At 35.9% G+C, this 72089-nt stretch overlaps 2 protein-coding genes across 2 annotated transcripts; both read right to left on the minus strand.

Moving 5' to 3' along the window:
- Positions 1-4168: 4168 nt before the first annotated feature.
- Positions 4169-5473, minus strand: LOC142345083 (uncharacterized protein F54H12.2-like). The gene has a single exon (XM_075397166.1). It carries the CDS (start codon positions 5471-5473, stop codon positions 4169-4171), a length of 1305 nt encoding a protein of 434 aa, XP_075253281.1.
- Positions 5474-17622: 12149 nt separating this feature from the next.
- Positions 17623-59555, minus strand: LOC142344776 (uncharacterized). Its single transcript, XM_075396702.1, has 7 exons — positions 59354-59555; positions 48080-48433; positions 45164-45433; positions 32302-34037; positions 31268-31760; positions 26661-26753; positions 17623-18753 (listed from the first exon to the last, which is right to left on the minus strand). The coding sequence occupies exons 1-7, from the start codon at positions 59538-59540 to the stop codon at positions 18269-18271; spliced, it is 3618 nt and encodes a 1205-aa protein (XP_075252817.1). The 5' UTR covers positions 59541-59555; the 3' UTR covers positions 17623-18268.
- Between the last annotated feature and the right edge of the window lie 12534 nt (positions 59556-72089).

Genomic DNA, 72089 nt, shown 5'->3' on the forward strand with positions numbered 1-72089 from the left:
TGCGATTGCGTTTCCCCTCACACGTTTTCCCAAATGCGCTGTTCACCATTAGTTTATAGAAGTTCTCCTCGAACTTGTTCTTGGCTTGCTTTCGCTTCTGAGTGTTCAACTTTACATATGGCGCTAGCCATTTCGACTGGTTAAAAGCGAGTGATCGATGTAGTTTTCAACTTTCAACCCCAACTGTACGTAGAGCTTCAATGTTTGATAGTGCAAAATGTAGTTCTTTTTGGGGAACAAGGTCTGGATCAATTTGTTACTCGAAGGCGGCGCATTCATCTGCATATCATTCAAAAGCTCTTCCTGATAGTCACCCAACCAGCATGCGTCAACTTTCTGTTTTGTTGGGGCCAAGGGAAAATCTGAATGAAGATCATGAAGTTCATCTGGGTACGACAAATCCACTTCTAATACGTAGCCAATATCGCTATCGTCAGGTGTCTCCAACACGCTTTGGATGAACGCTTTTTGAATTTCAGGATCCCAGTTTCCGTCAGTGTACTCAAAATTGTTCAATGGCAATGAAAACTTTTCCATTATGCCCCCATACAAAATGTTTGCATCAATCATCACTATGAAGGTTGAGGGTGCTTTGGGGTTGAAATTTGGTAGATATTTGTTGTTCGCAACCGCCAGCCGCTTGTTGTAAATCGAGCTTACGCCACCACGGATCAATCCTTCTACCATATCCAATTGTTCTCTCTCTTTTAGGAGTCTCAAAGGCGCTTTAGATAACTTTAACATAGCATCACCAGAGAGATTGGAAGCGGTATAGTACTGACAGCAATCCAGTCCGTATGTTTCGTAACACACCTTGCGGAAGCAGAGCATAACTGCAGCTAGAAGAAACATCAGTTTTGAGATACAAACTATAGTAATCTTCAATTGTTTCACATTGAAACTTCTCGAAAACTTCCAGCGCATGTTTGTACTCGTCTTCAGTAACGCTCACTTGATACTGTTGGAGACTATTCATCCACTTTTCTCGTGGTGGGAGTGCGGTCTCTTTCAGTTTAGTGAAATTATCAATGTAACAATAGGGGAAAAATCCCTTCCGTTTCAACATTTGCACTGAACTTTCTGGCCAATCCTTAAAGTGATGTTCTAGCAAAGTGAACTGATCAGAGGGTAAGTTTTGTGCTAGAGAATCTAATGACGAGGCCATGAAACGAAATGAGTCTAGTAGCCTGATATACTCATACACCGGTTTGATCACTCCACTCCTGACGGTTGTAGACTAGAACCCCAATTTCCAGAGCTATATATTTCTCATCTGTATTTGGAACAATTGATACAGTATTTCGCATGTTGCTACCCTGGAGAGCGAGAATTACATGGTGAAGATCGTAGTTTGAGAGATTGTGTGCAAATAGCGGAGTATAGTTGAGAAACCTCCTGTTGATGTTACAAGTGTTATGCGCCCATCCGAGGAATTCTCCAGTGAAGTGACAATGATCTAGAACTGTCGGGCTATTAAAATTGTGTTCCAATGGTTCTTCACATATCCAACAATTGGCGGCATCTTCTTTCGCGATGAGAGGCTGGCCAGAGAAATATTTGTATTGCTGTTTAACACTGTAAACTCGTTTTGCTATGCTTTCTAAAGACTGAACAAATTGTTCCATGACCTTTGGACCTGTCAAACATTCAAAATGAAACGGTTCAGTTTGGTTCTGAGCAACAAACAACATTGCACAGCTGCACGGTTTATGTATTTCTATTGTTCTTGTTTCTGATTTGGTTGGGTTGTTTTGACATCCTGAGACAGGTTCAATTATTGACTCCGTCAAAAAAAGCCAACAATTGGAGCAAACCAACGGGACTGAAACTTTTTGTATACAAACGATTGCACGATTGCTGGTTTGTTCTTCCAGCAAAGTTCTAAATGTTTTTCATATCGTTCTTTTGAGGTGCAAACATGAAAACAGTTTCTACAAATATGATTATCTGTTCTAACTACTCGTTCCTTGACTTTATGAATAAGAGATCGCAGGTTTCAGATTAAAACGTAGTGATGCATTTGACCGTCGCTAAGAAGAAGAAGGTCCATGTTGAATTCACAGTTCTGTTTTTTGGAAACTCGGAATGATATCAGTCCGTTTTCAGCGTAGCTAAAATATTCAAACTTTTTTGGTTTTTTATCTTTTTTTCCTCATTTGCTTTTGTGCCATAATCTTCTTTTTAGTTTTAAAGTTTTTCGAAAAGAAAGATTTTTAAATTACTGAAATACGTTGACGCAGACCTTGTTTAATTCTTCAAAGCGAGTCATCTGGTGGAAGCCCATAGGCATGTCAAACACACCATCTGCTTGTTTTGCAAGCGGGTTGTTTGGTCCATATGTTACAGGGCTGGTCATTCTGCGTGAAGGTGTACCAGGAGGAAGAAGTCGAGGGCCAAACTTCAAATGGTAGGCGGCAGTATAGCAATACAGAAAACAATTCTCGTCTTCTCGGTTTCTGATATTCAGTAGAGAGCATGTGCGCGCTAGTTTGCCTGGAAGTGCTAAATATGACGATGCCCTTATCGGTTTAGCTTTTGCTAATCGGATTTCAATATTGACAATTTGGTTGAGAGTCCAACCGCTACCATGGGAAGCAAAATTGTTGAGCGCTAGGAGCATCTGTTCTACCATTGCATGGAAGGTTTTATCTGCAAGACCACCGAAATCCACTCGTTCCATTTTTGATGCAACATGAATCGAAATTCTATCGGGCTGGCTTGATGATAGATCATCATCGGTTTTCGTGGGTTTGACGAGATCGATAACTGAGTTGAACTGAACTTTTTGTGAGTGTTGTTGAACACCAATGTTGATAATGTTTTCAATCTCTCGACGTTTTAGCTGCATAACGTGTAATAGATCAACGTCTCTTGACCCGACGGTAATCTCATAGACTTTCAGTGTATCGCCGAAAGCGCGTTCGCTTGGTATGATGCCTGAGTCCTGTAGGTTGTTTACATCTACACTCCAAGCTGGTAGACCGTGGAAAGTGTTCATGTGCTCAAGATAATCAGCGTCACGTGGAAAACATTTTTGACAGTATATGCAGTATCGTGGACTGGTCGCCGCATGCTGCACAGTCATGTGTCCTGTTAGCTCATACAGGCTTCTCGTGGTGAATCCACATTCAGTGCACTCGAATGAGTTTGTTTGAGGATAGATCTTATGCACTTCTTTCCGATGTCGACGAACGCTTCTTCTATTTGCCAGTAGTTTATGACAAATTTCGCACTTGGCTTGCCCCATCCCACAAAAATTGATTGTTGCTGTAAGAGAGTAACGGTGAAAGGAACGATTAATTAAGAAGTTTAGAAGTGACAAAAATGTATCAAGTTTGAATCAACTGAACGCAAAGTGTAAGGCAAAAAGCAATGAGTAATTTTTCAGTCCGGGGGACCCCGCTTTCAACAAGTTGATTAGCCAATCGGATGCAAGCAAGCTGTCTCCTATTTGCTGGTTTTTATCGAGGGGCCATCGCGTTACAGTGACGCAATTCAACCTGGTACCGTTCCTTTTCGGGTCCAGACAAGAATTTGTTTACAAGCTATCAATACAAGTCTGAAGAACTTGAATTTGTTTACAAGCCATCAGCGTTTTTGTCATAGTTGAACGATTTAGTTTGTTTTTCCAGGGGAGGGGGAATTTAGTTCTTTATGAAGGTGAATTTTTGGTTGGTGAGTCATCGACTTAACTAAAAAGAAAGCGTGTATAATTGTTTACAAAATGTTTTATAAAAGACAACAGTTGAATTTCATTGATATCGGGAATGAATGGAAAATTATCATTGAGAACACAATGAGCTATATAAATGCAATAAAGTCCACACATTTGAGTCTGCACTTTGTAGGGGTTTATTTGTGTCACGTCTGTCTTCCATGAGGTCCACTATAATGCTATCATTAGTGCTTTGTCGAAATCGGTCTGATATGTGTTTATATGAATAGAGAGGTAAAGCCAGCGGGTCGGCAAAGTATGTTATTGGGTAGGCATATCTCTTTGCAAGCACAATCCAATGAGATCCAGGTGAAGAGGCTGGTGAAGCGTTAACGATAGCAAATGAGTTGGTTGGTATGTGCAAGGGGAAATTGTCAGCTGCATAAACACCGTTGAATTTAAACATCAAATGACCGGATTGTAGAATCAATTTGAATATTTTATCTTCATCCATTAGATTATAGGAAGAGCGTTTTTGGAAACGTTTCTCGAGGAATCGATATAAACTGTTGAACATTTCTCCCCGAGAAATAAAATTTCAATGTTGCGGGGCAACGCTGCACCGAACTTGAGTTCCACAGATAATGAAGAGTTTGTTAGCTCGGGATGAATAAAATCATGCGTGGCTTCTTGAGTGCTGGTGAGATCAAACACCATAAAGTAATGGTTAGGAAAATCAGATAGAGATATCCCGTGACCATTTTCTACATAAGCTAGTGCAGCCATCGAGTTGTAGTATAGTCGTTTATTATCAGTTGTTGATATTGGTGTACCAGCTGTGGCGAACCCATTTCGATAAATTATTATCTCATTCAAATCAAACTTCTGGTATGAAAATGGATTGAGCGTGTTAGTACCGATGAACGCATCGCTGCGGCACATGGCGACAATTAGTCTACGAATAGGTTCTTTTGTGAAAATATCCTCCTGCTTCCAGCTCTGTTGCCCAGCTGTTGCTAGAAAAGGTTTCGAAATAACTTCATTATATCGGTACATTGCAGGTGTCTTGAGAAGTGTTTTCTCGATTGCACCAAGCACGATATCGGAGACTGTCATTTTTCGCACGAACAAATTTGCTTCATCGATTTTGATTTTATAGTGTTTAGCCCCGTCTTCACTCACAATCGCAAAGTCATCCTGTGATCGTCGGAAAGAAATTCGCAGCGTTACTCCACTCGTTAGATGCTTCTCGCATGAAAAGAAATCGGTAGCTATTTTTCCATACATTGTGAGTTGAGCAGATCTTCTCACAGTTTCTTGTCGAGCTGTGATTGTAGCGGCTGGGACGCCTGTTGGGTCTGCTTCATAATCATATCCTTGACAGTTCAGCCAGGCTTTTTTCGCATCCGATCCATGAGAAAATTCTGTTTCTATGAAACTTTTGTGTGCGTAGTGCCCATTGGCGGAAGAAATTTTGATGCCGTTTGCTGACGCTATGCAATCGGCGAAAAGGGAATTTAAGACATTATTGGCTAGATGTGGCTTGTCACTGTTGTTGGCATCTCCCGTGGTGAAGCGTAAATCGTTTCCATTATTTCGAACAACTCGAAATTTGATTTCCAGATAAATTTTCTGTAGGTCGATGAAGTTATTTCTGTCACCGACTATTTCAAACTCTAACGAAGATCCAGTGGGAGAGTACAAAGGTCCTGTTTTTTGCTCGAACGATTGATCAAATGTTACAAGAAGGGGAGGTTTCTCGAACAAGTCTAATGAGCTATGTGTTGCCTCTGTGGGAATAACAATGTTAGTACGCATTTTTTACTTTTGAGAAGAAATCTGATCGACTTCTTTGTGGCTTCGTTTTTCGCGAAATGATCTTTTTCTTTGGTGGAGACTGCTTTTTGTATGCTTTCTTCTTCGACCTCCTTCGATAGATTGCTTTTCGTCCTCGTTGAAGTGCTCCTCCGATTTGTTTTCTCGCTGTTTTTGCAACTGTACTTTTCAGAGCTTGCTTCGCTGATTTCTTTTTTGTTGCAAATTCTAATAACTCTGGTGCACCTTGCACTAGCAATTCTCTTCCAATTGTTTTTGCTGCTGGCCAAATAAGTCGTCGGGCTAGGGGTAATGCAACACGACCAATGCCAGCAGCTAATGCGCCGAATCCACTTCCTCTTTGTCTATAATGTCCTGAGAAATGGGGCATTGAATTGGATGCTTGATTATTATAATAGGCTTCCATCAGTTAGCTTGTTCTCTGGAATTTGAGACTTATAACAACTTTACCAATTCCAGTGAAAGGGATCAGTTTCCCAGTTTCACTTCTCAGCTCAACTTTGATGCTCTGGATATTGTTTGAAAGTAAACGCTTGTAGTCCAAGTTTGTATAGGTTTTATGGTGAATAGGTGCTACTGTGTTGAGGCTACCGTTTCTCAGACGTCTCTCCGATTCAATGATTTTGAGAATGGGTGCACGTGAGTCACCCACATGTTGATACTCAATAATATCAAGGTACACAAAAATAAGCTGTGACCCACATGTTATATCAACGGGGAAAATACCAAAATGTCTGTTAGGAGAGTTCGGAGCCCCATTTTCCAAGTTTGTCTTGTAACCAATGTGAACAAAACCATTGTGTGCAGGGTCCGGGGTCCCCTTGAAACCAAGAATGCTGGGAATTTCATTGTCTTGAAATGACAATCCTTCATTTTCCCCAAATGTTAACACAAGCTTTTGCGTTATCTTGTCGAACTTACGATCAAACTGTTTTAGTCTTGCAATGCGAACAATCTCCGAGACTAGATCTTCCCAGCTGTTGTAAATACCAGTCCGAATTTTTCTGAGTTGTCCTGATCGATTACTCGACTCATTTGGATTGGTCATTGAATTCTTGTAAACAACTATTTCTCCAGAGTTCACGTTGTTGATGTTTGATGGAAAAGATAGAGATGTCAATGCTACTTGCCATTCTCCCTGTAAGTGTATCGGTTGTGATAATTGGTTCCGAAATGATGCCATAGTATTTCCATTAAAAATGTCCATTGATGCATTTGATAACAAGTCAATTGTAAACTCATTGCTGTTAGAAATCATTGCTCCTCTCCAGTGTTTAACGCATCAACTTGTACTAATTCCGGTTCGTAAAACTTCCCTAGGATTTTAACGTTATTTGCGTCAGTCAGGTTGTAGGTAGGTGGACTTGTTGTAGCCAATCTTAGTACTGTGGAAATTTCGTCTGTATAATTCTGAGTATAACCTTTTCTGAAGGTATCGTCTAGTTTCGCTATTCGTACCAGGTCCCCCTCTTCAAATCGTGGTTTATATTTATTGTTCAAAGCAATCGAAATTAAAAATGGTTCATGTTTTTTGAATACTTTATTTGGGGCTAACTTTGTAACGCGGTTAACACGACTGTTAATGATATTTACGAAATTGGGAAGCTCCTTTATATAGTTCCAAGTCCATTTTTCTTCCAAGTATCTGTATATAATGTTTTTAAGTGATCGAATATTTCTTTCCGCAAACGCAGATTTGGTTTCGTTTTCGGTTGTATACAAATGAATCTTTTTGTTTTCACAGAATGTTTTGAACGCGCCCTTGAATTCGGTGCCTTTGTCTGTCCACACTTTCTCTGGTTGTTTCGTCTTTATCATTTGTTTGAAGGCTTCAACGCAATCCTTCGAATACATCGTTCTGAGAGGTTGAACACGTAAATAGCGTGATAAAACGTCAACTGCAATCAATAGGTATTTGAACCCATTATTGTGCTTGGCTATTTTGTCCATATAGGCTACATCCATGGACCAGATTTCGTTTATTCTGTAAGCGACTACCTTCAATCGTGGAAAACTTTTCCGGAATTGACGATATTTAGTGTATGAGTTCTTCGATTGAAGGAATTTTTCAATTTTTTTGTGGGAAAAGCCGCTTTCCTCTTTTATGTTAGCAACACTTCCAAATGCTGCTTTTCCTTTCGTGTAAACTTTATTCAGTTTTTTGATTTCCGCTGAATGGAGTTTTCCAGCTTGTTGGCGTTTTAATTTCTTCTTCTGCGTCTGCTAAGCCTTCCTCATCAAAGCTAGCAGTCTCTGTTTTTTTGTGCTCTCTCGATAGCAGGTTTCTGTTCACTGGCTGCTCCATCTGGAAACTGACGTAGTTTTTGCTCTTTCGGAATTTTAATGAACTTCTTTGCGTAAGTATTACAAGTGAGATGTGGTGCAAGATTCAAATAATTCAATACTTGATAATCGTCAGGCAAAAGTTTTGATGATGTTTGTTGTAATGCGTAGAGGAAAGTTGATGCTGGAATGTCGGTGTTCCTTCCATTAATTAGGATTTTACCTTCAACGTCCAGTGAAATGTTGCGTGATCCGTTGATTTTCTTCAAAATTATTTTTGCTTTTCCAAATTTGTCTTTTTCGAGAAAATCTATATCATCGATCACACTCTGACTGATTTCATCAAACTCTTTTCGTTTTTTGTCGTCTGGGATACTTTGTTGCTTTTCTTTTTCATCGGAAACCATGACGTCATCTGTCTGTTGCTCTGTGTTCTGCTGCATGACCGCTTCTGATGGCTCTTGTTTTGAAGTTCTTTGTAGAAGGGATAGTTGTTTCGACTTGTTTTTTGTTAGTGGATTGTTTAATATTTGCGAAACTTGGGGTTGTTCAGTTGTAAACATGTTGCGAGGAATGAGCACAAATTCCTCAGTTGGCATTTTTCTGTAGATACTCTAGACAAGGTCTGGCAATTAGTTGAATCAGAGAATGCCCTCTCGTTGTCTGGAATAATTTACTTCTTTCCAGCGCACTAAAATATTTTTCAGAAAGTTGTCGTAGTTGAGGTTCGAATTGTTGTAGTTCTTTCTTGTTGATTGGGACAACACCAGAGAGCACGTTCATTACACAATCGCTTAGGAACCAAATGAATTCAATATCTTGGGCTAGAAAAATTCTCTTGCTTTTCGATTTGGGGTTGCTGTTAACGCACCAACGCTTCAGCATAAGCAAATGTCTCTTTTTCATTCGTAATTGGTGTAATAACAGCTTCCTCCGAAGGAATATAGAATACTGATGGTTCGGGACCAATGAGTTGAGAAGAAAATCGTAAGCCTTGACTTGTTTTAGGATCCAGGTCAATGATCAAATGTCCATAGGGTTGAGCTGTTGCTAAATTGTATGCGTCCTTGAGTAATTGGAGACAGTTTAACTGTTTTCCGAGGTATTCTATTTGTTGAATGTCACGCAATGATTTGAATAAAACTATATGAGTTGTGTTTAGATCAATTGTCCGCGACCATTTACTCTGTTGGAATAAGTGGTGTTTGACGTAGATCACATGAAGTTTTCTGTGTCTTCCTGACGTTGCTATCTTCACAAAATCTTTGTCGTTAAAGATTTCCTCGCATGAGTCATCATAAACGAGCAGACAGTCCGAAAGCTTTTTCGATATATCCAATCCGGAATACTTGATGAACTTAATGTGCGGTATTTTTTGTTGCATAGCTGTAAATATGTCCTGGAACTCTTTGTAGAAGTAATAAATTTTGGGAAATGCTGGGTAGAAGGACCGACCTTGCAGCATGCTGAATATGAGGTCAGTTTTCCCAGAACCACTTGGGCCTACAACCGCCATGAAGATCCTATCGTTTGTGAGAATGACTTTATTCATAATTTAGGATTTGGTAAGATATAACCAACTAGACTCGAAAGCAGTGCAATCCAAATTGATTTCTCTTCGCAGCTCTCCGATATCAAGAATAGCATGGCAAAACAGAGACTAATCATGAGCACGATAATACTCACTTGAACGAAAAATATAATCTCTGATCGAGGGACTACGGTATTGGAACAGCAACGCCATGGAGGTCTCTCTCGGTTTCCATCATCAAAAACCAAGTTTGTAATACCCCCATCAATTTCGTCTCTCGTAACTCGGAACTTATTGAAACAGTTTTATCGATTTTTACTTAACGTCTGTTTTCTGGAACTGTAATTTGAAAAATGATCTTGCTAGACAATTTTTCCAAACTCATGTTCTGATTTTGTCTTCATATATTGTCCCATCGCGCCCAAGGGCTTTTCTGAAGAAATTTATTGGCGAAATGTAGAGATTTAGAGGGGGTCGTTTTTTTTACCGTGCGTGACCCCCCCCCCCCCCCGTGGTGTGCTACTAGTCATTTACTTATACTACTCAGAATTGGAAAAGTAGATTTCGGAGAAGACCAAATTCCTCAGTGTTTTGAAAAAATATGTCAATAACTTCAAGCATGTTCCGTCAAAGAAAAACAGACTGGGAGACTTGTGAGCAGAGGGACATTCATTGATCCTTTCATTAAAAAGAGTTAGAAAATGATGTGACAAAAGTTATAATTAACAAACAGAAATTAAAAAGGGCAAAAATTGCTACCATTTTGTTAGGGAATCTGTTAATTCATTCAAAACAAGCATGTCCTATCAAAAACCCTAAACAGCAAGTCCGTGAGCCAAAGGAATTGGCCCTTTGGCTCTACCCTTGCAGGGAGAACTGGAAACAAACCAACTAACGACGGACGAATTGTGCTCAAACGACTGGTGAGGCAAACAATTTAGAAGGGGGCATAACCTAGAGAAATTCGGGGACATTAAATTCCACACTACAGGGCTGTATAAGCTCATATCGGTTTTATTTTAGCAAAAAACAAAATTCTGAATGCTTGCATTTCAATTCAATCAAAAAATCAAGTCAAGCGTCAAAAATTCACTCAAGTAGTGAAATCGTAAGAATCGTTTAGAAAGAAACAGTTAAGCAAAAGTTTTGCATAGAAAAGACAAACACGTTTACAATAAGCGTTTCAAACTTCGCTCGAGAGCAAATACTATAGAAAGTTAGATAAACTAAAATAAACAAAAAGTTTGCGGAAAGATCTGGGGGTTAATGTCTTGAAAACATACTGTAGCCATACACTATAAAACATCAAGTTTGAAAGCAACTGGAGACTTTTTGCTGACGGTGCAGGTTAAGCACAAAAATAGTCAATTTTGGTGTCAATGCAGGACTAAAATTTTCAACGGTGCCTAATTCGCGAAAATTTTGCCGATAAAGGCGGCGGTAGTAATACATTAACCCCAAAAACTAGAAGTGAGACCTTCATTTGAGCAACATAATTTCGGCTTTTGATTACCGACTGGGTATAAAAACCATTTGAAAAAATCATCCGCAGAAATGGAACAACTATCCCAACCTACATAACTTCAATTAAATTTGGCATGTGTCGTATAGAAGTCATTCAGGCGAACCATAAATTGTTAAGAGTTTAAGGAAATCAACAAAAGGCTATTCAGTTCAGAGTCTACCGCCATAAAAAGGCCAGTAATCGCTACAATATTTGTTCAAGAAGAATTAAACGGCCACCAGCTTGCCTGAAAATAGCTGCGATAGACGCTTGTGCTCTTCCATTGAAACAAATTGGAATTGTTTTTTTTTAAATCAAACATAAATTAAACTAACCACTTGGTTAATGTTACATGTTAGAAATTTTATAATCAAACATTATTATTTTCTAATTCATAACAAACTAAAGAAATAAGATTGACCACCGGTCCTTTAATAGACAACTATACTTTTTGGGTTAGATTCAGACTGCCATTTTTATGACACATACGCTCTATAAGGAAAAAAACCCAGAGCTTTTTTATCAAAATTCATATTCGAAATCAAAAACTCAGGAATCTAATACTCAAGAATTAGGGCATATAAGTTTGGCACTACTTAGATGCACACTACTGATCTTCAACTAGTAAATGTTCACAAAATTGATAGTTCCGTGAGTTCAGAAGTCAGAAGTCATTTTTTAGTGAAGTAAGTCACGCAATTGACCTAGAAGTTCAGACCTATAATTCACAGAATTGTCATTGACTAAACAAAAAAAACTAGACATATAATGTACTATTAGTTGATTGGAAAAACCACAGAAAAAAATCGAAAAAAGCAGTTAATGCCACATGTGAAAAAACCACTACCGAGAAAGAAAATTTTTGTTCATATACCGTTTTCCCACTCAACTATAAAATTAGATCGAAAAAAGTCACGGCGCAAAACCACTCGACTTTTTGCTCCACTTCCTGTTTCAGCGTGACCAAGATCACTACTCCAATTAGACTTCAAAATCATGAAAATATGTGAACAGATCTTAAAAAAAGCCAGCGCCCCAATATAATTAACTCTTTGAATAGTAAAAAAAACCACGATCTCCCCAATAATAGCCGATATCGCTTCAAAACCACTAAGCCTAAACCAACTCGAACGAAAGGCGATGCAATATAATTCAGAGGCTGTAGCCTAGATAAACAATTGACCTCCAGATCCCTCACCATAAGCACTGCCCACTTGTTTATCGGGCCTTTCTTGTTGCTATATTGCAATCAATTTTATTTTAGCGACAAGCTTTAATTCGGAGTGAGAGCAATAGAGATCACTAAAAAATGAAGAACGAAAGCGTGAAAAAGTCACTTAAGACAAAAACTGTTCTAGAAGAAAAGCGGAAAAACTGTCAACCAAAGAATTTGCATAATACAGCCGACAGATTGCCAGAAAATAGCCACGAAAGACGCTTGAGGCCTTTCGTGAAACGAAACAACTCAGGAAGTAAGATAGACAGATCGACCACTAGTCATTTAAGAGACCACTGGACATTTTGTGTTATATGCAGAGTGTCAATTTTATGGCACATACGGTCTATAAGGAAAAAACCCTAAATTAGCTTCTTCAAAATTGATTTCTGAAATCAAAAACTCAAGACTAGTACTCAGGGATTAGGGCATATCAAATTGGCACTACTTAGATGCACACTATTGACCTTTAATTAGTAAATGTTCAGAAAATTTAAAGTTCAATAAGTGAGTTCAGAAGTAATATTTTTGGGTGAGGTAAGTTACACAATTGACATAAAAGCAGAAATGGCGTCACGAACACAAAATTTAACTGCAAAGCATTAGAAGTCACTGAAGTCATTGAAAAAGTCAATACAAGAAGTCAGGTCTTAAGAATTATCGATGAAGACGACGAACTAAAAAACATAACAGAATAAGTCCTGAAAAACAAATAAAAAAATTCAAAAAAACTTGGAACTACTCTACCTCACCAGCAGATTAATTGAACAATGCCAGCCAAAACAAACAAAATCATCTCAAAATATTGAGAAACAAAGAATCAAACAAATAAAATTATTGCTGAAACATTGAAGCTTTTACCCCTGCCGCAAAATTTGATCCCTTTAAATATACCTATTTCAAAAAAATTTTAAAAAACGATTTTTATTTCTTAAATTGCTTCAATATTACATCTGGGCCTAAAAAAATTCATTGGCCCTTGAAGATCGATTAACTCGAAAATGACCCTAAAATTTTTTAAGAAATCAACTGCAAATTTTGACCAAATGTTGCTATTAATTGTGATTTTAACATCTTAAGAATTATTTCTGTGTCTCTAAAGGCTACTAAGTAACCCAATTCCAATCCTTAAAAAACTAATTGTTTCAAAGATCGATAGGCTATAATTTTTTATAAAAAAACTTCAAATTTCAAATAGAAATTCTTTTCTTTAAAATGTCATTCAATTGCCACCAGCAACCATTTATTAACATACAATCAAACCCTGTTTGAGGTTATCTGACTACTAAGGCAAGAAAAACTGAATAAAAGACATGTTTTGGAAAAAACCGAAAAAAAAATTGCAAATTTTATCAAAAAATTTTTAAAACTCGAAACGTTAAATTGTTGAAAACAAATCCATTTAAACAAACAATCATGCAATAACATTTTTCAGACCGGGGAATAGGTTTCCTGGCTTTTGAGAATGGACAAATATCAAAAATTGACTAAAACTAGGAAACCTTCAAAAAATTGCAGATTTTATCCAAAGAATGCTAAAATTCGAGACATTTAAATGTTGAAAACCAAAAAATTACTACTAGAAGTTATCCAACATCCTATTATCAAACCCTACAGGAGATTCCCTGGCCCCTGAAACAGGGCCGAAAAATGACAACTTTCAAAAAACTTCGAAAAATCTTTCAAAAAACTTTTTAAAAAAAATTGCAAAAAATTAGTATAATTTTGCGTGTCTGCGTTTGTAGTACCAAAACATATGTACCACAAAGCTCAAAAATGGTCATTACGAGTAATTTTGTCTCGCAAAATGTCTTCATCAACTTTTAAAACTTCAACCTAAGACTAATCAAACAAAAAACTAAAAAAACATCACAAAAAAATATCAAAAATTGCACCATTTTGAGCCCGAGAACTCCTAAAACTCCTCTTAACCTTAAATTCAGGCCATCCCAGCAGCTGAACAACTCTAAGCACTTGAAGGACTACGATCTTCCACTTTGGTCCTCTAATGAAACTTAATGCCCGCTGGGCTTTACCTGTTTATCCCGTTTTAAAGATCCAAGTAATTGGAAAATGTGTGAACACATCTTAAAAAAAAGCAAAGCAGGCCAAGTCCTGACGTACAATTCACAGAATTTTCATTGACTGAACAAAAATCTAGACCTAGAACGAACTGTGAGTTAAATGGGATACCCATTTCTAAAAAAAATTAGATCAAAAAACAGAAAATCAATGCCAAAATGCAAAACAAAAACCACTATCGAGAAATTTTATTCTATCAAAAAAGGCCTAGAATGAACTATGAATGGATTGGGAAAATCATTAAGAAAAAAATACCATCCAAAAAACTGAAAAAAAAACCCAGAAAAAACCAAACAAATTGCCGCATGTGAACAAAAAACCACTAGCGAGAAAGCGAATTTTGTTCAAGAACCGTTTTCTCACTCTACTTTAAATTTAGAGCCGAAAAATTGCACACCGCAAAACCACTCGCTTTTTTGCTCCACTTCCTGTTTCGGCGTGACCAAAATCGCTACTCCAGTTTGACTTCAAAAATCATGAAAATGTGTGAACAGATTTTAAAAGACAGCACCCCAATAGAATTCAAATTCTTTCAATTGTAAAAAAAATTAGGAGCGCTATAATGGCCGCCTGAAATTGCTGACAAGGCTATTAAAAAAGGAATAATTAAAATATTACAAAAATTAGTATGCTAACTTAATAGTATTCTACATCTAGTAATCGCGCAAAATATGACCAGAAAATAACGTCACTTATAATCTAGCTTACAATCGGTTATGTTTTAGCAACCTAGACTTTATTTCTCAAACATAGCCAGGATATTGCCGGAAAATAGCCGCCGGTGACGGGCTTGATGCATATCGGTAATCTAATTAGGCGTGCAGTATCAGTTATTCTAAAAAACTATACTTAATTGAGCTACAAAATTGAAAGCTAACAAGCTTAAAAACAATGTCAGCTAGCAAACACTTATAAACCTTGATAACCTAATGTACTATGACTTAATGACATGGCTTTATATGATTATCCTTTCTTTTGATCTTTTGATTTTGCTCTTTTGACTTTGACCGTATTCACTATATTTCGTAGTTCAATGCATGAAAGTGTAAAATCCATTCAGTTGAAACAGTGAGTGAAGTAAGTCAGACTTATGTAAAAACGAAAAAGCGATCAAAAGATAGAGCGAGTTAAGAAAAAACGCAGGTTAAGTCCTGAAGTACAATTCAAAGATATTTCACCAAATAAACCAAAAACTAGACCTAGAACTGAAATGGGAAACCATTTCTAAAAAAATGAGATCAAAAAATGAAAAAAAAAAAAACAGAAAATCGATGTCAAAATGCCGCATGTGAACAGAAAATACTAGCCAGAACCTGAAATTCGGTTCAAACAAAAAACTAGGCCTAGAAGGAGCTAGGAATGGATTAAGAAAACCTTTTAGAAAAAAATCCGATCCAAAAAAATCGAAAACAAAACAAAAAATCAGAGAAATTACCGCATGTGAACAAACACAGCGGGCAGATTGTCGGAATAACTGCGAAAGAATGGACCTGCGTGCCATATAATAGAGATGGAAACAGATACATATCTAAATTGAAAAAAAAACGACGCCGCTCAAAAAACTAGGTAAAAACATTCAGCGATAAAATAATAAAGCTTGTTAAAATTCACTCCGCAGAAGCCTCTTATTAGGGACCTTTACTGCACATATGAGCTCCTTTGACCTTAAACAAATTCAAATTAAACTTAAGTTTTAAAGTGCAGAAGTCATTTTATTGAGTGAGGTAAGTCACGTATGATCAAATTCTAATCACGCAAATAACCTAAAACTTTTGCTAAAGCGAGTGAGAAATGACGTCACGCGCGCAAATGCCGTTAGTGAGAGGAAGAAGTCATTCAGAAAACTTGACCTTTTCAGCTTTGCTGTGTGAACAAATGTAAAACGAAAAAAGCGTCAGACGACGAAACAAAAAAACATAGCAGGACAAGTCCTGACGTACAATTCAAAGAATTTTCATTGGCTACACAGAAAATCCAGACCTAGAAAGGAATATCAGTGAATTGAGAAAAACAAAAAAAAATCAGAACAAAAAAATAAGAAAAAAAACAGAAAATCAATATCAAAATGCCGCATTTGAACAAAAAAACCACTAGCGAGAAATGAAAATTAAAATTCAAACAAAAACTAGGCCACGAATGAGCTGCGAATGGATTGGGAAAACCATTTAGAAAAAAATCCGATCCAAAACACCGAAAAAACAGTAAAAATCAGAGTGAAATTGCCGCATGTGAACCGAGAAACCGAATTTTTGTTCAAACACCGTTTTCTCACTCTACTTTAAAATTAGAGCGAAAAAAATTCACGCCGCAAAACCACTCGCTTTTTCGCTCCATTTCCTATTTGGGCGTGACCAAAATCACCATAATTTGACTTCAAAAATCATCAAAATGTATGAACAGATCTCAAAAAATCATAGCAGGAAAAGTCCTGACGTACAATTTAAAGAACTTTTATTGACTTAACATAAACTAGATGTAGAAGGGACTATGAGTGAATTTGTATAAGAGTATTTGTGTAGTAATTAAAGCCGTTATAATTCTCATTACAGCAAGGTTTTCTTAAGCTCTTTAAATTAGATTTGAGTGCATTTACCTATAACAATTTTGTACTCAGTTGTTTAAACATGTCGAATAAAAGTTCAACTCAGTTTCCTTCGTTTACGCAATTTTTATGACCAGCAGCTTCGCAGTTGAATCTTCGGTACTATCATATACATTCTCAATTTCGCATGGGTCCTCTAGTGGTTCCTTGGAAACTATGGAAGCATCAAAACTAGATGTTGAGGTTCGCAGCTATGAAAAACCACTAGCGAGAAAGCGAATTTTTGTTCAAACACCATTTTCTCACTCTACTTTAAATTTAGAGCGAAAAAAAATTCACGCCGCAAAACCACTCGCTTTTTCGCTCCACTTCCTGTTTCGGCGTGACCAAAATCACTACTCCAATTTGACTTCAAAAATCATGAAAATGTGTGAACAGATCTTAAAAAAAAAGACAGCGCCCCAATACAATTCAAATTCTTTGAATTGTAAAAACCAAGAGCACCGCAATATAGCTTCGCTCAGCTTACAGCTTCGCAGCTATAAAAAACAATAGCGAGAAAGCGAACTTTTGTTCAAACACCGTTTTCTCACTCTACTTCAAAATTAGAATGAAAAAATTCACGTCGCAAAACCACGTCGCAAAAATTCACGTCGCTTTATCGCTCCACTTCCTGTTCCGGCGTGACCAAACTCACTACTTCAATTTGACTTCAAAAATCAAGAAAATGTGAACAGATCTTAAAAAAAGACAGCGCCACAATACAATTCAAAATCTTTGAATTGTAAAAAAAAAACCACGATGTCCCCAATAATAGCCGCTATCGCTTCGCGGCTACTAAAAAAGACCAACACGTTTACAATAATTGCTACGAACTTCGTTCGAGAGCAATTAAACAAAATGCTCTAAAGCGTCTATTAAGGAAAATAGATGCTGATTAAATGGATCGCTTTTTCGTACGGAAATCAGAAAGCGATAACCAAAATAATATATTTGACCAGAAAATTTGTCACTGAAAATAAATGAAATCTAGCTTTAAGTAAACAACAAAGCATGTAATCAGTTCCGAATTCAAACAGCAAAACAATTACTCGCATTATATTCACAATTTGCACAAAAATGACAAAACAACGCACTACACTAGAGGTCACGTCAAAATTCACTCATTGCCAAGTCACCGGTATTTGGATCAATTTCTCGTCTGTCAAATTAAGTTAAAGGCATTTCCATTTTGGAATTGAATGCAAACAATATGCGAGCAGAAAATATGTTTAGTTCAAGCAACTTTCGTGACCAATATATGTATTTAATCACACGCAGTTTTAAAATTTGAAGGCATATGAATCACAATTAAGTAAAATGGACACTTGCATTTCGAACTCCCGCCTTTTGCTCGCCAAAATCATTTGATTTTAAAATTTCACATACTTATACGCTGCTATGATTCGCGCATATGGCTGTTTTGTCTTGCACGGTCAAAAAATCTATTCCATGCAGAAATATGCTGACTTGGTTCAAAATTTTAGCGTAACTAAAAGGCAACGGTTCTCTAATTATTTCGTGATAACAACTGAATTAAGTTTTATTGAAAAACGCAAGAATTAAACCAAAAGAAAATGTCACAGATAAACAATAATTGATCCAGCATTTTCCATTTCAAACCTGTACTGTTCCTGTCTGAGCAATTTTATAATTTCTGGTTTAATTCTTGAAATACCCTTGCTGTTCTTACCCCAACCTGTTATAATTCTCAATGTTGAGTATTTACGTGTATTTCTTGGCGAAGTTAGCTCTAAAATGTAATTTTTCACTGCTGCTTTTGCTTCATCAACATGTAGTTTGTGTAAGTCGAGAACATTTGGACTTCGCTCTTTGTTAACCTGTTCGATAGTTACCAATGCTGCTCGTTCATTTGCTTCTTTCATTAACTCACCGTATTCGTATGCTTTTCGTGCATAGTGTTCTTGTCTGAGAACCTTGTCTGGGCCAGTGGCAGATCTAGCTTTGTCCATCTCTTGTTGACGTAAATTCCTATACAAGTTGGCCTCAGCTCTTAAGTCTTGGTAGTCGGGTTGGCAAAATGTCTGGAAACTTCGTTCGGCATCTACACAAAAGAAGAATTACAAAAGTAACGTTGACATCAGCCTGCAGATTGACAGAAAATAGCGATGATATAGACCGTTGAGACACGTAGTTAAAAGGTTCAAGAAGAAAACTAAACCTGATAGTCAGGGAACCCCGCATGATCAAATTTTCAAGATATAAAGAATGTGCAATCCACTGACTTTCTACCATTGGATCTTATATTAAAACAAGGAGGCTCGGTAATAAGCGTTTGCACATAATGTTCCGATCCCGCTCATTCACACTTCCACTTGTCTACTACAACAAAATGAGGAAGAGATAGGAAACTTTTAAAAAGTTCATATAATGTCCGAAAACAACTGGTATATGAGTAAATAAATGTTACGAACTCAAAGCATCAAATAATTTAAATATGCCGCATTAGAGAACCGATGGGACCTGCCAGGAGAAAAGGAAAAGAAAACATACATTTTAAAAAACACCTATAAACAATGTTTAAAAAAACTATCAGATAAAAACAAACTATAACAAATCAACTTGCTCTAAAAAAGAATATGGGACCTGTCAACGAAAAAACTACAAAGAAAAACAAAAAACACAAAAAAGGCTACAAAATCATTCAAAAAACAAAAATTGGTGAAGCCTTTAAGCATCAGCTATTCAGGAAAAAGGTTGCATATGTTCACTTTGTCCACATTTGAACATCAAAGGGGCCAGTCTTCAAAGGAGAACGTGAAAAAACAAAAAGCAGCAAAAATTCACTAACATCAAAAACTTTAATGGAAACAAGGAGTGCCTTAAAAGCATCAGTTAAAACAAAAAACAGTAAAGTTCCTTCCGTTCACAGGAATGCGGATCAGACAGTTCGTTAATGAGATTAATCAACAATACTTCCATAGGCAGCCTTTGAGACCTATCATTATTCAGAAAATAACAAACGACAAAATACGTGAAACAAAACGGAAACCAGGCGTTGGAAAAAAACAATTTCAACAAAATGTGATTAATTTGATATTCTACGCTTGACAGGCTTTCTAACAATACCACTGGGAACTCTGCACGATGAACAAATCGATCGGCGAAATTGATTGCAAAAAAGAGCATATAGCTTCCCCCTCCCTTAAGGTGGGGTCGGAACAACCAGATATAGAGTCACCTTATCGTGTCTTTCAATATGATAATGAATATGACGCAACTTCTTCAGTTGCGTTCGATTGAACACCATATGCCAAATAACCAGTTCTTTTTACTTGGAGCCCACTTAATACCTTCACAAGGAGCTCGGTAAACTCTATTAGCAAAGGAAAATAGCTTAGAAAAGTCACATAAAGTCAAAGTTTGCACCGACAAGTAACATCAAAATTGGACAGGAGCAACGCAAAAGAAAAATCTGTTTGTCGACGAAAAAATACCAGGAACGAAACTGGTCTATTTGATTTTTCCCTCTTTCAAATACCTCACGAGAGATAGTTTTTTTAAAAAAGAGGCAACCACATGTGCTCAAACTTCGTTGTCTAAAAATGTTTCCTCTTGACCGTGAAATGTGCAGCAAGGCCACCATAAAACAACCAAAGTTCAACTCTCAATTCGTAATGTTTGTCAGATTTCAAAATTTGCTTTTGACTTTGTCGTGGTCAATAACACGGGTCAAAAGAATTCAATAAGTTGAATTTTAAATTAAACTTGGAACTGAAAATATACAAAAATTAGCTCGTATTTATACTAGTTATCTATGCGAAAATATACAGAGAAAATTTAGATTAGCTAAAAATATTTTACTTGATTGACATGAGAATAGATCTTAGTTCCGAATCCCGGAGGTGATTTTCTATTTTCATCAACATTTCATGAGAATCATATATGACCTAGGTATAATCGAGTTCATCAGTTGGAGGTTAGTGGATGTTAGAATCAGGTTTCTGTTGGTGGGAGAATTTACTTCTGACATATGATTGATAGGCCAATAAGATAATGATAGCGCCAAAACAAAGTTAGAATTGAGTTTAGTTTTGTCACAAATATCTGAGCGAAACAGTCTAATTTTGCTTTCAAACTTCTTTTAAATTGAAACACAAAAGAGGAAATAAAATTTTACCAAGCCAAACACGGTTACTATTCGTTTTTCTTGATCTTTTCATGCGTGAAGTTTTAATTGCTGCAGGATTATAGATTAAAACATAACCGACTCAACGTCGGAAGAATTGCTCTCGAACGAATAGTGAGAGCTATAAAATGAATTGTAGCCTGCTTCAGTTGGGGGGGGGGGGGGTGAGGGGGGGTGAGGGGGGGGGGGGGGTGAGGGGGGAGAGGTGAGGGGGGAGCCTAAATGTGCTTAAGAAGTTCCAGTGGGCTTCAAATAACCACATTAGAGGTTAACATATACCACTATTAAGATTTAATTTTAAAAAATGGCACAAGTTTCGGCGCACTTTTAATTTGACTGTTAGTATTAAATTGCCGCCAATTGAGTTCAGCAGCTTGAAATTGTGATTGAGAGAGAATTGTAGATCACGCGAAACGCAAAAAGTCAAGGGCGTAAAAGTCACTCGAAAAGTCAAAATTGTCAAGCAAAAATTTTGTATAAAAAAAGACACACGTTTACAATAATCGCTATGAACTAACTTCGTTCAAGAGCAATTAATGAGTTTATTCAACAATAATGTTAACTTCCGAATTTTTAGCATTCATTGAACTAAGATTTATTTTCTCATTTCATATGTATACGAACAAATGCATCTGAGCGCCTACTGATGTTCGCCTTTTGCCGGTAATTGAAAAACTGGCCAATGTACAAGAAATACGTTCTGGGAAAATTGTTTAACTTTTCTCTTACCGTGAAAGAGTACAGTTCTTATGACCTCATACTTCTTTAGCAGAAACAATTTTGATAATCCATTGTTGTCTACTCTGCTGGGCTTTTAAATGATGACACCATAGGCATTCTCGATAGTTACTTCTATAATATATCGTTTTATGGATCAAAATGACAGACTAAAACATAAACCGACAAATGTCGGAAGAATTGCTCTTGAACGACAGGCGGGGCAATTTAATTCAGATCAATTTTTCTTTAAGGGTGCAAAAAAACCTCTCCACCGCGGGGATTCGAACCACGGGCCTCCCGATCCAGAGCCACACACACTAACCACTGCGCTACAAGTCACTTACCTTCTGCAACCGATTTTATATTAGCAACACGGAGCAATAGCGATCACTCAAAAATGAAGAACGAAAGCGTGAAAAGTCAGTTAAGAAAAAGTCAGTTGAGAAGTCAAAGAATTCTCTAAAAGAAAAGCGCAAAATTGTCAAGCAAAAAATGTGCATAAAAAAGACACACGTTTACAATAATTGCTATGAACTTCGTTCAAGAGCAATTAAAAACAGGCTACCATTGAGCCCATTCGTTACATGTCAAAAAATAATACTAGCCGGAATTAATGAGTCTACCTGAACATAACCGACTAACAAACGTAACCGGAACAGGCATCGGACTGTCAAAAACATAACCGTAATTGCAGGCGAGACAACCATTTTGTCCCAAAATAATTATACTTTACCAGAATAAACTAAAGATTTTGTAGAAACATAGAACCTTGTCGAATTTTCACAGCTGACATCACTGAAGCCAGCAAAAGATATGACGTCTTTCAGAGACCAAATAAAGCATCCACCACGCATATCCAAATCTCAAGTCAAAACTCAAGTGAGAAAATTCACTAAACATTGAAAGACAAAAATTTTGAATTGTTAGAAAGAGATCTGGTACGGTTGAATAGCTAAAATGTATATGATAGACAAAAACTGCCCAGCTTCAAGAACTGAACCTGTTAACACTTCTCACCCAATAATTTTGTGAACTCTGCAACACAAAACGCATTCGGAAAGAATAAGGCAGAAAAAATCTTGGAAATTGAACTGAGTTACAAAAACGCAAACAAAAAATATGGGATCTTTTCAACAATTGCCCCCCTTTTGCAAAAGGGGTGGCTATTCTTGAATAGAATTTAAGCGAGCCATTTATTAACTAATCAGAGACGACTAATAACTTTCCACGCATGCACATACTATGTTAAATTGAATAGAATAAAATACGCCATGGTATGGCAACTAGCCGAACCGGAATACAAAGCGATACGAATTTCCGACTGGCGGGTCGGTGGGCGCGTTTCGTGCGCGTCACGGCTTCGCCGCGATAATCGACCCGCGATTTCCGGATTACATCCCACAGCTCATGAGAGGCATGGCCATGAACAGCGGTCCGCAATTGCGCTTATAAATTATTCGGCTATCTAAACTGTAGGCCAAGTAATATCGTGGTAGAGTATAGCACAGAAGGAGTGGCGATTCTCTACTAGGTACCAAGGGGGGGCAATTGTTGAAAAGATCCAAAATATGTCTCGCAAAAACAAAAAAAAATAGTTTTGGCGTCACATTATTGAGACGCCTAACTATTTCAAAAGTTAATTTTCAATAATCAACCATTCCAATTACAAATACAACCAGAAAAAAATTTAAAATTAATTCCAACAACTTTTTAGAGCTGTATTAAGTCGAGTGATATCAACAAAAATAAAAAAAGAAAATCGAACGCAAAAAGCCTAAAATCTCCTCTTTTTGTTAACTCATAAAGGCAAAAAGAATAATGCCTTAAGTACGACATCAAATCAGAATAGATATTTTCGAAAAATAAAAATTTGTAGTTTAAAATCAAATTGAAAAAGCTGAAGTAGAGAACAAAAAAACTGCGTTATTTGGCAAAGGAGGTTGTTCGTCAAAAATATTTAATCACCCTGCAGTCGAAATTAAAGCAAAAACAGAATTCGAAAGAGTTCTTGAAATATTCGGCCAAAATTGTCAAAACATCGTTAAAAACTCAATCACGAACCAAATATTTTCATTGAAATTCTAAAACCTAGCGCCAATAAACAAGTGAATTATCAATAACATGAAAAAAAAAATTTCAATAAGTAACGTTTTTTAATAACTTTTTTAATAAAGGCACCACTGTTATTTTATATGTCATGACAACAACTCAATATAGATATTTGCGAAAAACAAATAAGCGGTTGCTTAAATGCTAAAAGGTGGAGGTTGCCGACATTGTAAAAGACCGGTCACAAAAGTCAGAAATTCAAAAGATGATCATCAATTTGAAAAGACTTAAAGTAGAAAAACAGCTACAATCCATTATCACGCTTTTGAGGTTCACTTAAATTATATAGACATCTCTCTTTCAAAATAAAACCGTAAGAACAGAATTGAAACGCTCGATACATTGAAATATTTTGCCAGAAAATCTCAAAATAATGTTTGAAATCTAAATTATGAAACAATTGATTCAAAAGAATAAAGAATTGTCATTAACATGAAATTAAAATCTTTGATGGGCCAAAGAGAGCCTTATTTGTGTAATTGGAACTAAATTACAAACAAGAACCTTTAGAAATTGGAAAAAAACCGATAAAAATGTTCAAAATTTTGCATTATAATAAAACCGTAAATCAAAACGGCATGAACTATAAAGAGGACGATGCAGCACATACTGGTTGCAAAAAAAAATCCACTCAAGGAGGGGAAATCAAAATTAGTTTAAAAAAGCAAAAATATCTCTAAAAATAGTTATCTTTTAAAAAAAAATGAGAAAAACGAACTATGTTTCCAATTCAAACGGAATATCAGACTCTCAAGAACACTAATATCACTTCCCGAGCTACATATGGGCTCTGTAAGGTCATTGCTCACAATCGGCTGTATTCCAGAAATAGACTTAACCTTTGAATGCGCTCGATTCAAATCACTCGAACAAAAAAAGTCACGGATGAAAAAGTAACTCAAGAAGTGAAATCGAAAGAATGTTACAACAAAACGCTCGAGCAAAAATTTTGAACAGGAGGTGTACTGAAGTTCGTACCCCCAACCGCCGCAGTAAGAGACTGAACCGAGCGCCTTTCAGTGCCCTGTGCTAGCTTATCTTACAATCGCTTTTTTAAGCAACAGACTTAATTTCTGAATAAAAGCAATTTACGCCAAGCAAAACAGCAGCCAAGAAATAGAGAGAATCTTTTAGAAAAAACGATCGAAAGAAAACAAAAGAGAAAAGACAGACAGATTGGCAACCAGTCCTTTAATAGACCACTAGACTTTTTGTTTTAGATTCGGACTGTCAATTCTATTACACTTACGGTCTACAAGGAAAAAAACCCTAAAAGAGCTTTTTAAAAACTGACATTCAAAAAGACAGGATCAACCTCGAAAAACAACTGCTATACCTCAAGCTGACAACTATAGTCGTCTATTTCTCATTAGCAAATGTCATTAAATGTCCATGAGTCCTCTCACTAATAATATAAAATGATAAGACAATAATAACCAAAGTCGCAATAAAACTCGCTGAAACTTTTTGAACACTTTTAGTGCAAAAATCACAGAACGCAACAGCTACTAAAGGATAGAATTACATCAATTAATTGAGTCCTCAATGACCACAGTTGAGACCTGTCATCAACGAGGTTAAGTGATAAGACAGCAATGAGCACAACAAATACAATCAAAACCACAAAAACCACCGAGATTTTTTTAAAAAAAACTTAGACTTCTACATGCATGAAAGTCACAAAAAGCAAAAGCTATGCATTTAAATAACTCGCTTTAATGGAAACCTTTTGAGCAACTAATGAGACCTGTCAACTATGAGAATAAGAGTCAAGATTGAAAAGTTGAAAAGAAAAACATGCAAAACTCAAAAAAAATTCGATAATTATTATTGAAAACAATTAGAGTCAAAGTTATAGAAAGTGATTGAACAAAAGAGATTAAATCGATAAGTTTTACCCTATTAAGAGCATCACAGACCTGTCCTCAATGAGATTAAATGATAAGACATAAAAAAACTACAATAAATACTTCAGAACTCAAAAATTCACTCAATATTTTTTGAGGAAAAGTAGAGTCAAATTCATGAAAATCACTAACTATTAACTCGAGCCATTAATAAGGTTCTTTTATGCCTCATTAGCAACCAATCAAACCTGTCATTGATGACACTAAGTTATAAGACAAGAGATAATTTTAAAAAAAATGGGCAAAATCTAAAATTCACTAATATTTTATGAATAAATAGTGGGAATGTCATAAAAAGTTTTAGCTGTCCTTAATGAATTCAGGCAAAGGCAAATAGGCACAATTAGAACACATAAATATTTACCGTCTTAAAAGCACTGAAGCAGAGAAAACCCTGAAAACAAGTCAAATTGACGCACCTGAAAAAAATCCATCTCAAAAACCGCCAAATTCTTCAAACACCAATTTCTCACTCCATTTTAAAGGTATTATGAAAAGAGTCACGCCTCAAACCTACTCCTTTTTTTGCTCAGTTTGCTATTGCAGTGTGAGCAAAATCACCACTCTAAATTGACTTCTCACTGACGTGAAAAAGCCGAAAACAGCGTCAACAGATCTTAAACATAACCGACTAAACGTCATAAGAATTGCTCTCGAACGACTAGTGGGAGCTCTAATCAATGACAGCCTGCTTCAGTCGGGGTGGGCTAAATGGGACGAAGAAGTTCAATAGTGGGCTTCAAAAAACCACATTAGAGGTTAATATATACCACAGTTTTGGCGCAGTTTTCATTTGACTGAGTATTAAATTGCCGCCAATTGAGTTCAGCTGCTTGAAATTGTGATTGAAAGGAAATTTTAGATCAAGCGAAACGCAAAAAGTAAAGGGCGTAAAAGTCACTCGAAAAGTCATATCGGTCAAGCGAATATTTTGCATTAAAAAAAGACACTTACGTTTACAATAATTGCTTCTCTACGAGAGCAATTGAAAAGAAGACAGCGCACCAATACAATTCAAATTCTTGGAATAGTAAAAAACCACGATGTCCCCAAAAATAGCCGCTATCGCAGCTATTAATAACTTACTGTAGGGCAGTCTATTGTTAAGCACAGCTGGTGGCTGTGGTCGCGCAGTAGTTGGTGCTTGTGAGATCGGACGAGATGGACCACCAGCAGCACCTGAAACGACACTGAATTCAAATCAGATAAAAATTGTCACCATTTTCCAAATCTTGTATTACCTTCGCCCATAGAGCACTGCATCTTATAGAAGCACCAATTTTATTTCAAGTTGATGTAATACTTTCTCGTTGATGAAAAACACGTATAATTGCGGAAAATATAATACGCGAAGAAATTTGTGTCGTTGATAACTGTGCAGATCTCTTTGATTGTGCATATTCGATGATTTTTTCTGGACTTATAACAAACCAAATTTTCGAAGACCCGTTTATTTGGGTTGCGCCTATAATCTGGAGCAACGCGAGGTGATATAATTTGGCCTATTAATCTGAAGTGATCGATTTGTAAAATATAATTAATCGGGATTCTCAAACTAGCACTTTACAAAAACATAGCCGGCAGATTGCAGGAATAGCTGCGAAAGAAGAGACCTGCGTGCCATATAATAGAGATAGATACAGATCTAAATTAAAAAAAAATCGACACCGCTCAAAAAACTAGGCTAAAAAACATTCAGCGATAAATTAGTAAAGCTTGTTAAAATTCATTCCACAGAAGCCTCTTATTAGAGACCTTAACTGCACATAGGAGTTCCTTTGACCTTAAACAAATTCAAATTAAACTTAAGTTTTAAAGTGCAAAAGTCATTTTATTGAGTGAGGTAAGTCACAAATGATCAAAATCTAATCACACGAATAACCTAAAAACTTTTGCTAAAGCGAGTGAGAAATGACGCCACGCGCGCAAATGCCGTTAAAGAGAGGAAGAAGTCATTCATAAAATTTGAATTTTTCAGCTTTGCTGTGTGAACAAATGTAAAACGAAAAAAGTGCGTCAGACGACGAAACAAAAAACATAGCCGGAAGAATTCCGGAAGCCACTCGAGGCGTCAAAACTTCACTAACAAAACCGTAATTGCAGCGGAGGCCACTACCTTTTGTATCAAAACAATTAACTCAGTGCCTCTCCAGGTCTGCTCTAAAAAATGGTGAAACTTAAACCACTGTCACCAAGAGAAACAAAATGCAGCAAAATTTTATATTATTGAAAACGTTTGGGAACGTTAAAAAATCCGAAATAATTAAAGTGGTAAAAAAACTGACAGTCAGAAAAACCTGACAAGGTTATCAATTGCCCTCAAATAATTCATGATTCTAATCTGAATAATATCGCGAAAGCAAACGGCAGATAATAATCTTAGAAACTAAGTTAAATCTTTTCAAAAAAGAAAGCTCAAATTTAAGAATCAGAAAACACCTATAATTACACTTCTAATCAATGCAATTAAGACAAAAAACAACAAACACTGGTTCCTTTTTGTACATATGATAGTAGGCACAATGTAAGGAACACCGTAACAAAAAGACATGATTTTTGAAAATTAAAATTCAATTTAAAAAATTCAAGAAAAACGAATACATTTCATTGTTCAGCATTCAAGACATAGAAAAGATAACTAGTCATCCGATACAAAGATCTCTCTTCCTGAAGAGAACAAAAAAATAGGAAAAAGCAGAATTCATAAATACGAAACATTAAAACATTTTGCAAAAAAAATGTCACAAAACTTTTAAGACTGCATCTATGAAAAAGATTTAACTGTTTTTCAAAAACTTAAAGCCAAAAAAAGAGTGAATTTTTATTGAAATGAAGTTAAGGTCCCTCATGTTGCACAAAAAGACTATCTCTAGCAATAACAACCAAAATACAAACAAAAAAACTGACGAAAATCGAAAAAAAAACGACCAAAATCGGATTAGCATATGTACAATTTTATAAAACAAAATTACATCGAGGTAAAAAGAGGCATTGAGTATATGAATTGTCAACGGGAAGTTGTCATTTTGACTGATTTTTGACAGAAAGACGGCTAAAAGATCCAAAAATGAAGAAAATAATAGGAAAAAAGCCAAAAATTAATTAAAAAATCAAGAAATTTATGCCAATTTTGAACTTGAAACGCATTTTCAGGCTCTGCAAAACACTTTGTCATCAACTTCCGAGGTTGACATTTCAATATAGTATCGAATGAAATTTATTTCTACAAGAAACCAAATTAAAAGCAAAAAAATTGGGCCACTTAGACGGAAAAACGGCTAAAAACGGTTATCTATATGTGCCATTCAGTCAAAAACTACTTTTCAAAATCAAAAAGATCCAAAAATGAAGAAAATAATAGGAAAAAAGCCAAAAATTAATTAAAAAATCAAGAAATTTATGCCAATTTTGAACTTGAAACGCATTTTCAGGCTCTGCAAAACACTTTGTCATCAACTTCCGAGGTTGACATTTCAATATAGTATCGAATGAAATTTATTTCTACAAGAAAATTAAAAGCAAAAAATTCACAAGAAAATTCAACCAAATTAATAGCAAAAAAATTGGGCCACTTAGACGGAAAAACGGCTAAAAACGGTTATCTATATGTGCCATTCAGTCAAAAACTACTTTTCAAAATCAAAAAGTCATTAACTAAACGCAGCGCACGATCAAAAAACTTCTCTTGCTTAGCGAAAATGTGTTCACCAAGACAGCTTTTCTCACTTTCGCTTTTAGGTCAAAATGCCGCGTGAACAAATCTACTTCCTGTAAAAAACATAGCCGGAAGACTTCCGGAAGCGACTCGAAGCGTAAAAACTTGACAAAAAACCTTAATTGCAGCTGAAACCATTACCTTTTTTTAATAAACCGTAAACTCATTACCCCCCCTCCCGGTCTGATCTAAAAACTGGTGAAATTTAAACCACAAACCACTGTAACCAAGAGAAACAAAATGCCGCAAAAATATTTATTATTGAAAACGTTTGGTAAGGATAAGTGCAAAATAATTAGGATAGTCAAAACACTGATAGTCTCAAAAAGCTGACAGGGCTATCGACTGCCCTCAAATAATTCATGATTCTAATCTCAAAAAGATCGCTAAAGCAAACGGCAGATAATAACTTAGAAACTAAATTAAATTTTTCAAAAAATAATGCTGCAAGTTAAGAATCAGAAAACTACTACAGTTAGATTTGACATCACTGCAATTAAGACAAAAACAACATATACTTTTTTCTTCTAGAATATATGCTAGAAAACATGATTTCAAACTAATTCAAAAATTAAAATAATCATAGAAAAGCAACGGAGTAATATTTAAAGGCAAAAAATGATTAAGAACAATACCAAGGTCGGAAAAAAATAAAATAAAAAGTAATGAGTGGAAATTCTGGAAAAGGCTTTCTAGTAAACTCTTGGTACTGCCTTATGTTGAGTGAAATCAATTTCAACCCAAAGAAATAACGAAAATCTAAGAAAAAGCCGAAATCATTCAATTTGTTAATAACTGAAAAACTCAATATAACCATTATAAATGTAGGTGCCAGAACAGAGCTATAAGGATACAAGCTAGAATGTGAACATTATGGACACAATTTAAGGAACTCCGTAACAAAGACTAATTCTTGATTTTTGAAAGTTCAAATCAAAGTTTTGAAAGTTTAAAAATCAAATTTAAAAAAACAAAAAAAAACTAACACCATTTCATTTTTCAGCATTCGAGCCATGGAAAAGACAACGATTCATCCGAGACAAAAATCTATCCTCCTGAACACATCAAAAAAAGAAAAAGCAGAAATCAAACATACTAAACTTTGAAACATTTTGCAAAAAAAGGTCAAAAAAAACTTTTAGGACGGCATTTATAAAAAAAAATTAAGTGTTTTTCAAAAACTTAACGCTAAAAAATCATTGAAGTTTTTATTGAAACGAAATTAAAGCCCCTCATGTTGCACAAAAAGAATATTTCTAGCAATTAAAACCAAAATACAGACAAAAAACTGGGAAAAATAGAAAAAAAAACTACCAAAATCGGATTAGCATATGTACAATTTTATAAAACAAAATTACATCGAGGTAAAAAGAGGCACTTAGTATATGAATTGTCAACGGGAAGTTGTCATTTTGACTGATTTTTGACAAAAAGACGGCTAAAAGATCCAAAAATGAAGAAAATAATAGGAAAAAAGCCAAAAATTAATTAAAAAATCAAGAAATTCATGCCAATTTTGAACTTGAAACTCGTTTTCAGGCTCTGCAAAACACTGTGCTATTAATTTCCAAGGTTTAAATTTCAATACAGCATCGAATAAAAATCATTTCTACAAAAAACCAAATTACAAGCAAAAAAATGGGCCACTTAGACGAAAAAACGGCTAAAAACGGTTATCTATATGTGCCATTCAGTCAAAAACTACTTTTCAAAGTCAAAAAGTCATGCACTAAACGCAGCGCATGATCAAACTTCCCTTGCTCAGAAAAAATTAGTTCACATGGCAATTTTTCTCACTTTCGCTTTCGAGGTCAAAACAACGTCTGAACGAATAGTAATTCCGGTTAAAAAAAAAAAACCTTAAGAAAACCAATACTCCTCTTCGAGTCGTAAAAAAAACCAAGATCACCGCAATATAGCTACGCTCAGCTTACAGCTTCGCAGCTATAAAAAGCTTTTAAAACGATCTGCTTCTTACTTGATTGTTGCATGAGCGGAGCAGACGGAGGAGCCAGGGAGCACCCTTCGTACCAACAAGGAGCTTTCTTCACAGCACTCATTAGAGAGTCCGGCGGAGATCCGAACTGAAGAGACAACAACTCTACTGCCGTCTTCATGTTATAATTGAACTCCTGCAGCACATTGGTCAGAATATCCACATTCACGGTGGGGAACAACTCAGTAATGTGACTTAGTTTGATTTTGTCCGCCGTTCTGTCGCCAGGAGCACTTCGCGTGTCAACGGCGGCTGCAATCTGAACAGCTTCGATCTGGGCAGCTTCTGATCTCTCAGCTCGTTCCTCTTGATCCATGATTTCATACAAACTGACTGCTTCGCAAGCAGCCTTCGCAGTTTTGTCGTCCGAAACCAGAGCAGTTCGAAGATTCACTTTAGGAGGCTGTTTTCGTTTTGCTCGTTTGGCTTTTGGAGATGATGTTGAGCTTGCAGAGCTTGAGGGGCTGTCCAGAACCTAACACCACACTAACAACACATTTCGAGAAAATGCGAGCCCTGCAATCAAATATTCGTTTTCCATTTCATTGAAAATATGGGTTTAACATCGATAAGCAACAAGTGCACCAAAAACTAAAGGAAGGTAATGAATCAACTTCGCTCACTCGTTATTCTGGTCATTTACTTTATTCACAAAGTTGGAACAATCCTAAAAATATTCTGAAAATCGTTTTGCATATAGCGCCAAAAAAGAAGCAATTGCTACTTCAGAAGTAAAACATCGTGGACCAACATGGCAATCGGGTAAATTGCTCTTAAAAGATTGAATTGGGGCTAGCTTTATTTGAATTAAGCTGAAGGTTAGGAAGGCTAGGCTCGGATGGTAAGCGAGAAGTGGCCGAAAACCAGTTCCGTTAATAAAGACAATTAAGGTAGAAATCGTAAGAAAAAATCAACAGGACCCAAATGACTGCTAAACTTTATCTATTAATACACTTAGAGAGCAGTTAACAAGAATTACGTCACAGTTTCAAATTCTGAACATGATAACTACTCACTGTAGACGATATCTCGACCAACGAGGGCGGCAGTGGTAAATCGTTTGCAGTAACAGGTACAGAGGCCATAGCTGTCGCCTTCTTTGCTTCCCTGGACTTATCGGGTGAAGGTGAAATTTTAAGAACTTCCACTACTGAATCATCATGCAAAGAGTTGACAATTGAGGGAAAAAGACTCAATTCATCTGTCAGCCTCGGCGTATTCTGTGACTCAATAGGCGATCGTTTCCAAGCATCGTAGATCACTTTTAACTCATTTTCTGAAAGCTGTATACTTTTTCGCTCATTAGATCCTGGGAAATCTCCAAACAACGATGTCAAAGCGTTTTTCAGACCCGTTGTCTTGCCTAACTCAAGTTTAAATTTGACCTCCTTTGAGAACGGATCTACAATTGTGCTTTCAGACAACATTGCATCTCTGCCAGATGGCAAAACAGTCGAACTCATAATGTTCTCAATGACTGTATCTTGATTTTCATCTTCGCTGTCTTCGGAGTCAGATTCTAACAGATCAATGATCGGATTGGCATCCTCGGCAGGTTCGCTTTTCGGGAGGATTGTAAGGTTCCTATTGGAGCGATCTTGGACACTAATTGAGCTGTTAATCATCACCATTGCATCAGCTCCCAGAGAACTAGCTGTTAAGGACGCATCAATGACCTTCAAAGCGAGTTCTTTCAAAGTTGGTATTGCTCTCTTTATCATGGCAGTGATTGGACCGGTTGCTGAACTCGAAGAAGGACCAGCGACTTGATGATCGCTACAAGCATCGTCCGTATTAATCGCATCCATTGGTTGCTCTTCTTGCTGGTCACTGACGTCACACAACGTTTCAATCGCCATGTCGACGCTCCCATTATGAGCGATCAGCACATTTCTAACATTGTCCAGATTTTGTTGCGGAAATATACACAGCAGTGTTCGTTCATCTTCAGTAACGTCCAATTCATTGTTAGTAGTGTTTGCTAGAGGTGGCTCAACAATCTCTGCAACTTGTTTGTTTCTCTTGATAAAAGTGGTTCCAGTCGGTTCAAATACAGGAGCACTCACTGACAAGTTAGTCATTTGAGTTGTCATCCAATCTTGAACTTTCTCCTCGTTTCTTTTGTCCTTCTTTTTTGGGCCTTTGCTTCCAGTTGCAGCAACCGACACCGCAGGGTTGGGGTCAGAGGTTCCAAATGTTGCCTCAAGAAGTTGATTAAATCTGTCTTCGTGTCTGTTCCTTCTAGGGGAAGAAGAAGCATGAGCTGAAGGTGACTGGCGTCTGGCTGCTGTGTCGCACTTTTTCAAATCACTTACTAATTCACGTCTATTATCTTGTGCATTTAAAGTTTCCGCGTTTACAGAGACTAAGGTGGCGGTCGTGGACGACACTGGTAACTTTGACGACATGAAGAGCACGTTCTCTTTATTCTGCGAGTATGACTTTGGAACAGTTCCATTGCCCTGATTTTGGATTGCTGAGTAACGGCTACTATGAGGTGCAAAATCGTGACTACCTAAGGCACTGCTGGTTGCGACAGGAATGCTGCTAATTGTGCTCACAGTTGGATATGCTTGATGTGTATTCGATTCTGTTACACTTGTTATTAGTTGTCGGGTATTGTTGCCAGTTGTGATAGGTTTTTTAGGTCGTCTGCGATGAGCATATAAGTCCATGTAGTTGAAAATGGGCTCGTATCGTGTCAGCATGAACCTGATTTTGTCTTCGTCAACTCCATGGACCGTCTTCGTTGCTAAAAAGGAAACAGATGCTATTTTGGCTATATCTAAAAACGCGGCGGGACAAAACAGTCCCAAGTATGGCTGAGTGAATTAGGAAACGTTAATCTCCCAAATGCTATAATGGAATTCAACTCACTAAAAGGATTTATTGAATTTATCAAATTATTTTAAGGATTAGAGGTGGACGCAGACTGGTTGTAAAACAGAATGAAAGGTTTTTATTTAATTCACGAGCATACAAGAGTCCCTCGCGACGTTTGGCGTCATAATATCAGCAAATTGTGGAAGTAAACCAAACAAAACTATGGAAGTAAATCCAACAGAAAATGAAAAAGCTCGTTTTGGAAAACAATGGCTATAATAGGCGCATCCAGCTTACCGACGGCACATCTTCTTGACGCAATTGTATTAGAATTGGCAGAGTCTGCATTGGCAGAGTCAGACAACAAAATTGCCAAATTGAATTTATTACAGTACATAGCCATGAACACCGGCCAATATTTGCAGTCAAACGTATATCAAGAGACAGCCGCCCATATTACAGCCTAAAAATCAAACCAATGGACACCAAACAAACAGCCCATAGTGGTTACAAAACTCAAGCATTAATATTCAGGGGCATAGTTAAGAAAAGAATAATTAATTGCCACTTATTGATTTGCTCGAGCAATCAGATGATCGGTTCTGCGGTGGGACATTCTCAATAGCTTCAAACATCTTTTTTATCAAGTCTACAATTCCCGCTTCCGTTGACGACTTAAACTTTTCTCTTGTTTATGGTCTTCTTCCTGATAAAAAAAAGCTAAAATACTTCGCAGTTCCCTTTCTGGAACAGCAACAAAACATGTATTAATAGATTGCAAGGTTCCTTCAAGTGAATGAAACACAAAATCAAATTAGGTTCTCTGGCATCAGGAAAAATTACCCAGTATCGCAATACACAATACCATTTTCTTGGATGCAAAAACTTGGACACGATAGGGGTTCGAACTACCGACCTCCTGGATAGCAGTCAGACATCTACCGACCACGTTGCAATCACCCGACAAAGTTACAATCACGTTGTTACTCAACCGCTAAATCATTTTTATATTAGCAACAAATTTCATTTCAGAAAGAGCAATTAAAAGCATAGCCGGCATATTGCCGGAAAATAGCCGCCTTTGACGCGCTTGATGCGCATCGAGATTGAAAAAAGAAAAAAGGAGAGACAAATTGACTGCATTTTCTAGATTCTAGTTTTAACTAGATTCTAAAACAACACTTAATTCAGCTTCTAAACCAAAAGCTAGAAAGCTTAATACCCATATCAGCTAGCAAACACTCTAATTAACTTTGATAACCTAATTCTCAAGGACTTAATGACCGGGCTTTATCGTTTTATCCCGTCTCTTGATTTTGCTCTTTTGACTTTGAAAGTATTCACCATAATACGTAGTTCAATGCATGAAAAAATTTAAAATCCATTCAGTTGAAACTGAGTGAAGAAGGCCAGAAATCAAACGGTAAAATCGTGATTTACGTGAAATGAAAAACGTGATCAAAAGGTAATATGAATTTTAAAAAAGAGCACCTAAATAATAGACGTTTGAGAGGCTGACGGCGGCTATTAATCACTCAAAACCACAATGATACAATCAAGTTGATACTCAACCACTAAATCATTTCTATATTAGTAAAAGTAACAACGTGATGGTAGCATTGTGGTTTCGAGTGACTAATAGCTGCCGTCAGCCTCTCAAACGAGTATTATTTAGGCGCTCTCCTTTTTTAATTCCCTTGTGATCACGTTTTTCGTTTTAAACACGTCAGGATTTTCCCGTTTGACTCCTGACTTACTTCACTCAGGTTCAACTGAATGGATTTTAAATTTTTTCATGCATTGAACTATGCAATATAGTGAATACGGTCAAAGTCAAAAGAGCAAATCAAAAGAGACGGGATAAACCGATAAATTTTATTTCAGAATGAAAGCAAATGAAAACACTAAAAATGAAGAAGTGAAGCTTGAAAAAGTCACTTGAGAAGTCACGGAATGTCGTAGAACAAAACAGCAGAATTAGTCCAGCAAAAATTTTGCATTAAAAAAAACCAAATTGTTTACATTAATTGCTCCTAACTTCGATCGAGAACAATTAAATATATTACGAATAAACTAGCTCAGCTCAGTTTACAGCTTCTCAACTATAACAAACAAAGCTGAAGAGTGCCAGCAAATAGCCACGGTAGATTTATGAAAAAATCGCAGAGAAATTGTCTTCTTTATTAATTACTGAGATGTTGCGTTCTGATAAAGAAACTGTATAACTTATTGATGTTTCCATCAGCTTTTTTCAAAAAATTTTGAATCAGAGTGAATAACACTCCGTTGACCTTATCTATTTGAATTGAAGTAAAGAAAATTATTTTTAAGATGAGGAAAGTCGTTTTTGAGTTAACAAAACTTAATAAAACGAATGAACAAAAAATTCCTATCACTAAGAAAGCAGATTTGAAGTGATCGATAGCAGCGATGTACATAAATCTTGATACCACATTTGTATTATTGAAAACAATTGCTAACGTTGAACAAGGGCCCAAATTCTTAGGAGGGACAAATACGGTTGTAATAACTCTTGATAATGGCATTTATAACTTAAGACCGCTGCAATGAACTCTGCGGCCAAAAAGACTTTGTGAGAAGATAAGGGAAAGTTCTTGGCAACTAGTCTGAATTAAAAACTGAAATTTAAATTAAAATAACCTTACTCTCAAGGACTTAATGACCGGGCCTTATCTGTTTCGCCCGTCTCTTTTGAATTTGCTCTTTTGACTTTGACCGTATTCACTATATTGCGTAATTCAATGCATGAAAGAATTTAAAATCCACTCAGTCGAAACACTAAGATATAAGTCAGAAGTCAAACGGTAAAATCGTTTGAGGGGCTGACGGCGGCTATTAATCACTAAAAACCACAATGATACAATCAAGTTGTTACTCAACTACTAAATCATTTCCATATTAGTAACAATAACAACGTAATTGTAGCATCGTGGTTTTGAGTGACTAATAGCCTCCGTCAGCCTCTCAAACGACTAGTATTTAGGCGCTCTCTTTTTCTTAATTCCCTTGTGATCACGTTTTTCGTTTTAAATACGTCACGATTGTCCCGTTTGACTCCTGACTTACTTCACTCAGGTTCAACTGAATGGATTTTAAATTTTTTCATGCATTGAACTATGCAATATAGTGAATACAGTCAAAGTCAAAAGAGCAAATCAAAGTCAAAAGAGCAGATTTTATTTCAGAATGAGAGAAATTTAAATCACTCAAAATGAAGAATTGAAAGTTGAAAAAGTCACTTGAGAAGTCACGGAATGTCCTAGAACAAAACAGCTGAATTAGTCCAGCAAAAATTTTGCATTAAAAAAACAATATGTTTACATTAATTGCTTCAAACTTCGATCGAGAACAATTAAAAATATTACAACTAAACTATCTCAGCTCAGTTCACAGCTTCGCAGCTATAACAAACAAAGCTGGAAGAGTGCCGGCATATAGCCGCGGCAGATTTGAGGAAAAATCGCAGAGAAATTGTCTTCTTTATTAATGACTGAGATGTTGCGTTCTGATAAAGAAAATGTATATCTTATTGATGTTTCCATTAGCTTCTCTCTCAAAAAAAATTGAATCAGAGTGAATAACACTCCGTTGACCTTATCCATTTGAATTGAACTAAAGAAAATTATTTTTAAGGTGACCAAAGTCGTTTTTCAGTTAACAAAACATTTAATAATGCGAATGAACAAAAAAGTCGCAACAATAAGAAAGCAGATTTGAAGTGACCGATAGCAGCGATATACATAAATCTTGATACCACATTTGTATTATTGAAAACAATTGCTAACGTTGAACAAGGGCCCAAATCCTTAGGAGGGACAAATACAGTTGTGATAACTCTTGATTATGGCATTAATAACTTAAGAACACTGCAATGAACTCTGCGGCCAAAAAGACATTGTGAGAAGAAAAGGAAAAATTCTAGGCAACTGGTCAGAATTAAAAATTGAAATTAAATTAAAATAAACTTTTTCTCAAGGACTTAATGACCGGGCCTTATCTGTTTAGCCCGTCTCTTTTAAACTTGCTCTTTTGACTTTGACCGTATTCAATATATTGCGTAATTCAATGCATGAAAGTAATTGAAACCAATGCAGTTGAAACAATAAGATGTAAGTCAGAAGTCAAACGGTAAAATTGTTGCTTATGTAAAACGAAAAACGTGATGAAAAGGTTAAGCGATTTTACAACAAAGGAGAGCGCCTAAACAATAGCCGTTTGAGAGGTTGACGGCGGCTATTAATCACTCAAAACCACAATGCTACAACCACGTTGTTACTCAACCACTAAATCAACCTTATGTTAGCAACAAACTTCAATTAAGAATGAGAGCAAATGAAATCACTAAAAATGAAGAAGCGAAGCTTGAAAAAGTCACTTGAGAAGTCACGGATTGTCCTAGAACAAAACAGCAGAATTAGTCCAGCAAAAATTTTCCATTAAAAAAACCAACGTGTTTACATTAATTGCTTCAAACTTCGTTCGAGAACAATTAAATATATTACGACTAAAATAACTCAGCTCAGTTTACAGCTTCTCAACTATAACAAACAAAGCTGGAAGAGTGCCACCAAATAGCCGCGGTAGCCTTGAGGAAAAATCGCAGAGAAATTGTCTCCTTAATTAATGACTGAGATGTTGCGTTCTGATAAAGAAAGTGCATAACTTATTGATGTTTTCATTAGCTTCTCTCAAAAAACATTGAATCAGAGTGAATAAAACTCCGTTGAATTTATCTATTTGAATTGAAGTAAAGAAAATTATTTTTAAGGTAAGGAAAGTGGTTTTTGCGTTAACAAAACATTTAATAAAGCGAATGAGCAAAAAAGTCGCATCACTAAGAAAGCAGATTTGAAGTGATCGATAGCAGCGATGTACACAAATCTTGATACCACAATTGTATTATTGAAAACAATTGGTAACGTTGAACAAGGGCCCAAATTCTTAGGAGGGACAAATACGGTTGTGATAACTCTTGATAATGGTATTAATAACTTAAGAACGCCGCAATGTACTCTGCGACCGAAAACACATTGTGGGAAGATAAGGGAAAATTCTTGGCAACTGGTCTGAATTAAAAACTGAAATTTAAATTAAAATAACCTTATTCTCAAAGACTTAAAGACCGAGTCTTATCTGTTTAACCCGTCTCTTTTGAATTTGCTCTTTTGACTTTGACCGTATTCACAATATTGCGCAATTCAATGCATGAAAGAATTTGAAATCCATTCAGCTAAAACACTAAGATGTAATTCAGAAGTCAAACGGTAAAATAGTGAATTATGTAAAACGAAAACCGTGATCAAAAGGTAAAGCAAATTTATAAAAGGAGAGCGCCTAAACAATAGCCGTTTGAGAGGTTGATGGCGGTTACTAATCACTCAAAACCACAACGCTACAACCACGTTGTTACTCAACCACTAAATCAATTTATATTAGCAACAACCTTCAATTCAGAATGAGAGCAATTGAAATCCCTAAAAAAGAAGAAGTGAAGCTTGAAAAAGTCACTTGAGAAGTCACGGAATGTCCTAGAACAGCGCAGAACTGATCCAGCAAAATTTTGCATTAAAAAAGACCTACACGGTTATATTATTTGCTTCAAACTTCGTTCCAGAGCAGTTGAAAACACTACTTTAATTTTTTTCCAGAGCTATTAAAAATGCCACCAAAAAACAATTTTTATAAAGAAAAACTTTAGCGATAACCATACTTTACGCATCTAAAAAAAAGTACAATTTTCAGTAAATAAAAGCATAGCCGGCATATTGCTGGAACAGCTGCCAAATAGACTTGCGTGCCGTTAAATACAGATAGAAACAGTCATGGAAATAAGATGAAAAAACTGTTATCACGACCACTAAAAAAACTCAATATCTATCATTGAGAGCATTTTGGGCTTTAAAAATTATTGGCAACGCAGAGGTCCGAAAACCAATCAGAAGCATTACTCACTCCCTTTGTTACACTTCGTCTTACATTCGATTTTATTTTAGCTACAGACAAAATATACAGATGCAGCAAGCAATTTGCGTCACGCAAAAAACAAGAATCAATGGTGGAAAAAATGACTAGAAACGTGAGGAGAAGGAATGTTCCAGAACGAATGTAAAACGAAACCGAGCGTCGGACGACGAAACAAAGAAACAAAAGCATCGCAATATTATTGCTCCTCTCCACTCACAGCTTCGCAGTTATAATTCGCCATTACAAAAATTCCCAATTCCTATTACAAAAATTATCAGTTCGAACACAAAATTTGTATTAAAATAACATCACGCACAAAAAAGTAAAGAGAATATTCAACTACTGTTTGTTTCCACATCAGATTAAAATCATATAAAACTCTTTAAAAAAGGATAATAGCGTTTTTCGGAACCAAGCTTGTATAGCTCAATACGGTAAAACATAGCCGGCAAATTGCCGGAAAATAGCCGCCGCTGACCAATTTGACGAACATTGGGATTGACATAAAAAATAAGAGATAGAAATTGACAATTTTTCTAGGTGTCAAAATTTTTTAATTGGGTGTGCAAATTCTCCATATTCAGTTAGATTCTAAAATTACACTAAGTTTAGCTTTCAAACTGAACGCCATTAAGCACAATAATAATGCCACCTTGCAACCGCTTCAAGGAAATTTGATAACCTAATGCACTATGACTTAATAACAGGGCTTTATATGCTCATCGTGTTTCTTTATCTTTTGATTTTGCTCTTTTGACTTCGACCGTATTCACTACATTGCTTAATTCAATGAGTGAAAGAATTTAGAATCGATCCAACTGAAAAAGTGAGTAAGGTAAGTCAGAAGTCAAACAAGAAAATCGTGACTTATGGAAAACGAAAAACGTGAACGAACGGTAAATCGAATGAAAAACATGGCTGGAAAAGTCCTGACCAACAATTCAAAGAATTTTCCTTGACTATACAAAACTAGACCTAGAATGGACAACTAATGGATTGGCAAAACCGTTAGATAAATGCAATGAAAACTTTGGAAAAACCGTAAACGTCAAAGTCAAATTGCTGCATGTGAACAAGAAGACATTCGAAAAAGCAATTTTTCATTCAAACGCCGTTTTCTCACTCTTTAAAATTCGAGTGAAAAAAATCACGCCACAAAACCACCTGCTTTTTCACTCTACTTCCTGTTTCGGCATGACTGAAATCAGTACTCCTATTTGACTTCAAAAATCAAGAAAATGTGTGAAAATATCTTTGGAAAAACCACCGGAAGATTTCCCGAATCGACTCGAAACTTCAAAGCTTCACAAAACTATTTGCATTTAAACATCGATTCTTTAGCTCACCTGGTTTTATTTAAAAAATTGCTGAAAGCCATACCGCAGTCATCACGAAAAAAATGCAGCAAAATTTCATTATATTAAAACAATTGGTAACGCTAAAAAATGTCCAATACTCTTACGATGGTCAAAATACTGATTGGATAAAAAACCGACAGCGCTACAAATTGGCATGATGTAAATCATGACGCTGGTCTTGAAAAGACAGAACTCCGCATTCAACTTTAATAGCCAAAAACACATTGAGAAAGCTTAAGGCAGATAAACATCTTAGAAACTAAACTAAACTTTCCAAACTATGTAAAAAAATATATTAATCATAAAAATAGAAAAAATAATTAAAGACAGCAAATCGTTTTAAGGCAACAATGAGACCCCCGTCTCATAAACAAATCGCAACCAACCAAGAGTAGTAATCAGCAAAAATTTTATAGGTGCAAGAGGAATGGGTAATCAGCAAATATATGTGCAAGAGGAATGCTAGAACGATAGATGCTAGAATGTAAAAAATTTGGACACAACGTAAGAAACACAAAAACAAAAGGACTACTTCTTGAAAGTTAAAAATAAAATTTAAAGAAAAAATGAAGAAGCCAAAAAACAAATACTTCCAAAATTTAGCATCCTAGATTGAGAATAATCCAAGAGCTATCCTCTTGTACAGATAGAAATTAAAGATCGGAAACGTTGAATTATTTGCAAAAAAGGGTAAAAAATAAAAACTTAACTTATGAAAAATAGTCTACTGTACTTGAAAATCTTAACGCCAAAAAATCATCGAATTAAAAATAAAACGACATTAAAATACCTGATGTTGCAAAAAAGACTTTCCAGAAAAAAAAACTAACATACAAAAACATGAGAAAAATTAGAATAAAAACTAGCAACATCGGATTGGCATGCGAACAATTTTATCAAACAAAATTAATTACGGTATAAGGTGGCATTCAGTGCATGAATTATGAATGGAAAGTTTCCATATAAACTGACTTTTGAAAAGACGGCTGACAGATCCAAAAATGAAGAAATTAATGGCAAAAAAAGCCAAAAATTAACTACACATAACCGACTAACGTCGGAGCGAATTGCTCTCAAACAACCAGCGAGCGGTTGTCTGCGTCAGTAGCCAGCTAAGGTTTAGTGAGGCTAGCTTTAGCTTAACTGAAGGGGTGTGAGGTGAGCGCAGTTGGGGTTCACCGGGGGATGGTTGTTGTGGAGGAGGGGTGGGGGGGGGGGGGGGTGGGGGTGGAGGGTCAACCTCTAAGAACCACCCTTCGAACCGAAAGTATAAGTCTCCAAAACAGTTACTGTGAATCGCATACTTTGAGAACAGTGAGCTCAAAGGTACTAACAGAAATTAATGCCCGCTGGGCGCTAGCTGTTTATCCCCTTTTCGAGGACGAAAAGTCAAATGGGTCAAACGAAAAATCGGTCATGCAAAAAATCGCATAAAAATAGACCAACAAGACTAATATAATTGCTACAAACTTCGTTTGGGAGCAATTAAAAATGAAGAAATATATGTTCATTTTGAACTTGAAGCTCATTATTCGGCTCTGCCAAAACTTATCAATTTCCGAGGGTTACATTTCAATATGACGTCGAATAAAGATTTCAACAAAAACCCAAATAACAAGTAACAACGGCAAATTATACAAAAAAAACGGCTTAAAACCGCTATCTATACGTGCCATTCTGTCAAAAACATTTTTCAAAGTCAAAAAGCCATTCACACTGAACGCAGCGCATGATCAAAGAACTCCTCTCGCTCACAAAAAACTAGTTCACACGGCAATTTTACTCACTTTTGCTTTTAGGTCGAAACGCCGTCTGAATGAATAGCAGTTCCGTTAAAAAAATTTAAAACCAATACTCGTCTTCGAGTCGTCAGAAAGACAGCGCCCCAATACAATTCAAATACTTAAGTAAAAACAGGGGAGCGTCTAAATAAAAGTCATTGAGAGGCTGACGGCGGCCATTAAACAGCCGACTAACGTCGGGGGAATTGCTCTCACGACCCACGAGCGGTTGGCTTGGGCAACGCGAGTCTAAATCAAAAGTTGGGGTTAGAAAGTTGGTGAAAATTAGCGTTAGAAAGTTGGTGAAACTTACTCCAGGAAAGAAGATACTTTAAAACTTGTTTTTGCATCATACTTCTTTAACTAATCCAACAAAGATTTGTCCAGATTGTATACAAAAAGCAAAAGTTCCCCGGAACGAAAGGCATCAGACAGTTCTTGACATTTTCGCCCCAAAATATTACACAATTAATCAAACGTGACATAAGATTTTTGTAGCCGTCAAATTTGCCGAGCTACTGTGAAGTCAAACACATTTTACAATTTGATCTATCAATTTACAGATGAGCGCGTCTTTTTGCATCCATTAATACAACAGTACTACATAAACACTTTCCATAAACACTCATGATTAAATCAACTGTTTGTTATCATGATTCTCTCTTGCCATTAATGCATTATTTCCATGGAAAGTAAACTTTCCATTAATGCTGGCTTTCATGCCCACTATTCAATGATAGACCATTCAATGATCAATCGAGATCCTCTGTATAAAAGCAAAAATTTGTCCGTAACACAAATTTTTACGCAAGCAAAAATGCATACGTATGTAAATTAAGCATATCAAACTACTACTTTCGACACTCGGTATTAATGATCGACTCGGTCTACATGCCTCAATTCAATCCATTATAACTGGGGAAAGTTCAAAAGCAGTAGTCTAATATAGAATTGTTCAAATATCATACCACTAACACCTAAGGATGAAAAGCAGCTGATTGGAACAAATACCTGATGCTTAATGTTGGTGGTTCACAGTCTACATCTCGTCTTCAAACTAACTGACAGCAAAAAAATCATGCCATTATTGAAAATTGCAAAATTAGTATCAACGTCAATTGAATCCGTTTTAGGTGAGACAAATTATAGCGGAAGCATAACCCATACAACAATGCTTCAGAGCTGTTTTCTCAGATTCACTTTTATCTAGATGTAAAACTCATCGTTGAAATAGCTTGTTTTAATTTTGCGCAATTAAATGTTCTTTAAACCTGAATATTTTCCCCTCAACTACGCGACAATTTATGTAATTCGAATATCAAAACCTAGATGATACTGAGATTAGTTGGTTTCGTTTGGTGTCAGGACAAAATACCCAATAAGACAAATACTCTAAATATACCCAATATTTTATTCTAATGTTAAAACTACCAGAACGGTTATTTAGCTAGCCTCAGCGACACGTGGGACTTGATATGAAACTACCCCGACCGAACAACATGGGACTAAATTATAAGCTTAATGAGAAAACGTGCTTGTAAGACCGAGTGCTAATTTGTAATCGGATCAATGAACGAAAAGATCAAAGCGAAAAAACTGGATACAATGGCATTGGGTATTTTGGCATTGCGTATTTTGTCATGCAACCGTTTCCTTTTTTCTCGATTGGCTGAAAAACCCACGTTCATTATTTTACCTCAGTAACTTTTCTCCCCCTGTAGAATATGATCATAAATAAATGAAATTTTTACATTTTTATGCCCACTCCCACCTCTTAATAAGGCTTGACAAACCCTCATAGGTGATAACACGCAGTAGTTTGTTCATTCCACGAGGTGCAGGGGGCCTTCTAAGTGGGGTTTTATTCTTAGCTTGAAAATGCCTTTTTGATCTCAGATATCAAGACTATCTTCGTCTATTTGCATACTCACCTAATACACGAACATCATCCTTCCACGGAGTTGAAGGCTCTTCGATCTCAATCAGATAGCCGAATTTCTTTGCAATTGATATGTACGGCCTCATTTCTTTGACTGTAGTGTTGGTATTATCAATAATTATGGGCGACGCGCCTTTCTTTGCACTCTGAAGAGTCCGGGTTCTATTCCACAGGTGAGCTCGACCAATGAAATCCCGGTTGTAATTGTAGCGACCAGTTACAGGGTGAACAAAGTAGTCATCAGCACTAAATATTTCCCCATCTAAAAATATATTAGACATTACTTATCAAATGTCACATTTCATTTTGAAAAATGTTGAACATAACAGGATCGCACAATGCTAGCGATCGAATGGCTAGCCAGAAAGTGTGTTGACAGATAAAATCGAGCCTTTGTAAAAATCGAAAATATTTCGCGCGACCACCTGTGTGATCAAAAACATTCAATATTTCTCCAAGCACTATGAACTCAGGCGTTCACAGTGACATACAAGGCTCTGACAATTAACATCGACCAATTGCCCTCATGCTTTCTGGGTCGCTAGTTTTTTCTGGAGAAAAAATCAAGTCGCTCACAAAAAACCAACAGAAACCAGAGACATAGCCGGCAGATTGCCCGAAAAGAGCCGCGATAGACGCTTGTGGCCAACCATGAATTGAAACAACTAAAGAAATAAGATTGACAGATCGACCAACAGCTTTTTAATAGACCACTAGACTTTTTGGGTTAGATTCGGATTGTCATTTTTATGAGGCACATTTGCTCTTCAAGGAAAAAACCCTAATGGGGATTTCTCAAAATTAACATTCGATTTTAAAACTCAAGACTCTAATAATCAAGAACTAGGGCATATAAGTTTGGCACTACTTAGATGCACATTATTGACCTTTAATTAGAAAATGTTCATAAAATTTAAAGTTCAATAAGTGAGTTCAGAAGTCATTTTGTTGGGTGAGGTAAGTTACATAATTGACCTAAAAGCAGAAATGACGTCACGAACACAAAATTTAACTGCAAAGCATTAGAAGTCACTGAAGTCATTGAAAAAGTCAATTCCAAGAGGTCAGGGTAAGACGAAACAAAAATCTGTTAAGTAAAAAAAACATAGCAGGACACGTCCTGACGTACAATTCAAAGAATTTTCATTGACTATTCGAAAAACTAGACCTAGAGCGGACTACGAGTGAATTGGGAAAACCATTTTTAAATCATATAGAGAATTGAAGAAAAAAACAGAAAATCGATGTCAAAATGCCGCATTTGAACAATAAAAAACACTAGCGAGAAATTCACATTTAATTCCAACAAAAAACTAGACCCAGAATGAACTATGAATGAATTGGTAAAACCATTTAGAAAAAAATCCTATCCAAAAAATCGAAAAACTGAAGATCAAAGTGAAATTGCCGCATGTGAACAAAAAACCACTAGCAAGAAAGCGATTTCTTTGTTCAAACACCATTTTCTCACTCTACTTTTAGAACATACCCAGCAGAATGCCGGAAAACAGCCGCCGTTGATTCCCATAACTCTATTGGGATTGAAAGAAAAGAAAATATCAACAAAAATTGATTTTTGTATAAAAACATTTTAAGCGCGATTTATTCTGATGTCATTTCGTAATTGAACATACTCCTGTCTCTCAGTGAGAGGCTACAGGGACTAGCATCAATGCCAAAAAGCATTATAGATAGTAACTAAAACTTATGAGAACAAAGTTCAAGTATCGGGCATCTAAAAAGTATCGGGCTTTATGGGTTTATCCCGTTTCTATTTCTGACTTTGATTTTTTATACTGACTCTCTTCATTTTGAATTGCTTTGCTGAGCAGCTGCTGTTTAAAATGACTTTGAGCAGAATGAAACTTCAATTGAAAACATAAGTTGGACGAATTGCTCTCAAATGGCTGGCGATACAATGAGTTTATAAGGGGGAACAAGCTACAGAAACTTTTATAGTGCAAAAAATTTTGACCACGAAGGGTTTCGAACCGAGCATCGGTGAAATTCGCCATTACGCTGTAGGGGCTATTTACGCTAATCGCTCAAAATCGGATCTATTTTAGGAACAATTCAAATCAGTTAAGAAATCAACAAGTCAAGTGTGAAAAAGTCACTCGAGAAAAGAAATCGAAAGAATGTTTAGAAAAAACGATCAAGCAAAATCTTTACATAGAAAAGACACACATGTTTACAATAATTGCTTCAAATTTTGTTCGACAGCTATTAGAATGGGTTGTTCTATTGATTCATCATACAAAAACTTTTGTGGGCACAAAGGAAAGCAGGGCTTTTGTATACAGTTCACGCTTTGAAATATTTCTAGCAATAATTCAAAACGCAGCTTGTTTCATTGCTTGAGTCAGCGAAAGTTCTAGAACTAAGTACAATTAGCAATTGTCATTTTTTTTTTAAAAAAAACTCAATTTTGATGTGAAACAAAAAATTTTAGATCAAAACTATTGGGTTTTCAGATCTAATTTTACGCTTAGAACTCTTCACGATAATGTTCAAGCTTATGTCTCAATTCGTCTCAATCTGTCAGATGAAAGCAAGCAGACAAAATTTGGGATAAAAATCTTAAGATCAACTAATTGGATTTTGCTCAAACTGAATAGGATAATACGGATCAACAAAATTTTGTGGAGGCGAGAAAGAAGCCGATGATCAACGTTTTCGGCCTCGAAAAACGCACCTCTGAAATTTGAAATGCGTGAAAATTAGGGTTGGCCTTTGAGGGGAATGAAAATCCACATGCAAGAGATCTGTCAAACATGGCAATATCGTAGAAAAATGTTAATCAAAATCAAAATTTTCGTTGAATAACTATCAGACATCGCAAGCCTTAAATTACAAATACTCGTAATTTGTATCGATTATCTTTTTCAAACAACGTAGTTCTTATTACCTGATCCATTAAACTCCTCGTTAAGGATCTGCTTAGCTCGGGTACTTTTCCCGCTGCCAGGAACTCCTCGCATCACTATCATTACTTTTAGTTGAGGTCCTAACGTCAATTCGTTTCTTGCCACATTCATGGTAGACGACCCATTGATATCGTAGTAACTTAGCATTGGACCACCACTATGGGCTTTACAACCAATTTTCCACTCCGGATGCTGGTCAAGCACTACTGGAACCTGTTCTATTTCCCCTTCCTCCATGTGGACATCTATATCCACAGTTTGAAGGTTTGTTGTCTCCAGACACTGTTGGTTTGTGGGCTGCTTCGGTCGAACAGCAATAGGAGGAAGTTTTTGATCTGTTAACATTCAAAAGATATGCATTCAAAAATGGAATTATGGGAAGGAGTGAAGTAAATGTTAGAACAATAATCTTAGTCGATCGAGGTACCCAGTGCCCTGGCAGGATGGTACTTGCGCCGGTGTGCTGAGCACAAGACCTGGGGGTGAGGAGGATTTATTTTCGAACCTAAGAGAATCAACAAGGTTCAAAATAGCGCCCTTGATAGTAATCTAAAATATAGCCAGCAGATCGCCGGAAAATAGCCACCGTTGACACCACTGACCGGCCTCGAGATTGATACAGTAAAATGGAGAAAATTTACGACAGCCGGATTTTTTTAGCTTAAGTATCAAAAAGTTCTAATTTTGTCCACAGTTTCATTAGATTCGATAACTATCAACTATAAGGTCTGAAATTTGACAAAAGATAGCATACAACATTAGAAGTAGAACCTATTGTTAATTCCATCATATCAAAGGACAAAAACGACACCAAATAAAGGCAAGGTTGAAAAATCCATTTACACCTTTCAAAAATCAAATGATATCTAAGAACAAAGATCATAGCGAAAAACTGAAGCAGATGAAATGAACAAAATGGTGGTGCATTAAGAGGCTAACGATAACTGTTAATATTGAGATCAAGCGACTAGACATCAAGAGCAACAAAAACGGGAAGAATTCAAAAATCCAATACTCAAAACAAGTAGTGTAAGAGTTCAAAACATAACTGACTAACGTCGGGTGAATTCCTCTAAAACAACCGGCGAGCGTTTGGCTTTGGTAGAAGCACCTGGGGCTTAAGGATGCTAACATTAGGGGGAGTGAGCGCAGTTGAGTCTTTTAGAGTTTAAGAGTCTTTAAAAACAGTTTCAGACGTCGCATGCTTAGAGACTAGTAACGCGTAAGACTCCAAGAGAGCTGCTCAACCACTTAATGTCCTCCAAGCGCAACCTGTTTATCCCATTTTTCAGGACGAAAAGTCAAATGGGTCAGACGACCAATCGGTGAAGCAAAAAATCACATAAAAAGAAAGACCACAGGACTAATATAACTTATACAAATTTAGTTTGAGAGCAATTAAAAAGCACTGATAAGAATTCTTGTATTCCTGTATGCCTAAGGATCCCATGAGACCTGTCAATATTGGGAATTAACATCAAAAAAGGAACACGCAATAACTTGCGAATAATATTTAGAAAATAAGTCTCGAAGTAAAAAAAATTACCTGCAGAGAAATTGTGCCATCAAGTAGGAATCATTTACGCCTCAGTAGCAACTGATGAGACCTGTCATCAACCACACCAAATGATTATTTTTTCAAAACAATAAGCGTCAGAGTCATAAAAAGCATCGGCTATGAACTGAAACGATCAACGTATTCCCCTATGCCTTATTAGCAGCCAATAAGGCCTGTGATTAATGGGAATAATTGAGAGGATACTAACATGGAGAACAAATACTGTCAACATAATTTTGCAGATATTTTATGACAGAAAAGTCGAAGACGTAAAAAGCATTATCTGCGCAATGAGTGCTTAAGACATTTGCTAATAAGCACAAAGAGAACTTAAGTGTCATATTTTAATAGCAATCAAGAGAAACAGACAACAGAAGTCAAATTGCCTTATGCAAAAATTTGTCTAAACATATGTCCAAATACCAAATTGTCAATCCACTTTGAAGATAGTTTAAAAACAGTCACGCTTCAAACCTACTGCTAACATAATTTTCTCGCTAACCTTTTCTCGCTAACATAAATACTTCAGCGTGCCCTAGAACAACCAATTGATTTTGACTATCTCATTGACATAAAAAAGTAAACAGAAAACGTGAAAAGCTCTTAAGACAGCTCCCCAATTCAATACAAAACCCTTGGATTGTTAAAACGAGAGCGCCTAAATAATAGCCTTCGAGATGCTGACGGTGGCTAAACAAGTTTCAGTTTAGAAATCACATTTTGTTGAAATTTTATTGATCAGAGCGTATGAGGAAATTGGACGTTGTGCTACTTACTCTATCACAGTTTTGTCAGCCATTTACTAATAGTTGAGTGTCAAAACTTAGCTCATGTTAACTGCGAGAGGACAACTAAATTAAAACAAGTAAGCATGACAAAAATTGTGGTCAGAAAATTGGGATCTATTCTGTTTCGGCCCCCCAGCTTAGTGAGCATAATCTTTTATGACCCACCGGCGCTATTTTCTTACATAGTAGTGCTATATAACAACATATAATTTGTAACTGGGGGTCATAAAAATACTGGGGGCGAAACAGAATAGATCCGAAAATTGAGTAAAGTTCTTCCCCACGGGCGCTTACATGACTTACCTACAAATAAAGTAGCTAAGATTAACAGCGTTCTACGGGTTTTTCCCATTATAGCCCGCTCCCAGATTAGTGTAGCCTCTCATCATGGTAAAGATACCATAATGGGGGATACGAGTTTGTGGGGAGCTAAAACCCTTTCTACTATTAGAGCTAATTCGTTTTTACTGTTAATTCTAAAAATATGTGAGAGAATCAAAAGCCAAAATCACCCCGTTACTAAAACCCAGAAGCAATATAGCCAATTTGACTGTAGGCAAATCAGAAATGCATAAGCAAACCCACGTACTAAACTATGCTTTGGACAACCCACATACAAGGCTTATCAACAATAACGAAGCAGTACACTGATCTAATGTTACTTTTATGAAAATACCGTCCTCTGAAAATAACAAAAATTGTTAACAAATTGAAAATAACAAATTGTTTCTTATGTCGAAATTAGTGTCCATCTGTTCCTCCTAAAATTGGTAAACTTGCGTGATGACTGAACATTTCCCATAATCTTTCTCTAATTTTCACTGTTTATTTCAGTCTACGTTACTTGGAAAGCAAACACTAATAATTTTTTCCCGTGTTCCAATCAGCAAAACAAGCAGGAAAATGGACATATAACAGAGTATTTTTACTGGATGAAGTTTTATATACGGAAACCGAAAGTAATTTTGAGATTTAGGTGGCACTTAAGGACGCAGTCTACATCAAATAAATTTTACGAAAAACCGGATCTTTTCCGTTTGCACCCCCCCCCCCAGGGGGTGCATATGGGTGCTTAGTGGGTGCATATTATTGTACCCCCACCGCACGTGTCATATTCTTATATAATGATTTAATATGGCCCGTGCTGTAACTGGGGGTGCATAACGTACAAACGCAAAAACAACCAAAAATAAATCAAATGATTTTTTAATATCTTGATATGTTCCAGTTTCAACTTCCTCCTTAATTGATTGATGCTGCTGACGTTTTTTTCTCCGCCGTAAAAATACGAAATTTGTTAATTATTAAGTTAATTCGTTGATTTAAATGCTGTTTAATTTTTTGCTTTGAAAAATTCGTGGTTTAGTAAAGCCATTTTTCTTAACTAGCTTCCATAGTTGTTTGAGAACTCAATCTATCTTGATCGCATGGATAGGTGGTCTAAAACCATTGGAGAACCATTGGTGGTCTAGCAAAATATTGTAAAACAAATTGGAGAACTATTTTTGATGCTTATTGCCTCGTATCCGGCTTCAATTCAACTAGGCCTCACCTTGACTCTACTCCGCCTGGTAAACAAAATCATTTCGTACAAGCAAAAGTCGTGCTCTTACAATGACTAACATGTAATAGCCCAAGTTTCTTGTTGTAATTCGCCGCCCCTTTGGCTTAAGTCGATTGCCCCGTTACGCCTCATTGTCTGTAAGTTTAAGAGGGCGACTAAGAAGGGCAAGACAATTAGGCGTAACGGGGCAATCGACTTAGGCCAAAGGGGCAGCGAATTACAACAAGAAACTTGGGCTATTACATGTTAAAGTCATTATAAGAGCACGACTTTTGCTTGTACGAAATGATTTTGTTTACAAGGCGGAGTAGAGTCAAGGTGAGGCCTAGTTGAATTGAAGCCGGATACAAGGCTCTCGATTCTCATTATCTATTAGAACAAAAATCTTAATCGCCCGATGGAATGAGTGCTCTGACACAGTGGCGCTTGTTCCCGAGTGCTGTGAACAAGGCACGAGTTCAATCTGGGACTTGCGTTCTAACGTTTTTAGAGAATCTAAGGGTAAAAAACGTTTCTCGACACTTGAAAGTTAAAATAGATAATTTACCAGTTCGAGAAGGTGACTAAATTGAGCAACAAAGTGGCCAATAAAAACACTTCAGAAGGCAACTATGAGGAAAATAAACTTAGCCAAATGTTTGGTAGAAAAGTTTATACTGCGTACGCTGGATCTTTTCCGTTTGTGCCCCCCCCACCCACCCACCCAGTACGTTATGCATACCCCAGTTACAGAGCACGTTTCATTACATAGTTAATCAATCTGTAAATATTGCACGTGATTCTGGGCGTGCAAATACTATGCACCCGCTAAGCTGCCGGGTGGACGAAAAAGATCCTGTACGTTTTCCACGTGGGTTCTAAGATTAAATAGCAAACTAATTGACCTGCCTCGATTTAGTGCCCGACTAATTTAAAACCTTTATACTCCAAGATGTTACCAAAAATATCTTTTAGCCTTTTGCTTCTCTATTTTGGAACGTGAGCCCCAGTTTTCTTCATACCGCTTTAGCAACTTACTAACTAATTTTTACTGATTGAACTTCCAAAACTGATTTTTAAAAACAAAACTCAATTAAACTAATGCAGTCCTTTAAAAGGTTTTCCATTGTTGGATTTTTTAAAGCAACTGATTAAAACTCACGCTGAAGTGAAGCATACATGACATTTATGTTTCAGCCCATCTCTTCTGACAAATTTTCATGGTCAAGTAAAATCACAAAGCATGAGAAAACAAAAATAAAATTCATCAAAAAACTGTATTCAGTTAGTGACTCATCATTTCATAATGATGGCATTGATAGGGTGAGCAGACAAAACAGTCCCGGAAAAAACAATCCCGTATAGCAAAATATTGTAAAACAAATTGGAGAACTATTTTTGATGCTTATTGGCTCGTATCCGGCCTCAATTCAACTAGGCCTCACCTTGACTCTACTCCGCCTGGTAAACAAAATAATTCCGTACAAGCAAAAGTCGTGCTCTTACAATGACTTTAACATGTAATAGCCCAAGTTTCTTGTTGTAATTCGCTGCCCCTTCGGCCTAAGTCGATTGTCCCGTTACGCCTAAATGTCTTGCCCTTCTTAGTCGCCCTCTTAAACTTACAAAATTTCGATTCTCATTATCTATTAGAACAAAAATCTTAATCGCCCGATGGAATGAGTGCTCTGACATGGTGGCGCTTGCTCCCGAGTGCTGTGGACAAGGAACGAGTTCAATCTGGGATTTGTGTTCTAACGTTTTTAGAGAATCTAAGGGTAAAAAACGTTTCTCGACAATTGAGAGTTAAAATAGATAATTTACCAGTTCGAGAAGGTGACTAAATTGGGCAACAAAGTGGGCAAAAAAAAGACTTAAGAAGACAACTATGAGGAAAACAAACTGAGCCAAAAATTGTAGAAAAATTTACAATGCGTACATTGGATCGTTTCCATTTGTGCCCCTCCCACCTACCCAGTACGTTATGCACACCAGTTACAGAGCACGTTTCATTACATAGTAAATCATTATATAAATATGGCACGTGATTTTGGGGGTACAAATACTATGCAAACGCTAAGCTGGCGGAGGGGGGACGGGAAAGATCCCGTACGTTTTTCACGTGCGTTCTAAGATTAAATTGCAAACTAATTGACTAAATTGTCCTGCCTAGACTTAGTGCTTGACTATTTTTCAACCTTTATACTCCAAGATGTTACCAAAAATATTTTTTAGCCTTTTGCTTCTCTATTTTGGAACGTGAGCCCCAGTTTTCTTCATACCGCTTTAGCAACTTACAAACTAATTTTTACTGATTGAACTTCCAAAACTGATTTTTAAAAACAAAACTCAATAAAATTAATGCAGTCCTTTGAAAGGTTTTCCATCGTCGGATTTTTTTAAACAACTGATTAAAATTCACGCTGAAGTGAAGCATACATTTATGAGACATTTGTGAGCAGACATTTATGTTTCAGCCCATCTCTTCTGACAAATTTTCATGGTCAAGTAGAATCACAAAAAAGCATGAAAAAAAAATAAAATTCATCAAAAAATTGTATTCAGTTAGTGACTCATCATTTTATAATGACGACATTAATAGGGTGAGCAGACAAAACAGTCCAGGACAAAACAATCCCGAATAGCAGAATATTGTAAAACAAAACAGTGCCAAACAAAATAGTCCCAGAAAGCAGACAAAACAGTCCCAACTAAACAAAGAGTTAAACATGTACATGAACTAACAAAGAAAGTCATTAAGTTATCCTCATGATTGTGTTCTATTGAACACATTTTAGGCTGATTAAACTATAGTTTTTGCCAAATTATGTATATTGAAACAGGTTTTAATTCCAATTCATATCAATTAAAAACAAGGCACTCAGAAGCTTAACTCATCAATTATGTTTGTTAATTGTTTGTAGGTTATTTACAATTTTTTTGCGACTATTTTGACAATTTTTCGAGGAATACTTATTCGGGACTATTTTGTCTTCTCTCTTGGGACTTTTTTGTCTGGGACTGATTTGTCTGAGAATATTTTGCAACTTCGGACTGTTGTCTGGGACTGTTTTGTCAGAACACGAATTCATAGTAATTTCAAAATCTCAAGTCAGTTAGTTGCTTACTTAAATCTCACGTTGTTAATAAATTGAAATTATTATAACTCCAAATGACAAACATAGCTAGCAGATTGCCAGAAAATAGCCGCAATAGATTCGTAGATCGGCAGTTTAAAAAAACAGTAAAAAAGACAGACCAAAAAAATTCGTCTTTTCATTGAAGGCTGATCTATTATATTTTGATTAAAAATCTGTATAAGTTATTGCTGCCTCTATTAGCTGATCTCAAATAACCCTCATTTAGAGTGACACACACCCATTTGACCTTATCTCTTTGAATTAAAGTAAATAAAAGTCAATTTCAAATTGAGGAAGTCATTTTTGAGAGTGAGGTAAGTCAAGTGTGACCAAAAAATTAATCACACGCATGAACAAAAAAACCCGCTCCACTAAGAGCGAAAAATGACGTCACACATGCAATTCAGTTGAAATTGCATGAACGAATGAACAAAAAGTGGCTGTGACATCATATGGTCGTAACAAAAATCATGACGACCAAATAAAAAACAGCAGGACAAGTCCTGACGTACAATTCAAAGAATTTTCATTGACTAAACAGAAAACTAGACCAAGAACGGACTATGAATGGATTGGGAAAACCATTTAGAAAAAAATCCGATCCAAAAAATCGAAAAAACTGTAAATATCAAAGTGAAATTGCCGCATGTGAACAAAAAACAACTAGCGAGAAAGCGAATTTTTGTTCAAACCCCTTTTTCTCACTCTACTTTAAATTTAGAGCGAAAAAATTTCACGCCGCAAAACCACTGGCTTTTTCGCTCCACTTCCTGTTTCGGCGTGACCAAAATCACCACTCCAATTTGACTTCAAAGATCACGAAAATGTGTGAACAGATCTTAAAAAAACATAGCCAGAAGAATTCCGGAAAAGACTCGAAGTGAAAATCCATTTAAATGCCATCCAACTCCTCATCAAACAAAACGTGCCTTCACAAATTTATGATTATCTTGAAACAAGACCATGAAACAAAAAGTAAAAACAATAAAATCAAATCTGTTAAAATATGATTAAAAAATTCTGGTCAAATTTTTAGTTATTAATTGAGATCCCGAAAAAACTATTTCTGCCAAATAAACTACATCAAAACCACGAGTACTTACTAAAACCACTTATGTGAATATTTTGAAAAAAACTTGGGGCTAAATTATGGAAAAACTCTAAATATGACTTTCACTAAAAAACTGGAAAAAGTTTAATTTTTTAATATTTCAAAAGCATATAAATCCAAAGAAAAATTCCCTTCAGCCAATAGGTTATCCAGATGATCGCAAAACAATAGGCAAGTCATAATAGCCTAAGAAACTTGGTTTAAAAACAGAAAAAAAAACGAAAAACTGCAAAAAAATTTAGAAAAACAGATCCAATTTTCGCCATTTTTTGTCATATTTCTCAACAAAAAAATGATTCGTACCCACGAAACTGTAACGAACTGTTATCTTAAATTTTGTCAAGTAGACGGGGTTTCTTCAAAACTCATTTGAGCCAGTAACACTAAATCGTCAAAAAAACGCAAAAATTAGCCCGAAAATCAGCAAAATACATTAAAACCTCCGAATTATCATAAAATTCATATGAATTGCCCGAAACTTTCAAACCACTACGAAAAATGTCCTAAAATTAAAACAATCATAACCAAACCTCTTGACCAAAAAAAATGAAAAAAAAAATGCTTTAAAATGCCGCACGTGATCAAAAAATTTCGCTCGCTTACAGAATTTTTTTTCACACCTCAATTTCTCGCTCTCTAGAAAACAGCGATATGAAAAAACCACTCCCTTTTCGCTCCACTCTTCATTTTGTTCAGCAACAAAATCACTCCAAATTTTTTCACGTGTTTCATTTCCCGCTTCAAAATTCACTCCAATAAAATTGATTTTAAAAACCATAGCAGGACAAGTCCTGACGTACAATTCAAAGAATTTTCATTGACTAATCAGAAATCTAGACCAAGACCGGCCAATGAATGGATTGGGAAAACCACTTAGAAAAAAATCCGATCCAAAAAAACTGTAAAAATCAAAGTGAAATTGCCGCATGTGAACAAAAAACAACTAGCGAGAAAGCGAATTTTTGTTCAAACCCCTTTTTCTCACTCTACTTTAAATTTAGAGCGAAAAAATTTCACGCCACAAAACCACTGGCCTTTTCGCTCCACTTCCTGTTTCGGCGTGACCAAAATCACCACTCCAATTTGACTTCAAAAATCACGAAAATGTGTGAACAGATCTTAAAAAAACATAGCCGGAAGAAATCCGGAAAAGACTCGAAGTGAAAATCCATTTAAACGCCATCCAACTCCTCATCAAACAAAACGTGCCTTCACAAATTTATGATTATCTTGAAACAAGACCATGAAACAAAAAGTAAAAACAATAAAATCAAATCTGTTAAAATATGATTAAAAAATTCTGGTCAAATTTTTAGTTATTAATTGAGATCCCGAAAAAACTATTTCTGCCAAATAAACTACATCAAAACCACGAGTACTTACTAAAACCACTTATGTGAATATTTTGAAAAAAACTTGGGGCTAAATTATGGAAAAACTCTAAATATGACTTTCACTAAAAAACTGGAAAAAGTTTAATTTTTTAATATTTCAAAAGCATATAAATCCAAAGAAAAATTCCATTCAGCCAATAGGTTATCCAGATGATCGCAAAACAATAGGCAAGTCATAATAGCCTAAGAAACTTGGTTTAAAAACAGAAAAAAAAACGAAAAACTGCAAAAAAATTTAGAAAAACAGATCCAATTTTCGCCATTTTTTGTCATATTTCTCAACAAAAAAGATGATTCGTACCCACAAAACTGTAACGAACTGTTATCTTAAATTTTCTCAAGTAGACGGGGTTTTTTCAAAACTCATTTGAGCCAGTAAAACTAAATAATCGTCAAAAAAAAACGCAAAAATTAACCCGAAAATAAGCAAAATACATTAAAACCTCCGAATTATCATAAAATTCATATGAATTGCCCGAAACTTTCAAACCACTACGAAAAATGTCCTAAAACTAAAACAATCATAACCAAACCTCTTGACCAAAAAAAATGAAAAAAAATGCTTTAAAATGCCGCACGTGATCAAAAAATTTCGCTCGCTTACAGAATTTTTTTTCACACCTCAATTTCTCGCTCTCTAGAAAACAGCGATATGAAAAAACCACTCCCTTTTCGCTCCACTCTTCATTTTGTTCAGCAACAAAATCACTCCAAATTTTTTCACGTGTTTCATTTCCCGCTTCAAAATTCACTCCAATAAAATTGATTTTAAAAACCATAGCAGGACAAGTCCTGACGTACAATTCAAAGAATTTTCATTGACTAATCAGAAAACTAGACCAAGAACGGACAATGAATGGATTGGGAAAACCACTAAGAAAAAAATCCGATCCAAAAAATCGAAAAAACTGTAAAAATCAAAGTGAAATTGCTGCATGTGAACAAAAAACCACTAGCGAGAAAGCGAATTTTTGTTCAAACCCCGTTTTCTCTCTACTTTAAATTTAGAGCGAAAAAATTTCACGCCGCAAAACCACTCGCTTTTTCGCTCCACTTCCTGTTTCGGCGTGACCAAAATCACTACTCCAATTTGACTTCAAAAATCATGAAAATGTGTGAACAGATCTTAAAAAAAAAGACAGCGCCCCAATACAATTCAAATTCTTTGAATTGTAAAAAAGGACTACTCCAATACTCCTCTTCGAGTCGTAAAAAAGACAGCGCTCCAATACAATTCAAATTCTTTGAATTGTAAAAAACCAATAGAAGGCCAATAATAGCACCAGCTATCGCTGTGCGGCTATTAAAAACTAAACAAAAAGAGGAACGATTGCATTGAAGCAGTAAAAGCTGTTGGGAAACATACAAGAGGCAAATCTCTATTATGGAAAAACTGGAACATGGAAAACACAGGCAAATCTTTATCATGGAAAAACTGGAACCTGGAAAACAGAGGCAAATCTTTATCATGGAAAAACTGGAACCTGGAAAACAGAGGCAAATCTTTATCATGGAAAAACTGGAACCTGGAAAACAGAGGCAAATCTTTATCATGGAAAAACTGGAAACTACTCAAAATCTCATTGACAATATTGATATCGCAAGTCGGCGTTTGTTTCCATTTAGAATGCAGTCAGTTTCTAGCACAGCAAGAACAAACAGGTATAGATGCACTGACACGAATCCATTATTTACCAATATTTAGACAGAAAAGGTCTTACTTCCTAGTGTTTGTTGTGTAATTGTGGCATCATCGTCCTCATCCCAATTATTATTGGTCTGTGCAGTCGAACCAGTAAATGTTGAAAACGATTGAACAGATTGTCTGGGCGTTGCACCAAGATCACTTTGAAGATACCTAAAAGGTCGACATAAACTATTGATGGCAAAAGATACGAAAGGTATCATAATCTTTGCCGACCAAGAATTTGATAGCGAATCCTAAAAACGACAAAGATGGATCAAATCACAGTTTGTTTTGAAATAAACAACATGCAAATTGTATTAATAAAAACAGCAGCATTTTATTCTTCACTCCGTTTCTGAGAGCCAAGTAACAGCTTGAACGAACACCTGTGAAAACAAGCCAAGACTGCTACAGGTTGAACTATCATTACATGAAAAAGTGACTGATAGTTTCATAAGTCAACAAAAAACGATGTACAATAGATGCATACACAGCCCGCAGTACTCAGCATGTTTAAAAATCTAACAGCTCTACCTTCCTTGAAGAATGACAGTGATCTCTCGTTGCTTCCATTCATACGAAAGTTTTTAGTGGACTATTTTTGATCTAATTCGTATTTTTTTCAACATTTGAGCTTTTCTATTCACAATTCGGCTTGCGGCGCAGTAAATATACGGTGGGGGCCATTACACAAAATCAAACATAAACCGACTAACGTGGGACCAATTGGTCTCGAACGACAGGCGGGATCATTTGATTCAGAGATAGTTAAAGCAAAGATAAACTTTATGGGTGTAAAAAAATGACGCCTGGGATAGCATTGCACCGCAGTACGTCCTGCGTCCTAAACTGAAGTGCTTACCACTCGGCTAACAGTCACTTATCATCTCCTAACTTAAAATCGGTTTTGTTTTGCAAATGCAGACTTAAAAAGAAGCACATATTTACAATAATTGTTTCAAACTAGGTTCAAAATAAATGAACAATGCAAAGAAACGCAGTTCTCTTGACTTGAGGAAAGCATTAGACACTGTAGATCAAATTTTATTGCAAAAGTGTTAGATACGTTCATCCATGTCCAATATTCTAACATTGCCGGCAGCTCGCCGGAATAGCTGAAAAAATACATTTGCGTGCAGTAAAATACAGATAGAAACAGATTTGAAAAAAGTTATCGCGGCCAACTTTTATTCAAAGGGGGTGTACATTCGAGAACAATTTTGGGTGCAAAATGTTTGCAGACGGAGAGGTCCGAACCCCCAACCCCCGGTTTAAGCTCGAAGAGTCATCTTCGTGAATGAATTACCTTTCAACTTAAGTGGTTCCTACTAAATCGACTACTAAAAAAACTCATTCAAAAATGAAGATAGCCCGTAAAACCAACGTAACAAAAATTACATTCCACCTAACTAAAAAAAGCCATTTTTTTTACGCAATTGAAAACATCAAAGAACGCGAGCAGCAAAAGTCAACCCATGTTAGGCTACCAAAACTTTATTTTGAAAGAAAAATATGAATAATACAAGAAAGGGCCAAATAGTGTCATATTTCTCAACAAAAAATGATTCGTACCGACAAAACTGTAACGAACTGTTATCTTAAACTTTCTCAAGTAAAAGGGGTTTCTTCAATACCCATTTGAGCCAGTAAAACTAAATAATCGTCAAAAAAACGCACAAATTAGCCCGAAAATCAGCAAAATACATTAAAACATCCGAATTATCATAAAATTCATATGAATTGCCCGAAACTTTCAAACCATTACGAAAACTGGCCTAAAATTGAAACATAATCATAACCAAACCTCTTAACCAAAAAAAATGAAAAATAATGCTTTAAAATGCCGCACGTGATCAAAAAATTTTACTCGCTTACAGAATTTTTTTTTTCACACCTCAATTTCTCGCTCTCTAGAAAACAGCGCTATGAACAAAAAACCACTCTCTTTTCGCTCCACTCTTCATTTTGTTCAGCAACAAAATCACTCCAAATTTTTTCACGTGTTTCATTTCCCGCTTCAAAATTCACTCCAATAAAATTGATTAAAAAAACATAGCAGGACAAGTCTTGACGTACAAATCAAAGAATTTTCATTGACTAAACAGAAAACTAGACCAAGAACGGACTATGAATGGATTGGGAAAACCATTTAGAAAAAAATCCGATTCAAAAAAAGGAAAAAAACTGTAAAAATCAAAGTGAAATTGCCGCATGTGAACAAAAAACCACTAGAGAGAAAGCGAATTTTTGTTCAAACACCGTTTTCTCACTCTACTTTAAATTTAGAGCGAAAAAATTTCACGCCGCAAACCCACTCGCTTTTTCGCTCCACTTCCTGTTTCGGCGTGACCAAAATCACTACTCCAATTTGACTTCAAAATGTGTGAACAGATCTTAAAAAAAAAGACAGCGCCCCAATACAATTCAAATTCTTTAAATTGTAAAAAGGACTTCTCCAATACTCCTCTTCGAGTCGTAAAAAAGACAGCGCCCTAACACAATTCAAATTCTTTTGAATTGTAAAAAACCAAGAGAAGGCCAATAATAGCACCAGCTATCGCTGTGTGGCTATTAAAAACTAAACAAAAAGAGGAAAGATTGCATTGAAGCAGTAAAAGCTGTTGGGAAACACACAAGAGGCAAATCTTTATCATGGAAAAACCGGAACCTGGAAAACAGAGGCAAATCTTTATCATGGAAAAACTGGAAACTACTCAAAATCTCATTGACAATATTGATATCGCAAGTCGGCGTTTGTTTCCATTTAGAATGCAGTCGGTTTCTAGCACAGCAAGAACAAACAGGTATAGATGCACTGACACGAATCCATTATTTACCAATATTTAGACAGAAATAGTCTTACTTCCTAGTGTTTGTTGTGTAATTGTGGCATCATCGTCCTCATCCCAATTATTATTGCTCTGTGCAGTCGAACCAGTAAATGTTGAAAACGATTGAACAGATTGTCTGGGCGTTGCACCAAGATCACTTTGAAGATACCTAAAAGGTCGACATAAACTATTGATGGCAAAAGATACGAAAGGTATAAATCTTTGCCGACCAAGAACTTGATAGCGAATCATAAAAACGACAAAGATGGATCAAGTCACAGTTTGTTTTGAAATAAACAGCAAGCAAATTTTATTAATAAAAACAGCAGCATTTTATTCTTCACTCCGTTTCTGAGTGCCAAGTAACAGCTTGAACGAACACCTGCGAAAAAAAGCCAAGACTGCTACAGGTTGAGATACCATTACATGAAAAAGTGACTGATTGTTTCATAAGTCAACAAAAAATTATGTACAAAAGAATACCTACCTTCCTGGAACTCTACCTTCCTTCAGGAATGGCAGTGATCTCTCGTTGCTTCCATTCATACGAAAGTTTTTAGTGGACTATTGTTGATCTAATTCGTATTTTTTTCAACATTTGAGCTTTTCTATTCACAATTCGGCTTGCGGCGCAGTAAATATACGGTGGGGGCCATTACACAAAATCAAACATAAACCGACTAACGTCGGACCAATTGGTCTCAAACAAAAGGCGGGATCAATTGATTTAGAGATAGTTAAAGCAAAGATAAACTTTATGGGTGTAAAAAAATGACGCCTGGGATAGGATTGCACCACAGTACGTCCTGCGTCCTAAACTGAAGTGCTTACCACTCGGCTAACAGTCACTTATCATCTCCTAACTTAAAATCGGTTTTATTTTGCAAATGCAGACTTAATTTATCAATAACTGTAACGAACTGTTATCTTGAATTTCTCAAGTAGAAGGGGTTTCTTCAATACTCATTTTAGCCAGTAAAACTAAATAATCGTCAAAAAAACGCAAAAATTAGCCCGAAAATCAGCAAAATCAAGAGAAGGCCAATAATAGCACCAGCTATCGCTGTGCGGCTATTAAAAACTAAACAAAAAGAGGAACGATTGCATTGAAGCAAAAAAAGCTGTTGGGAAACATACAAGAGGCAAATCTTTATCATGGAAAAACTGGAACCTGGAAAACAGAGGCAAATCTTTATCATGAAAAACTGGAAACTACTCAAAATCTCACTGACAATATTGATATCGCAAGTCGGCGTTTGTTTCCATTTAGAATGCAGTCGGTTTCCAGCACAGCAAGAACAAACAGGTATAGATGCACTGACACGAATCCATTATTCACCAATATTTAGACAGAAATAGTCTTACTTCCTAGTGTTTGTTGTGTAATTGTGGCATCATCGTCCTCATCCCAATTATTAATGGTCTGTGCAGTCGAACCAGTAAATGTTGAAAACGATTGAACAGATTGTCTGGGCGTTGCACCAAGATCACTTTGAAGATACCTAAAAGGTCGACATAAACTATTGATGGCAAAAGATACGAAAGGTATAAATCTTTGCCGACCAAGAACTTGATAGCGAATCCTAAAAACGACAAAGATGGATCAAGTCACAGTTTGTTTTGAAACAAACAGCATGCAAATTGCATTAATAAAAACAGCAGCATTTTATTCTTCACTCCGTTTCTGAGTGCCAAGTAATAGCTTGAACGAACACCTGCGAAAAAAAGCCAAGACTGCTACAGATTGAACTAACATTACATGAAAAAGTGACTGATTGTTTCATAAGTCAACAAAAAATTATGTACAATAGATGCATACACAGCCCGCAGTACTCAGCATGTTTAAAAATCTAACAGCTCTACCTTCCTTGAAGAATGACAGTGATCTCTCGTTGCTTCCATTCATACGAAAGTTTTTAGTGGACTATTTTTGATCTAATTCGTATTTTTTTCAACATTTGAGCTTTTCTATTCACAATTCGGCTTGCTGCGCAGTAAATATACGGTGGGGGCCATTACACAAAATCAAACATGAACCGACTAACGTGGGACCAATTGGTCTCGAACGACAGGCGGGATCATTTGATTCAGAGATAGTTAAAGCAAAGATAAACATTATGGGTGTAAAAAAAATGACGCCTGGGATAGGATTGCACCGCAGTACGTCCTGCGTCCTAAACTGAAGTGCTTACCACTCGGCTAACAGTCACTTATCATCTCCTAACTTAAAATCGGTTTTGTTTTGCAAATGCAGACTTAAAAAGAAGCACATATTTACAATAATTGTTTCAAACTAGGTTCAAAATAAATGAACAATGCAAAGAAACGCAGTTCTCTTGACTTGAGGAAAGCATTAGACACTGTAGATCAAATTTTACTGCAAAAGTGTTAGATACGTTCATCCATGTCCAATATTCTAACATTGCCGGCAGCTCGCCGGAATAGCTGAAAAAATACATTTGCGTGCAGTAAAATACAGATAGAAACAAATTTGAAAAAAGTTATCGCGGCCAACTTTTATTCAAAGGGGGTGTACATTCGAGAACAATTTTGGGTGCAAAATGTTTGCAGACGGAGAGGTTCGAACCCCCAACCCCCGGTTTAAGCTCCGGCTGCATTAACCACAAGGCTACAGGTCCCTTATACACTGTTATACTACAACCAACTTTGTTATAGCAACAGACAAATTCTGAATGCGAGCAATTTAGGTCACGCAAAAAGCAAGAAATCAAGCGTGAAAGAGTGACTGATAACGTGAAGCAACAGAATGTTGTAAAACAAACAAAAAAGCGCGAGAGACGACGAAACAAAAAACATAGCCGGGAGAATTACGGAAAGGAATCGAAGAGCCGTCTTCGTTAAAGAATTACCTTTCAACTTAAGTGGTTCCTGCTAAATCTACTACTAAAAACCTCATTCAAAAATGAAGATAGACCGTAAAACCAACGTAATTAAAAATTACATTCCACCTAACTAAAAAAAGCCATTTTTTGTACGCAATTGAAAACATCAAAGAACGCGAGCAGCAAAAGTCAACCCATGTTAGGCTCCCAAAACTTTTTGAAAGAAAAATTTGAATAATACAAAAAAGGGCCAACTATTGTTACAAAATTTATCAATTTCCGTAGGTTCTCTCAATCGAAACACTAATTTACGATATAAAAACAGTAACCAATTACTAACTAAATAAATTTGCCGTTTTAACCATTAATATTAATTTTAACCATTAATATTATTGTCACAATGAACGCGATAAACCTAAACAACGACCAATAAATTAATCAAATCGCATGTTACCAAAACCTAGCCCCAAGAATATTCGCAGAAAAAGAGTCAAATCAAAACTTGTAAAAGACGAGATAGCAAAACCTCAGTGCCATATTATTTGGAATGAAATCAACTCCAAACAAAAAACTAAAAATCTGAGGAAAAAGACAAAAATCGTTAGCTCAATTCGATAATTGTATGAAGGCAGGACGAATAAAACTATAGGTTTTAGGAGAAAGTAGGAAAGAAAAATGCTAGAAAGTCGAGAATACATATATTGCCAAAAAAGATCACAAAACTAATTCGCAATTTCTGAAAAAAAATAAAAGACCAAATTGGAAACTCTAAAATATTCAGGTAAAAATTATGGATTTTCTGTTATAAAACAATCGAGGTTTAAGAACATTACCTAGTCATCTTCCTGTCTCAGTAAGAAGTGACAACAGCTCGATTGCGAAACAGTAAATCAATTTGAAAAAAAAAATTAAAATATGGTAAACATTTTTACTCAAGTTTTTACTTAAAGTAAAGAGTTATCAAAGAAACCAATTCAATTATTAACAAAACGAAACCAAAAACATCGACGGTGAACCAAAATACATTTTACGGTGAATGAACTCAGAGTACCAACAAAAAACCTAGAGAACTTTGACAAAAACCGCCAAAATCGGAGTAGTATGTGTATAATTTTATAAAACAATAACACCTCACGTCAAAAGGAGGCATCCAATCAGGAAATTATCAAAAAGACGTTGATATTTTTGCTATTTTGGTTTTAAAAAGTTTTCTCAAAGAGTCAAAAATGAAGAAATTAATGAAAAAACCTAAAATTAACAAACAAAATTGAGAAGTATGGGCCAAATTAACACTTGAAACGCATTGTTAAGCTCTCAGAAATATTGTCTTATCGGTTTCAGACGGTTGCATGTTTCTGCGGCATCGATAAAAAATTTCTTCTACAAAAAACCAAATTACAATTCAGAAAAATTGGGCCAAATGGACGAAAAACGGCTAAAAAGTTATCTATATGCCCCAATTTCTCAAAAACACTTTTCAAAGTCAAAAAGTCATTCACTGAACGCAGCACATGAACACAAACGTCTCTCGCTCAGAAAAAATTATTTCACAAGTTAATTTTACTCACTTTCACTAATAGGTCAAAAGGCCGCCTGAAAAAATAGTACTTCCGGTAAAAAAAAACATAGCCGGAAGAATTCCGGAAGCGACTCGAAGCACCAAAACTTCATAAAAAGCTGAAGCCATTACCTTTTGTATTAAACCATTAACTCATTACCTCCCCGGGTCTGATATAAAAATCGGTGAAATTTAAACCACTATCACCAAGAGAAAGAAAATGCAGCAAAATTTTATTATTGAAAACGTTTGGTAACGTTAAAAAAGTCTGAAATTTTTAGGATGGTCGAAAAACTGATAGCCTGACAAAGCTGACAGGGCCATCAATTGCCCTCAGATAATTATTGATTCTAATCTCAAAAAGATCGCGAAAGCAAACGGCAGATAAAAACTTTTCAAAAAAGACAGGAAAGTCAAAATTATTCAAAAAAGAGTGCTCAAACTTAAGAATCAGAGAACCACAACAATTAGATTTCTAATCACGGCAATTAAGACAAAAATAATACATGATTCTTCCTTGTTGTATATATGCTAGACAACATGATTTCATACTAATTCAAAAATTAAATTAATCATAGAAAAACAAAAGCAACAGAATAATATTCAAAGGCAAAAAGTCGTCTAAAAACAATATCAAGCCCGGAAGAAAATTGCAATGAATAGTAATAAGTAGAAATGTTGGTAAAGACTTTCCAGCAAACTCCCAGTACTGCCTTATTTTGAATTATATCAATTGCAAACCGAAGAAACCAAGATCTAAGAAAAAGCGGAATTCATTCAATTTTTTAACAACTGAAAAATCAATATAACCAATATAAAAGTAGGTGCCAGGACAAAACTAGAACGATACAAACGAGAATGTGAAGAATATGGACACAATGTTAGGAACACCGTAACAAAAAGACCAATTCTTGATTTTTGAAAGTTAAAAATCAAATTTAAAAAATCAAGAAAAACGAGTACATTTCATTGATCAGCATTCGAGACATAGAAAAGACAACGAGTCATTCGAGACAAAAGTCCAACTTGCTGAAGAGAATAAAACAAGAAAAAGCAGAATTCAGACATGCGAAAAAATGAAACATTTTGCAAAAAAGTGGTCAAAAATATTTAAGACTGCATTTATGAAAACAATTTATCTGTTTTTTCAAAAACTTAACACCAAAAAATTATTGAATTTTTATTGAAACAAAATTGAAGTCCCTCATGTTCCCCAAAATACTATTTCTAGTAATTAAAAGCAAAATATAAACAAAAAACTGAAAAAAAATAGGCAAAAAACTACGAAAATCGGATTAGCAAATGTACAATTTTATGAAACAAAATTACATCGAGGTAGAAATAGGCATTGAGTATATGAATTATCAAAAGTAAGTTGCCATATTAACTGATTTTTGACAAAAAAACAGCTAAAAGATCCAAAAATGAAGAAATTAATAGAAAAAAAAACCAAAAATTAACTAAAAAATCAAGAAATATGTGCCAATTTCGCATTTGAAACGCAATTTCAGGCTATGCAAAATACTGTGCTATCAATTTCCGGGGTTTACATTTCAACATAGCATCGATTAAAAATTATTTCTACAAAAAACCAAATTACAAGCAAAAAAACTAGGCCACTTAGACGAAAAAACGGCTAAAAACGGTTATCTATATGTTCCATTCAGTCAAACCTACTTTTCAATGTCAAAAAGTCATTCACTAAACGCAGCGCATGATCAAAAAACTTCTCTCGCTCAGAAAAAATTAGTTCACACTGCAATTTTACTCGCTTTCGCTTTTGAGGTCAAAACATCGTCTGAACGAATAGCACTTCCGGTAAAAAAAAACCTTAAGAAAACCAATACTCCTCTTCGAGTCGTAAAAACCCTTAAGAAAACCAATACTCTTCGAGTCGTAAAAAAACCAAGAGCACCGCAATACAGCTCCGCTCAGCTTACAGATTCGCAGCTATAAAAACATTCAGTTTTCATATTATCAAATCGAAAACAGCGTACAACTGACAGTGATAAAAACAAATTTACCGTACAGAATTTATCTTACAGAAAAAGATGTTCTTCAGGGATCAATGCAAGGGCCACGATTGTTAAATTTATACAAAATGCCAAAAAAGCGTCAGATCATTTAAAATGGAGATGACACGATCAGCTCTTCGCAAAAAGTTGTCCAGCATCAAAATACAGCACTAATCTATGTTAAAGAATAAATTGTCAAGAAAAGACGAAAAATGTTCCACTAGTAACATTTGCAATTTTTTGGCAATTTAATTTCTCAAATTGAGATGTAAATTTCAAAATGGATATTCAATCGATTTACTAGCTGCAATTTTTGAATACAACCGAATTTTTAGTCACATACTAGTCACGTTTTTCGGTTTGCAACAACGCAAAATCTGAAAAGAGAAATTTTATCACTACTGAAATGTTGTGCTGGATAAGCTTGACTGTACATCGGGCAAGTTCAAAAACTTGCATGTGCTACTTCCGATGTAATGTTTTTACTGAGCAGTTGAAGTTTTGAAATCTAGTAAAAAATTGCAGTCATATTTGCATTTATTTCTGAGAACAATATACTGTTTATGAAGATCGAACGGTCAATTTTGTCAACAATATTTGATTGCAATAATTTTGTAAAACGATTAATTATATACGCTGTCTAGAAAAAAATTTTTTTTCTCTTAAAATTCGACATCCATCGAGCATAATACTAAGAATAAAAAGAAAACTTCAAATTTTGTTTTTTATCGAGGAGCTATAAAGTTCGAGCACTCGGCATTTTTCCGAAATTTGTTCAATTCGGAGTAATTTTCACTATTCTTGGAGTTTTTGCATATGTATGCTAAAACTAGTGACCAATTCGCGTTGTTAATAACCGCGCGATCCTAGTGAAGCTGTTATTGGTCTACTTGTGGTTTTTTCAATTGATTGATTTTATATAGGTGAGTCATCTTTTCCTAAGATTTTCAGTTTTGCCTTTCTAACTTTTTAAGCGATGCAACTTTTTTTCGCTTTTTTTCCCAGGATTTTCTGCAAATTCTTTCAGAACTGATACATATGTTCTAATGATTTAAAGATGTTATTGTTTGAATACATCAATGGACGGCGAAAGACTTTATGGCTATGAATATGTTTTCATATTCATATTTTTCTTAAATTTGATAATTATCGTGTTTGTATTTTATGTCGTATTGTCACTTCGTTTATTTTAAGGAAGGTACCAGTGACAGTTTCAAAAGACATGAAACAATATGTAGAATGTCGTTTTCATAAATTTAAAATAAGGGTTTCGCAAAATTCTGTTTCTTAAAGTACTGCTCTTATTGTTTGAGGTCTGATTGCTAAAGGTGATCAATGAGAGGACAATTAGTCACTCAATAGGGGCAAAGTGCAATTTCATAGCATGCTTCGTGCCAATAATTCACGCCTTTTAAAAATTTAAAAACGCTGTCTTTTCTTTTGCACTTCCGTTAGTATAAAAAGCTGACAGGTGTCTCAGGGAGGGAGGGGGACACTATTTATAAAGATAGGGAAAGCATAAAGTGCCTGCTAGGGGACATTTTTGCAACGCATTTTTTTGTCCAACGACAACGAGGTGGGACACCAGAAAGATTTTGAAAATCGATTTTGGCTTTAAAAAAAGTTTTGGCCCAAATCAATTTTTTCCAAAATCCTGGTGTCCCACCCCGTCAATGGACAGAAATTGCGAGGTAAAAAATGTCCCCAAAGTGTCCCCCTAGACGGACACTTTATGCATTTTCTATTTTAATACATAGTGTCCCCCACTTTGAGACCCCTATCAGCTTTTTATTCTGCTTCCATATTAGCGCTATGGCAGCTTCGAGCTCCTTTAAAGTACAGCCAAATGAAATTAGTTATAGTTTTAATATTCATCAAACTTTTTAGAGCTCCATACTGGTTTATAAAATATAACAGACTAACGTCACGCGAATTGCTCTCAAACGAGCGCCGAGCGGTTGGCTTCGTCAGTAGCTAGCCATGGGGGTGCAACGGGAAGCTGAGGGGGTGGGGCAACAGTGGGGAGGGGTTCAACGTCTAAGAACCCACCTTCACACTAAGTATAAGTCTCCAAATCAGTTTCTGTGAACCGCATACTTGGAGACAGTGAGCTCACTTAATGCCCACTGCGCGCTACCTGCTTATCCCGTTTTTGAGGACGAAAAGTCAAATGGGTCAGACGAAAAATTGACAGGACTAATATGATTGCCACAAACTTCCTTTGATAGCAATTAAATCTATCAATTTCAATTTTTTTCTCTTTCAATGGTGGTGATTCAGTGGTTGCGACTGAGTGGTTTCAATTCCTAATTACATTGTTGAATAGGATGCCATTTAGTTGAACAAATTTTTAATAAGTTTTGCATATTGCTTTCTTCTGTTGATATTTACTGGGTTTTTTTTGTCAATATCTGCATTTTTTTTATTGGAACTGATACTTGCAGTTTTCATTTTCTGATTTTTTTATTATTTTAAACTCCGGTTTTATGTATGAATATGAGATAGAGGTGTTTTTTTTTAATTTTACGCCACTAATTTTCACCACTTCATACTCGATCTTGATTTTACGTAAACTGTGTGTACACGTTGATTTTTTGTTACCCTGATTGAACGAAAGACGTTGCAAGCTTCTCATTTGAGCCCCATAATTACTATATGGTCGAACAGCACGGTAATTTTGGTTTATGCCAAAAGCATAGCACGTGTTGCATTTTCCCATTTCCTTCTGTTACCTGACAAATTCTCTATTGGTATTAACTATTGATTTTAATGCATCAGACACCCGACACGAACAATGCCGGAAACTGTTGAAAGCTGTATTAGTGGCGTGATCTTCCAGTAAGATATTCTGCAACGCTCGTCTTCTTGAAATAAATGTGCATAAATCTTGCACTGTTTTATTATCAGGTTTTCTAGCAAAAGTTTCAATCTAATGGCATTCCACAGATGAATTCATCGAAATCCAACGGGTGCGTTCAGCAAATCTATAAGCGCCTGTTGCATCCGGAACGGCAAAGTTTGCTAGACATATGATATCTAAGGTAATCTTCAGTTGACTCTCGATATTTATTAAACTCACGCGCTTCAAATTTGAGTTTGAAGAGATCGATACGATCAGGACCAAAAGTATTGTGTTTTCAAAGATCCAATGGCATTGTGGAATTTATTTCAGGGCGTATTTGAGAGTTCCAGATAATAAGCATCTGGAACAAGAGCAACCGAGTCTGTAATCTGCTCCTTGAAAGTATGGAATTCATCCGTATGCATTCCTTCAAAAGGACTTAAACTAACAGATTCGAATGTATCTTTTGCGGTGGCTAGTCCAGTGTGAATTGTTGTTGTGATAGCGTTAGCCATCATCACCACGTCTGTCATTTTTCGTAGATTTAACTGTAGGTGAAGATATTAGAGATGCAGATCAATAAGAACAATTTTGGTGTATGCACAAAACATCGCAAGGTAAAGTAAAGTAAGTTTGTCAATACACATACACCTTATTAAATCTAATGGATAAAAAAGTACA

The sequence above is a fragment of the Convolutriloba macropyga genome, chromosome 8 (assembly GCF_964194025.1).
Source record: "Convolutriloba macropyga chromosome 8, txConMacr16.3, whole genome shotgun sequence".
In the NCBI taxonomy this organism is placed as follows: Eukaryota; Metazoa; Xenacoelomorpha; order Acoela; family Convolutidae; genus Convolutriloba; species Convolutriloba macropyga.

Coding starts and splice junctions, on each gene's coding strand:
- LOC142345083 (XM_075397166.1), bottom strand. CDS start 5,473: ATGCGTACTAACATTGTTATTCCCACAGAGGCAACACATAGCTCATTA.
- LOC142344776 (XM_075396702.1), bottom strand. CDS start 59,540: ATGATACCTTTCGTATCTTTTGCCATCAATAGTTTATGTCGACCTTTT. Junction 48,434..59,353: donor TACACAACAAACACTAGGAA/GTAAGACCTTTT, acceptor GAATGTTAACAG/ATCAAAAACTTCCTCCTATT. Junction 26,754..31,267: donor TCCGCTCATGCAACAATCAA/GTAAGAAGCAGA, acceptor GTGTCGTTTCAG/GTGCTGCTGGTGGTCCATCT.